The sequence below is a fragment of the Bombina bombina genome, chromosome 1 (assembly GCF_027579735.1).
Source record: "Bombina bombina isolate aBomBom1 chromosome 1, aBomBom1.pri, whole genome shotgun sequence".
In the NCBI taxonomy this organism is placed as follows: domain Eukaryota; kingdom Metazoa; phylum Chordata; class Amphibia; order Anura; family Bombinatoridae; genus Bombina; species Bombina bombina.
The window spans coordinates 108,335,855-108,407,943 of NC_069499.1; positions in this window are offsets into that span (position 1 = coordinate 108,335,855).

Below are 72,089 nucleotides of genomic sequence, written 5' to 3' on the forward strand. Positions count from 1 at the left end.
GAGCACTAATCAGGAACTGCAACATTTAAAGATAAACATTTATAAATATAGAAATCGTTATTTGATTTCCTCCATCTAAATAAACAGTTGTGCTAATAAGTTTATATACCCTGGCAGAATTTATGATTTCTTGGCCATTTTTCAGAGAATATGAATGATGATAACAAAGGAAGTGGCAAAGAGAGCACACAGCAGAGCTGTCCATATAGCTCGCCTCAGGCTCCGCCCCCCCAGTCATTCTCTTTGCCGCTCTAACTAGTAGCATCTCCACGGGGGTGGTAAAGACTATGTAGTTTTTTATTCTATCAAGAGTTTGTTATTTTAAAATAGTGCCGGCTTGTACTATTTACTCTGCAGCAGAAAGTGATGAAGATTTCTGCCGAGAGGAATATGATTTTAGCACCAGTAACTAAAATCCATTGCTGTTCCCACGCAGGACTGTTGAAACCAGAGAACTTCAGTTGGGGGGAACAGTTTGCATTCTTAACTGCTTCAGGTATGATCAGTCATTTTTCTAACAAGACCTAGTAATGCTAGAAGACTGTCAGCAATCCCCTCTGGGATAGGTAAGCCATTTTTCTTAGACTCTGTATAAAATTATGGCTTATATTAAGGGCTCTATGCTGGTTGACACTATTGTGAGCTAAATCGATTGCTTTTTAGCATGTTTTCACTATAAATAAGGTGTTTTTTCAGACTTTAAAACACTTTTGGGGTTTTATTTTGCGCCTGGCACTTATTTGGACACCTATTCTAGTCAGAAAGGCCCCTACACTCTTGAATGAAGAGGAAGGAAGCCTCGTTTTCAAGCCTCAATTGCACAGTTGTTTTGCTTAGGCAGTTCATGCAGCTTCACGTGGGGAGTCCAGAGGCATCAGAAAAGACTCCAGGGAGGTTTATTTTCTACTAAAATAATCCCTAAGGAAGGTAAAGGCCACAGTGGAAGCTGTGGCATAGTACTGTAGTGTTTTTAACAGGTTAATTGCTGTTATTAGCTCCGGTTTGGGCATTAAGGGGTTAATTGGTCTGAAAATTTGTGTGCAATCCTTTCATTAAGACACTGTGGTGAAAATTTCATTAGAATCGGATGTATATTTGATGGTTTTTTGATGTTTTAATAATAAAGTGTGCACTTTTATTATTTAAAGACACAGTAACGTTTTTGTCAAAAATAATTTTTATTGCATTGAAGATCTGTTTGTCTGTCAAACATGTCTGACCCTTCAGATAACCTATGTTTCTCCAACATAGGTGTGTCCGGTCCACGGCGTCATCCTTACTTGTGGGATATTCTCTTCCCCAACAGGAAATGGCAAAGAGCCCAGCAAAGCTGGTCACATGATCCCTCCTAGGCTCCGCCTACCCCAGTCATTCTCTTTGCCGTTGTACAGGCAACATCTCCACGGAGATGGCTTAGAGTTTTTTAGTGTTTAACTGTAGTTTTTCATTATTCAATCAAGAGTTTGTTATTTTCAAATAGTGCTGGTACGTACTATTTACTCAGAAACAGAAAAGAGATGAAGAATTCTGTTTGTATGAGGAAAATGATTTTAGCAACCGTAACTAAAATCCATGGCTGTTCCACACAGGACTGTTGAGAGCAATTAACTTCAGTTGGGGGAACAGTTTGCAGTCCCTTGCTGCTTGAGGTATGACACATTCTAACAAGACGATGTAATGCTGGAAGCTGTCATTTTCCCTATGGGATCCGGTAAGCCATGTTTATTACGATTGTAAATAAGGGCTTCACAAGGGCTTATTTAAACTGTAGACTTTTTTTGGGCTAAATCGATTGATATTAACACTTATTTAGCCTTGAGGAATCATTTATTCTGGGTATTTTGATTTAATAATATCGGCAGGCACTGTTTTAGACACCTTATTCTTTAGGGGCTTTCCCAAAGCATAGGCAGAGTCTCATTTTCGCGCCGGTGTTGCGCACTTGTTTTTGAGAGGCATGGCATGCAGTCGCATGTGAGAGGAGCTCTGATACTTATAAAAGACTTCTGAAGGCGTCATTTGGTATCGTATTCCCCTTTGGGTTTGGTTGGGTCTCAGCAAAGCAGATACCAGGGACTGTAAAGGGATTTAAAGCTTAAAACGGCTCCGGTTCCGTTATTTTAAGGGTTAAAGCTTCCAAAATTGGTGTGCAATATTTTCAAGGCTTTAAGACGCTGTGGTGAAAATTTGGTGAATTTTGAACAATTCCTTCATGTTTTTTCGCAATTGCAGTAATAAAGTGTGTTCAGTTTAAAATTTAAAGTGACAGTAACGGTTTTATTTTAAAACGTTTTTTGTACTTTCTTATCAAGTTTATGCCTGTTTAACATGTCTGAACTACCAGATAGACTGTGTTCTGAATGTGGGGAAGCCAGAATTCCTATTCATTTAAATAAATGTGATTTATGTGATAATGACAATGATGCCCAAGATGATTCCTCAAGTGAGGGGAGTAAGCATGGTACTGCATCATTCCCTCCTTCGTCTACACGAGTCTTGCCCACTCAGGAGGCCCCTAGTACATCTAGCGCGCCAATACTCCTTACTATGCAACAATTAACGGCTGTAATGGATAATTCTGTCAAAAACATTTTAGCCAAAATGAACCCTTGTCAGCGTAAGCGTGGCTGCTCTGTTTTAGTTACTGAAGAGCATGACGACGCTGATATTAATATCTCTGAAGGGCCCCTAACCCAATCTGAGGGGGCCAGGGAGGTTTTGTCTGAGGGAGAAATTACTGATTTAGGGAACATTTCTCAGCAGGCTGAATCTGATGTGATTACATTTAAATTTAAATTGGAACATCTCCGCATTTTGCTTAAGGAGGTATTATCCACTCTGGATGATTGTGAAAATTTAGTCATCCCAGAGAAACTATGTAAAATGGACAAGTTCCTAGAGGTGCCGGGGCTCCCAGAAGCTTTTCCTATACCCAAGCGGGTGGCGGACATTGTTAATAAAGAATGGGAAAGGCCCGGTATTCCTTTCGTCCCTCCCCCCATATTTAAAAAATTGTTTCCTATGGTCGACCCCAGAAAGGACTTATGGCAGTCAGTCCCCAAGGTCGAGGGAGCGGTTTCTACTTTAAACAAACGCACCACTATTCCCATAGAGGATAGTTGTGCTTTCAAAGATCCTATGGATAAAAAATTAGAAGGTTTGCTTAAAAAGATGTTTGTTCAGCAGGGTTACCTTCTACAACCCATTTCATGCATTGTCCCTGTCACTACAGCCGCATATTTCTGGTTTGATGAACTGCTTAAGGTGCTCGATAGTGACTCTCCTCCTTATGAGGAGATTATGGACAGAATCAATGCTCTCAAATTGGCTAATTCTTTCACTCTAGACGCCTCTTTGCAATTGGCTAAGTTAGCGGCTAAGAACTCTGGGTTTGCTATTGTGGCGCGCAGAGCGCTTTGGTTGAAATCTTGGTCGGCTGATGCGTCTTCCAAGAACAAGCTACTAAACATTCCTTTCAAGGGGAAAACGCTGTTTGGTCCTGACTTGAAAGAGATTATCTCTGATATCACTGGGGGTAAGGGCCACGCCCTTCCTCAGGATCGGCCTTTCAAGGCAAAAAATAGACCTAATTTTCGTCCCTTTCGTAAAAACGGACCAGCCCAAGGTGCTACGTCCTCTAAGCAAGAGGGTAATACTTCTCAGGCCAAGCCAGCTTGGAGACCAATGCAAGGCTGGAACAAGGGAAAGCAGGCCAAGAAACCTGCCACTGCTACCAAGACAGCATGAAATATTGGCCCCCGATCCGGGACCGGATCTGGTGGGGGGCAGACTCTCTCTCTTCGCTCAGGCTTGGGCAAGAGATGTTCTGGATCCTTGGGCGCTAGAAATAGTCTCCCAGGGTTATCTTCTGGAATTCAAGGGACTTCCCCCAAGGGGGAGGTTCCACAGGTCGCAGTTGTCTTCAGACCACATAAAAAGACAGGCGTTCTTACATTGTGTAGAAGACCTGTTAAAAATGGGAGTGATTCATCCTGTTCCATTAAGAGAACAAGGGATGGGGTTCTACTCCAATCTGTTCATAGTTCCCAAAAAAGAGGGAACGTTCAGACCAATCCTAGATCTCAAGATCTTAAACAAATTTCTCAAGGTCCCATCGTTCAAGATGGAAACCATTCGAACTATCCTTCCTTCCATCCAGGAAGGTCAATTCATGACCACGGTGGATTTAAAGGATGCGTATCTACATATTCCTATCCACAAGGAACATCATCGGTTCCTAAGGTTTGCATTCCTGGACAAACATTACCAGTTCGTGGCGCTTCCTTTCGGATTAGCCACTGCTCCAAGGATTTTCACAAAGGTACTAGGGTCCCTTCTAGCGGTGCTAAGACCAAGGGGCATTGCAGTAGTACCTTACCTGGACGACATTCTGATTCAAGCGTCGTCCCTTCCTCAAGCAAAGGCTCACACGGACATTGTCCTGGCCTTTCTCAGATCTCACGGCTGGAAAGTGAACGTGGAAAAGAGTTCTCTATCCCCGTCAACAAGGGTTCCCTTCTTGGGAACAATTACAGACTCCTTAGAAATGAGGATCTTTCTAACAGAGGCCAGAAAAACAAAGCTTCTGGACTCTTGTCGGATACTTCATTCCGTTCCTCTTCCTTCCATAGCTCAGTGCATGGAAGTGATCGGGTTGATGGTGGCGGCGATGGACATAGTTCCTTTTGCACGCATTCATCTAAGACCATTACAACTGTGCATGCTCAGTCAGTGGAATGGGGACTATACAGACTTGTCTCCGAAGATACAAGTAAATCAGAGGACCAGAGACTCACTCCGTTGGTGGCTGTCCCTGGACAATCTGTCTCAAGGGATGATGTTCCACAGACCAGAGTGGGTCATTGTCACGACCGACGCCAGTCTGATAGGCTGGGGCGCGGTCTGGGGATCCCTGAAAGCTCAGGGTCTTTGGTCTCGGGAAGAATCTCTTCTACCGATAAATATTCTGGAACTGAGAGCGATATTCAATGCTCTCCAGGCCTGGCCCCAGCTTGCGAGGACCAGGTTCATACGGTTTCAATCAGACAACATGACGACTGTTGCGTACATCAACCATCAGGGGGGAACAAGGAGTTCCCTAGCGATGGAAGAAGTAACCAAAATTATTCTTTGGGCGGAGTCTCACTCCTGCCACCTGTCTGCTATCCACATCCCAGGAGTGGAAAATTGGGAAGCGGATTTTCTGAGTCGGCAGACATTGCATCCGGGGGAGTGGGAACTCCATCCGGAAATCTTTGCCCAAGTCACTCACCTGTGGGGCATTCCAGACATGGATCTGATGGCCTCTCGTCAGAACTTCAAAGTTCCTTGCTACGGGGCCAGATCCAGGGATCCCAAGGCGGCTCTAGTGGATGCACTAGTAGCACCTTGGACCTTCAAACTAGCTTATGTGTTCCCGCCATTTCCTCTCATCCCCAGGCTGATAGCCAGGATCAAGCAGGAGAGGGCGTCGGTGATCTTGATAGCTCCTGCGTGGCCACGCAGGACTTGGTATGCAGATCTGGTGAATATGTCATCGGCTCCACCTTGGAAGCTACCTTTGAGACGAGACCTTCTTGTTCAGGGTCCGTTCGAACATCCGAATCTGGTTTCACTCCAGCTGACTGCTTGGAGATTGAACGCTTGATTTTATCGAAGCGAGGATTCTCAGATTCTGTTATCGATACTCTGGTTCAGGCCAGAAAGCCTGTGACTAGAAAGATTTACCACAAAATTTGGAAAAAATATATCTGTTGGTGTGAATCTAAAGGATTCCCTTGGGACAAGGTTAAGATTCCTAGGATTCTATCCTTCCTTCAAGAAGGATTGGAAAAAGGATTATCTGCAAGTTCTCTGAAGGGACAGATTTCTGCCTTGTCGGTATTACTTCACAAAAAGCTGGCAGCTGTGCCAGATGTTCAAGCCTTTGTTCAGGCTCTGGTTAGAATCAAGCCTGTTTACAAACCTTTGACTCCTCCTTGGAGTCTCAATTTAGTTCTTTCAGTTCTTCAGGGGGTTCCGTTTGAACCCTTACATTCCGTTGATATTAAGTTATTATCTTGGAAAGTTTTGTTTTTAGTTGCGATTTCTTCTGCTAGAAGAGTCTCAGAATTATCTGCTCTGCAGTGTTCTCCTCCTTATCTGGTGTTCCATGCAGATAAGGTGGTTTTACGTACTAAACCTGGTTTTCTTCCAAAAGTTGTTTCTAACAAAAACATTAACCAGGAGATTATCGTACCTTCTCTGTGTCCAAAACCAGTTTCAAAGAAGGAACGTTTGTTGCACAATTTGGATGTTGTTCGCGCTCTAAAATTCTATTTAGATGCTACAAAGGATTTTAGACAAACATCTTCCTTGTTTGTTGTTTATTCAGGTAAAAGGAGAGGTCAAAAAGCAACTTCTACCTCTCTCTCTTTTTGGATTAAAAGCATCATCAGATTGGCTTACGAGACTGCCGGACGGCAGCCTCCCGAAAGAATCACAGCTCATTCCACTAGGGCTGTGGCTTCCACATGGGCTTTCAAGAACGAGGCTTCTGTTGATCAGATATGTAGGGCAGCGACTTGGTCTTCACTGCACACTTTTACCAAATTTTACAAGTTTGATACTTTTGCTTCTTCTGAGGCTATTTTTGGGAGAAAGGTTTTGCAAGCCGTGGTGCCTTCCATTTAGGTGACCTGATTTGCTCCCTCCCTTCATCCGTGTCCTAAAGCTTTGGTATTGGTTCCCACAAGTAAGGATGACGCCGTGGACCGGACACACCTATGTTGGAGAAAACAGAATTTATGTTTACCTGATAAATTTCTTTCTCCAACGGTGTGTCCGGTCCACGGCCCGCCCTGGTTTTTTTAATCAGGTCTGATATTTTATTTTCTTTAACTACAGTCACCACGGTACCATATGGTTTCTCCTATGCAAATATTCCTCCTTAACGTCGGTCGAATGACTGGGGTAGGCGGAGCCTAGGAGGGATCATGTGACCAGCTTTGCTGGGCTCTTTGCCATTTCCTGTTGGGGAAGAGAATATCCCACAAGTAAGGATGACGCCGTGGACCGGACACACCGTTGGAGAAAGAAATTTATCAGGTAAACATAAATTCTGTTTCTGTATGTTCAAAGGCCAAGGTGGTTCCCCCATTAAATTTATGTGTGAAGTGTGCCATAGCGTCCAAACAGCTTAAGAACCGTACAATCACGCTTAAAGATATAGCCCAAGATGATTCTTTAGCTGAAGGTAGTGAGGATAGCTCACTATCTTCTCCTTCTGTGTCAACACCAGCTATGCCCGCGCAAGCGATGCCCAGTACATCTAGCGCGCCAATTGCTATTACTATGCAACAGTTAGCAGCAGTAATGGATAATTCTCTCGCAGCATTTTTATCCAAACTGCCAGCTTTTCCTAGGAAGCGTGATTGCTCAGTTTTAAATACAGAAAATGAGCAAGCAGACGCAGAGGATAATTTATCTGTAGTGCCCTCACATCAATCTGACTTGGCGGTGAGGGAGGGCCTGTCTGAGGGAGAAATTTTTGACACAGGAAAAGTTTCTCAGCAGGCAGAGCCTGATACCATAGCATTTAAATTTAAGCTTGAACACCTCCGCGCTCTACTTAAGGAGGTCCTAGCTACTCTTGATGATTGTGACCCTTTGGTGGTCCCAGAAAAATTGTGTAAAATGGATTAATTCTTAGAGGTCCCAGTACACACTGATGCGTTTCCGATACCTAAGAGGGTGGCGGATATAGTGAATAAGGAGTGGGAGAAGCCAGGTGTACCTTTTGTTCCCCCTCCTATATTTAAGAAAATGTTCCCCATTGTTGACCCCAGAAGGGACGCGTGGCAGACGGTCCCTAAGGTAGAGGGGGCAGTTTCAACGCTAGCTAAGCGCACAACTATACCAATAGAAGACAGTTGCGCTTTCAAAGATCCTATGGATAAAAAATTAGAAGGTTTACTTAAGAAAATTGTTGTTCAACAAGGTTTTCTTCTTCAACCAATTTCTTGCATTATTCCTGTAACCACTGCAGCTGCTTTTTGGTTTGAGGAATTAGAAAACTCGCTCCAGAAGGAGACTTCTTATGATGAAGTCATTGATAGAATTCACGCCCTGAAGTTGGCTAATTCTTTCATTACAGATGCTGCTTTTCAGTTAGCTAAATAGTGGCGAAAAATTCTGGTTTCGCAATAGTGGCGCATAGGGCGCTTTGGCTAAAATCATGGTCGGCGGATGTGTCTTCCAAAACAAAATTGCTTAATATTCCTTTCAAGGGTAAGACCCTATTCGGGCCAGAGTTGAAAGAAATAATTTCAGATATCACTGGGGGAAAGGGCCATGCCCTTCCACAGGATAGACCTTTCAAAGCGAAAAATAAGTCTAATTTTCGTTCCTTTCGCAATTTCAGGAACGGACCGGCTTCTAGCTCTACAGCCACTAGGCAAGAGGGTAACGCACCCCAGCCCAATCCAGCATGGAAACCATTGCAAGGCTGGAACAAGGGTAAACAGGCTAAAAAGCCTGCTGCTGCTACCAAGACAGCATGAAGGGGTAGCCCCCGATCCGGGACCGGATCTAGTAGGGGGCAGACTTTCTCTCTTTGCTCAGGCCTGGGCAAGAGATGTTCCGGACCCCTGGGCACTAGAAATTGTCTCTCAGGGGTATCTTCTAGATTTCAAGGACCTTCCTCCAAGTGGAAGGTTCCACATGTCTCGCTTATCTTTAGACCAGATAAAGAGACAGGCATTCTTACATTGCGTAGAAGACCTTTTAAAAATAGGAGTGATAAACCCAGTTCCAACAGCAGAACAAGGACTGGGATTTTACTCAAACCTGTTTGTAGTTCCCAAAAAGGAAGAAACTTTCAGGCCAATTCTGGATTTAAAGATCCTAAACAAATTCCTCAGAGTTCCATCATTCAAAATGGAAACCATTCAGACAATTTTACCAATGATCCAGGAGGGTCAATATATGACTACCGTGGACTTAAAGGATGCGTACCTGCATATTCCTATCCACAAAGATCACCATCAGTTTCTGAGGTTCGCCTTTCTGGACAAGCATTACCAGTTCGTGGCTCTTCCCTTCGGATTGGCCACTGCTCCCATAATTTTCACAAAGGTGCTAGGGTCCCTTCTAGCGGTGCTAAGGCCAAGGGGCATTGCAGTAGCACCTTACCTAGATGACATTTTAATACAGGCGTCGTCCTTTCACAAAGCAAGGGCTCATACGGACATTGTTCTAGCCCTTCTAAGGTCTCACGGGTGGAAGGTGAACATAGAAAAAAGTTCTCTGTCCCCGTTCACAAGGGTTCCCTTCCTGGGAACAATAATAGACTAGGTAGAAATGAAAATCTTTCTGACAGAGGTCAGGAAATTAAAACTTTTGAACACTTGTCGAGTTCTTCAATCCATTCCTCAACCCTCCATAGCTCAGTGCATGGAGGTAATAGGACTAATGGTTGCGGCAATGGACGTGGTTCCTTTTGCTCGAATTCATTTAAGACCATTGCAACTGTGCATGCTCAAACAATGGAATGGGGATTATGCAGATTTGTCTCCCCAGATTCAGATGGACCAGCAAACCAGAGACTCACTCCTCTGGTGGTTGTCTCAGGATCACCTGTCTCAGGGAATGAGTTTCCGAAGACCGGAGTGGATCATTGTCACGACCGACGCCAGCCTCTTAGGCTGGGGCACGGTCTGGAAGTCCCTGAAGGCTCAGGGTCTATGGTCTCGGGAAGAATCTCTAATCCCGATAAACATTTTGGAATTGAGAGCGATATTCAATGCGCTCCAGGCATGGCCTCAACTAGCGGAGGCCAAATTCATCAGATTTCAGTCGGACAACATGACGACTGTAGCGTGCATCAATCATCAGGGGGGAACAAAGAGTTCCCTGGCGATGAGGGAGGTATCCAAGATCATCAAATGGGCAGAGGATCACTCCTGCCATCTATCAGCAATTCACATCCCTGGAGTGGACAACTGGGAAGCGGATTATCTGAGTCGTCAGACTTTCCATCCGGGGGAGTGGGAACTCCACCCGGAGGTTTTTGCTCAGCTGACCCAGCTATGGGGCATTCCAGATCTGGATCTGATGGCGTCACGTCAGAACTCCAAAGTTACACGTTACGGGTCCAGGTCCAGGGATCCCAAGGCGACATTGGTAGATGCCTTAGTAGCGCCTTGGTCGTTCAATCTAGCTTATGTCTTTCCACCTTTTCCCCTTCTCCCCCGGCTAGTAGCCAGGATCAAACAGGAGAAGGCTTCGGTAATTCTGATAGCTCCTGCGTGGCCACGCAGGACTTGGTATGCAGACCTGGTGAATAGGTCATCGGTTCCATCATGGAAGCTGCCTTTGAGGCAGGACCTTCTAATTCAAGGTCCATTCGAACATCCAAACCTAGTTTCTCTGCAACTGACTGCTTGGAGATTGAACGCTTGATTCTAGCTAAGCGTGGGTTTTCGGAATCAGTTATAGATACTCTGATCCAGGCTAGAAAGCCTGTCACCAGGAAAATTTACCATAAGATATGGCGGAAATATCTTTGTTGGTGCGAATCCAAGGGTTACTCATGGAGTAAGATTAGGATTCCAAGGATACTATCTTTTCTCCAAGAAGGATTGGAGAAAGGTCTGTCAGCTAGTTCTTTAAAGGGACAGATATCTGCTCTGTCTGTTTTGTTACACAAGCGTCTGGCAGCCATGCCAGATATTCAGGCGTTTGTACAGGCTTTAGTCAGAATCAAGCCTGTCTACAGACCTGTGGCTCCTCCATGGAGTCTAAATTTAGTTCTTTCAGTTCTTCAAGGGTTTCCGTTTGAACCTCTACATTCCATAGATATTAAGTTACTATCTTGGAAAGTTTTGTTTTTAGTAGCTATTTCTTCTGCTAGAAGAGTTTCTGAATTGTCTGCTTTGCAGTGTAATTCACCCTATCTGGTGTCTCATACAGATAAGGTCATTTTACGTACCAAACCTGGTTTTCTTCCAAAAGTGGTTTCCAATAAGAATATCAACCAGGTAATAGTTGTTCCTTCTCTGTGTCCTAATCCAGTTTCTAACAAGGAACGTCTGTTACACAATCTTGATGTGGCTGAAAAGCATCATCCGGTTGGCTTATGAGACTGCTGGAAGGCAGCCTCCTGAACGAATTACAGCTCACTCTACTAGAGCTGTGGCTTCCACATGGGCTTTCAAGAATGAGGCTTCTGTTGAACAGATTTGTAAGGCAGCGACTTGGTCTTCACTGCATACGTTTGCCAAATTTTACAAATTCGATACTTTTGCTTCTTCGGAGGCTATTTTTGGGAGAAAGGTTTTGCAAGCAGTGGTGCCTTCCGTTTAGGTTACCTGACTTGTTCCCTCCCTTCATCCGTGTCCTAAAGCTTTGGTATTGGTTCCCACAAGTAAGGATGAAGCCGTGGACCGGATACACCAATGTAGGAGAAAACAGAATTTATGTTTACCTGATAAATTTCTTTCTCCTACGGTGTATACGGTCCACGGCCCGCCCTGGCATTTTGGTCAGGTTTAAATTTATTTTTTGTAAACTACAGTCACCACCGCACCCTATGGTTCTCCTTTTTCTCCTAACCATCGGTTGAATGACTGGGGGGGCGGAGCCTGAGGGGAGCTATATGGACAGCTCTGCTGTGTGCTCTCTTTGCCACTTCCTGTAGGGATTGAGAATATCCCACAAGTAAGGATGAAGCCGTGGACCGGATACACCGTAGGAGAAAGAAATTTATCAGGTAAACATAAATTCTGTTTTTACTCATGGTTAGTGTTTGGCTGAAGCCATTTATTATCAATCATCTATGTTTACTCTTTTTAAATCATAATAACAGAAACTACCCAAATGACCCTGATCAAAAGTTTACATACCCTGGTGATTTTGGCCTGATAACATGCACACAAGTTGACACAAAGGCGTTGAATGGCTATTAAAGGTAACCATCCTCACCTGTGATCTGTTTGCTTGTAATTAGTGTGTGTGTGTATAAAAGGTCAATGAGTTTCGTGACTCCTGACAGACCCTTGCATCTTTCATCCAGTGCTGCACTGATGATTCTGAGTCATGGGGAAAGCAAAAGAATTGTTAAAGGATCTGCGGGAAAAGGTAGTTGAACTGTATAAAACAGGAAAGGGATATAAAAAGATATCCAAGGAATTGAGAATGCAAATCAGCAGTGTTCAAACTCTAATAAAGAAGTGGAAAATGAAGGGTTCTGTGAAACCAAACCACGGTCAGGTAAACCAACTAAAATTTCAGCCACAACTGCCAGGAAAATTGTTCGAGATGCAAAGACAAACCCACAAATAACTTCAGGTGAAATACAGGACATGTGGTGTAGATGTTTCAAAATGCACAATAAGGAGGCACTTGAAGAAAGATGGGCTGCATGGTCAAGTCGCCAGAAGAAAGCCATTACCACGCAAATGCCACAAAGTATCCCGCGTACAATACGCCAAACAGCACAGAGACAAGCCTCAAACCTTCTGGCACAAAGTCATTTGGAGTGATGAGACCAAAATTGAGCTTTTTGGCCACAACCATAAACGCTACATTTGGAGAGGAGTCAAAAAGGCATATGATGAAATGTACACCATTCTTACTGTGAAACACGGAGGTGAATCGCTGATGTTTTGGGGATGTGTGAGCTACAAAGGCACAGGAAATTTGGTCAGAATTGGCAAGATGAATGCAGTATGTTATCAAACAGAACGCCTCATTTTCCACTTCTTGATTAGAGTTTGAACACTGCTGATTTGCATTCTCAATTCCTTGGATATCTTTTTATATCCCTTTCCTGTTTTATACAGTCCAACTACCTTTTTCCCACAGATCCTTTGACAATTCTTTTTCTTTCCCCATGACTCAGAATCCAGAAATGTCAGTGCAGCACTGGATGAAAAATGCAAGGGTCTGTCAGGAGTCCAGAAACTCATTGACCTTTTATACACACACACTAATTACAAGCAAACATATCACAGGTGAGGATGGTTACCTTTAATAGCCATTCAAACCCCTTTGTGTCAACTTGCGTGCATGTTATCAGGACAAAATCACCAGGGTATGTAAACTTTTGATCAGGGTCATTTGGGTAGTTTCTCTTGTCATTATGATTTAAAAAAGAGTAAACATAGTTGATTGATAATAAATGGCTTCAGCCAAACACTAACCATGAGTGAAAGAAAAGTTTTAGTTTTATCATTCATATTCTCTGAAAAATGGCCAAGAAATCCTAAATTCTGCCAGGGTATGTAAATTTATGAGCACAGCTGTATATGTCTTTATAAAATAAGACCACAAGCTACTATAATCCAGTTTGAATTAGTAAATTGCTTGAAAGGGGATCTCAATTTTTTTAAAGGGAGTTTTCACAATGATTTTGCAAACCTTCACAGAAGCAAAAAAATAGGAGACCAAAACCAAAGTAAAACAAATAATTCAGTATTGAAAATAAATGTTTGAATGCAGGTTTTCACATAACCAAGAACGTCAATATTCAAATATTAATTTTGTGTAATTTTCTAATTAACATATTTTTAAATGTCCAAACGATTCTTAATCATAAATAATTATTCTGATGATTTAGTTTTCTCTATTTAAATTGGTTACAAGTTTTATTGGTTAAAAGTTTGTTTCTTTCATGTAATTGGCAAGAGTCCATAAGCTAGTGACGTATGGGATATACAATCCTACCGGGCAAAGTTTTCCCAAACCTCAGAATGCCTATAAATTCACCCCTCACCACACCCACAATTCAGTTTTACAGACTTTGCCTCCTATGAAGTTGGTGCTTGATTTCTATGATTTCTTCTATGATAAGCGCTTCTAAGCATTTTGAAGCCCAGTTCCTCTCAGAGTACAGTGTTTGTCAGCGGGATGTGAAGGGAGTATCGCCTATTGAATTTATGGTTTTCCTCGCAGGAAATCTTTTCAAAGCTTCTCTGTTATTGGTCGTAGGGATTCATCTCCTACCTCCCTTTTCAGATCGACGATATACTCTTATATGCCATTACCTCTGCTGATACATTTTCAGTACAGGTTTGACTATCTGCTATATGTGGATGGGTGTCTTTTGGTAATTATGTTTTTCTTATTTAAGACACTCTCAGCTATGGTTTGGCGCTTTATGTATTAATATAAAGTTTAAAATAAATGTATTTTACTTATATTTGCCATGAGTCAGGTCTATGTATATTTCTTTTTGCAGACTGTCAGTTTCAGTTTGGGAAGCATGTTTAGGAAGTTTTTTTCGAATTGACTGTTTTTTCCTTTTAATTTCGTGGGCAAAATTAGGCTCGCAAGGGCGCAAAATGCTGTTATTTAATGTGTAATTTTTGGCGCAAGAATTTTTTGGTGTGAAGGTATGTCTTTGATGACGCAAGTTCATCATTTCCAGCGTCTTAGTTGAAGCCAGGGTTCCCTGTACGAGGTTGCGTCTGTGATGACGCAAGTTGCGTCATTTTCATATTTTTCTGGAAGCAAAAAATTTTTCAACTTCCTTTTGCGTTGTGCGTCATACTTTGCGACAAAAAATATAGTTTATTTTTTCACCACACTTCCTATATGCCTCTTGCCTTCTATATGCTCAGAGGGCTATGCTGTCATTCCTGAAACTGCCATATAAGGAAATTGTAAATTTTGCTTTAATGTTGTTTTTTCTTTTACATTTTGCAAGATGTCTCAACCTGATCCTGTCTCAGAAGCAACTGTTGGAACCCTGCTGCCTGATCACAGTTCTACCAAAGTTAAGTGTATGTTCAGCTGTAGTATGTAACAGTTGTCATGCTAAGCTTTTGCAGGCAGAAAACTTTTCCATCAGTACTAGTACAGTTTCTGTTGTTCCTTCAACATCTAATGTACATGATGTCCCAAAGAAAGAAAATTCATTCAGGCCAGTTCTGGATCTGAAGTTTTTAAATCGTTTTGTAAGAGTTCCAACTTTCAAGATGGTGACTATGAGGACTATTTTGCCTTTTTTTTCAGCAAGGTCATTTATATGTCCACGATAGACTTACATGATGCATATCTTCACATTCCGATTCATCCAGACCACTATCGGTTTCTGAGATTCTCTTTTCTAGGCTAGCATTACCAATATGTCGCTCTTTCATTTGGCCTAGCAACAGCTCCAAGGATCATTTCGAAGGTTCTAAGTGCCCTTCTATCTGTAATCAGAGAACAGGGTATTGCGATGTTTCCTTATTTGGACGATATCTTGGTACTAGCTCAGTCTTTACATTTAGCCGAATCTCACACAAATCAACTAGTGTTGTTTCTTCAAAAACATGATTGGTGGATCAATTTACCAAAGAGTTCCTTGATTCCTTATAAAAGGGTCACCTTTTTAGGTTTCCAGATAGATTCAGTGTCCATGACTCTGTCCTTAACAGACAAGAGACTAATGAAATTGGTTTCAGCATGTCGAAACCTTCAGTCTCAATCATTCCCTTCAGTGGCTATGTGCATGAAAATTTTATGTCTCATGACTGCAGCATCGAACGCAATCCCCTTGAGACCTCTACAGCTTTGTATGCTGAATCAATGGTGCAGGGATTATACTTGGATATCACAATTGATATAGTTAAATCCCAACATTCAACTCTCTCTGACTTGGTGGTTAGACCATCATCGTTTATTTCAGGGGGCCTCTTTTGTTCGTCCTACCTGGACTGTGATCATAACAGATGCAAGTATTTCAGCTGTCTGGGGATCTCTGACAGCACAAGGGGTTTGGAAACCTCAAGAGGCGATGTTACCAATCAATATTTTAGAACTCCGTGCTTTTTTCAGGGCTCTTCAGGTTTGGCCTCTGTTAAAGAGAGAACATTCATTTGTTTTCAGATGGACAATATCACAACTGTGGCATATGTCAATAATCAGGGTGGGACTCGCATTCCCCTAGCTATGAAAGAAGTATCTCGGATACTTGCTTGGGCAGAATCCAGCTCTTGTCTAATTTCTGCGGTGCATATCCCATGTGTAGACAATTGGGAAGCGGATTATCTCAGCCGTCAGACCTTACATCCGGGGGAGTGGTTTCTCCATCCAGATGTATTTTGTCAGATTGTACAGATGTGGGGTTTTTCAGAAATAGATCTGATGGCTTCTCATCTAAACAAGAAACTTCCCAAGTACCTGTCCAGGTCCAGGGATCCTCAGACGGAGATGGTGGATGCTTTAGCAGTTCCTTGGTTTTACCAACCTGCTTATATCTTTTCGCCTCTAATTCTTCCAAGAGTGATCTCCAAGATCACTATGGAACAATCGTATGTGTTTCTGATAGCACCAGCGTGGCCTCACAGGTTTTGGTATGCAGATCTTGTTCGGATGTCCAGTTGCCAGCCTTGGCCACTTCCATTAAGACCAGACCTTCTGTCTCAAGGCCCGTTTTTCCAACAGGATCTCAAATAGTTAAATTTGAAGGTATGGAAATTAAACGCTTAGTGCTTAGTCATAGAGGTTTCTCTGACTCGGTGATTAATACTATGCTACAGGCTTGTAAGTCTGTTTCAAGGAAGATTTATTATCAAGTCTGGAAGACCTATATTTCATGGTGTTTTTCTCATAAATTCTCCTGAAATTCTTTTAGAATTTTTTTCAGGATGGTTTGGATAAAGGTTTGTCTGCAAGTACTTTGAAGGGACAAATCTCATCAATCTTTCTATTAAATAAAACAGAGCAAAGCTTCCTGATATTCACTGTTTTGTTCAGGCTTTGGTTCATATCAAGCCTGTTATTAAATCAATTTCTCCTCCTTGGAGTCTTAATTTGGTTTTTAAGACCTTGCAGGCTCCTCCTTTTGAACCAATGCATTCTTTGGATATTAAACTACTTTCTTGGAAAGTGTTGTTTCTTTTGGTCATCTCTTCAGCTAGAAGAGTTTTCAAATTGTTTGCTATCTCTTGTGAGTCTCCTTTTCTGATTTTCCATCAGGATAAGGCTGTTTCTTCCTAAGGTTGTGAATTCTAACAACATTAGTAGGGAAATTGTTGTTCCTTCCTTGTGTCCTAATCCCAAGAATGCTCTTGAAAGACCTTTGCATTCTTTGGATGTTTAAATATTATGTTAAAGCTGCTAAAGATTTCAGGAAGACTTCCAGTCTATTTGTTGTCTTTTCTGGTTCTAGGATGGTCAGAAAGCTTCTGCCATTTCTTTGGCATCTTGGTTGAAGCTTTTGATTCATAAAGCTTATTTGGAGGCGGGACAGTACCCACCTCATAGGATCACAGCTCATTCTACTAGATCAGTCTCCACTTCTTGGGCTTTTAAGAATGAAGCTTCAGTTGATCAGATTTGCAAAGCAGCAACTTGGTCTTCTTTGCATACATTTACTAAATTTTACCATTTTGATGTATTTGCTTCTTCTGAAACAGTCTTTGGTAGAAAAGTTCTTCAGGCAGCTGTTTCAGTTTGATTCTTCTGCTAATGTTTTAAGTTTTTTTCTTTCAATTTATGAGAAAAACTTATTTTTGTGTATTTAATTTTTTCAGCGGAAAATTAGTCTTCTGTGGACTTCCACATCTTGGGTATTTCTATCCCATACGTCACTAGCTCATGGACTCTTGCCAATTACATGAAAGAAAACATAATTTATGTAAGAACTTACCTGATAAATTAATTTCTTTCATATTGGCAAGAGTCCATAAGACCCACCCTTTTTTCTGGTGGTTATGATTTTTTGTATAAAAGCACTATTATATTTCCAGTTCCTCTTTTTTGTATGCTTTTCTACTCCTTATTTTATCACCCCACTACTTGCTATTCGCTAAACTGAATTGTGGGTGTGGTGAGGGGTGTATTTATAGGCATTTTTTGAGGTTTAGGAAACTTTGCCACTCCTGGTAGGATTGTATATCCCATACGTCACTAGTTCATGGACTCTTGCCAATATGAAAGAAATTAATTTATCAGGTAAGTTCTTACATAAATGTATGGGGGGTTTTTAAACCCAAAAATAATATTTTATTTATCTCCATGCATAACATGTGGGGTGTACTCAAAAATAAATGTATCTAAGTAATAAAAAGCTGTACAAACATCAAAATATGATTCAAATTTTCCATCAGTCTTCAAGAGGTCAGTGCTGTAGAGTCTGATAAGTTTAAAAAAAAATGTGAAAAGCTGCTGGAAAAAAAATATTCTCTGACAGAATATCTGCTGTTATTCCAGTGCAATAGGGTGTTATCGTGCCATTATTTGGAAAGCTTTTCATAATTGAGTCATCAGAGGATTTTCTAATAAATTGGAATTGGTTTGAATCAGAAAACCATTTGCAGAGGAAGTCTGATATAGTCAGAATTCCATAGTCAGTATTTGTGTTCAGAAGAGAAATGTTGGTCTAACATCTATTATTGGATATCAAACTAGTATTTCTTTCCTTAGACATGGAGAATCCACAACGACATTCTAATTACTAGTGGGATATTCATTCCTGGCCAGCAGGAGGAGGCAAAGAGCACCCCAGCAAAGCTGTTAAGTGTCACTTCCTTTACCCATAACCCCCAGTCATTCTCTTTGCCTCTGTCAATGGAGGACGTGAAGTTGGTGTCTGAAGATATTTATTTCTTTTTTAGGTACTTTTTCCTGCAAGCAAGGATTTGGGTTTAGCTGTGTCCACATCAATCTCTTGAGTAGGAGTAGTGGTGGCTTTTAAGCCATTAGAAAGTGGTGAGGTGGTCCTTGCTTTGTTTTCTAACATATTTGCTGCCCTTGGTATAGAAAGCCAGAGTTGGTTACTCTGTTCTTTCTTTTTCTACAGGTCTCTGATAAGAGTATGTGTCCTTTCACACCTTGTGAGCTGTCTTCCTGCCCGACAGCTGGATTTGCAGGTAAGTGCTTTTGCCTCCTAGGTACTGGAGACTTGAACTATATATCTCTGCATTGGATTTCTGGGACATATATAAATCCTTTATAGATGGTTTGTTTTCTGGGCAGTGTGCAGGCAATTTTTATGTATGTGGACACTAAGGGGTTAATATCTTCCCTTGCTTTTATGGGATGATAACTCTGGGGCTCAAGTTTTTTTTTTATTTAACTGAGGAGGTATCGGTTCAATTTTCACTTTCTAGTGTTAATTTGTTTTAAGACTTGCACGCTTTAAAGTTATTGCGCAGTAATTTTTGTGCCGGTCATGTGACTGCCGGCCTTTTCGCTTTAGACTCTGAGCGGAGCGGCGTAGTTCTGATACAAGTGTTTTGTGAGGTGGAAGGCGACTCGTTTGCCGCTTTATACAAAGTATTGCTGATATTTGGTGAAGGTCAGGTAGGGCACCTCAGACTGTCTGAGGTGTAGAAGTGCAATATTTGTAATTTTTACTTAGCATTTTTGGCGCTCTAAAGTTAAATTCTGTTTTCATTTCTTTAATTAGGGAAATTACTCAGCTATGGACACTGAACAGGAGGCTGTTCCTTTTGACAAATGTTTATTATGCTTAGAGGCCCAAATTGTTTTGCCTATGCAATTTTGCTCCTCATGTTTATATAGAACTTTAAAATTTAAAGATAAATTACTACATTTTGAGCCTATTGTCTCTCAGGATAATGCTGTTCAGGATTTGCCACAGCTTTCTCCTCAAATGTCCCAAGCCTTTATGGCGTCAAGTACAGTGCCCTGCGGTTCCTCTCAGCCTCCTGGAGGTGTGTTTTTGCCTGTAGATTTTGCTGCACAGATATATTCTGCGGTGTCTGCGGCTTTATCTGCTTTTCCCATGCTGGGGAAGCACAAAAGGAAATCAAAGCATATTTCTGATAATAAGGTGTCGGCTCCATCTGTTGCTGCGACGGTTGACCTCCCTCATAAGTCTGATGAGGATGAGGATTCCTCTGTAGCTTCTGAGGGTGAAATCTCAGATTCTGACAGTATAAATCCTTTGAATGATTCTGAAGAAGATTTAAGCTTGAACACCTTCGTTTACTTCTAAAGGAGGTACTGACTACTTTGGATGACTCCGATTCTTCTGTAGCTGTCATCCCTAAAAAACCTACTAAGCTTAACAAATACTATGATGTTCCTTCTACTGTGGAAGTGTTCCCTGTTCCAGACCATGTGTCGGAGATCATTGCACAGGAATCTGATAAGCCAGGGATTTCTTTTTCCCCTTCCCCTGTCTTTAAAATGATGATTCTTGTTGCTGACTCCATTCGGGACTCATGGCGTACTGTGCCTAAGGTAGAAGGGGCTATTTCTACTCTTGCCAAGAGAACCACGATTCCTATAGAGGATAGCTGTTCTTTAAAAAAGATCCTATGGACAAAAAACTGGAGGCTTATTTAAAGAAAATGTATGTGCATCAGGGTTTACAATGGCAACCTGCAGTTTGTATTGCCACGGTAACAAGTGCAGCATCTTATTGGTGTGATGCTTTGTCTGAATTTATTTTATAGGAGATCTAAGATGGGATTAAGGCTCTCAAATTGGCCAATTCCTTTATCTCTGATGCCAACATGCAAGTCATTCGACTAGGAGCCAAGATGTCTGGCTTCACTGTCCTAGCCCGCAGGGCTCTGTGGCTAAAATCTTGGTCAGCTGACGTTACCTCCAAATCCAAGCTCCTGTCTGTACCTTATAAGGGTAAGACCCTGTTTGGTCCTGGTCTGGCGGAAATAATTTCTGTAATTACGGGTGGAAAGGGGTCATTTCTACCTCAAGATAAGTAATGTAGACCTAAGGGATGTCAAAATTCAAATTTTTAAAAGGCTTCCTCTCCCTCCTCCAAGCTGGATATCCAATCAGACTTGGAATAAGGGGAAACAATCAAAGAAGCCTTCGTCTGAGACTAAGTCAGCATGAAGGGTCTGACCCCGATCCGAGATTGGATCAAGTGGGGGGAAGACTTTCCTTGTATCAACAAGCTTGGATACATGATTTCCCAGACCCTTGGGCAGTAGACATAGTATCTCAGGGTTACAAAATAGAATTCAAGTCTTTTCCTCCCAGGAGCAGATTCCTCCTCTCAAGGTTATCTGTGGATCAGGTAAAAAGAGAGGCATTCTTAAGCTGCATTCAGGTTTTTTCATCCCTGGGAGTGATTGTTCCAGTCCCAGTAAGGGAACAGGGTCTAGGATTCTATTCAAATCTGTTTGTGGTTCCCAAAAAAGAGGGAACTGTTCGACCCATCTTAGGCCTAAAGTGTCTCAACAAATTTCTCAGAGTACTGTCCTTCAAAATAGAAATCATTCATTCCATTCTTCCTTTGGTACAAGAGGGTCAGTTCATGATGACCATAGACCTGAAGGACATGTATCTTCATGGTCCCATCCACAGGGATTATCACCAGTTCCTGAGATTCGCTTTTCTAGACAAGCACTTTCAATTTGTTGCTCTTCCGTTTGGCCTTGCCACAGCTCCCAGTGGCAGTTGTCAGGTCTCAGGGAATTGTGGTGGCGCCTTACCTGGACGACATATTTGTTTAGGCGCCATCTTTTAATTTTTTTGAATTTTTTTATTTATATCCAACAATGTATACAGTTGTACAAGTTATTTACCTTTTGCACCACATAGGGCCCAGTATCATATAGCATGCTTAAAAACATCTATCATACACAATTAGATCCTTATTAACATTGTGTTGAACACATCGCTGGGGTTTTTCACTTTTTTAACACGTAACAAAATAAACAAAAAGGCGGGAGGGAAAGAAAGAAAAACAATATTACATTGTAATTTCCACACAATGTTTTGCACACAAAAGATTCCAGTTCTCATCAATTCCAGAAAGATAAATTTTACCTAATCATAGTACTTTCCCTTTCCCTTTATCCCACAATATGTATATATGTACCTAGCTTGACTCTCTAAGCCTTTTAACTTTTTAGTTATCATACCCTAAGCATAAAAATAGGACCAATAAAAAGAAAAACAAAATTACATTATTAATTTCAACACCATGTTTTACAATCAAGAGGTTCCAATTCAAATAGAAAGAAAAAAAAAAAAAAAAAAAATATATATATATATATATATATATATATATATATATATTAGTGGTTCTCCCCCCTCCCATCACTCCCCCACCTCTCGTCTATATGTCCGGAAAATCTTTATCGGCAATAGCTAATTCCAAGAAGCACCATCTTTTCAACTAGCAAACTCTCATACAGATATCTTGTTGTCTTTTCTACGTTCACACAGATGGAAACTAAATTTGGAGAAGAGTTCCTTTGTTCCAGCTTCAAGGGTGTGTTTTTTAGGGACCATCATAGATTCCCTATCTATGAAGGTTTTTCTGACGGAGGTCAGAAAATCCAAACTTCTCTCCTCTTGCCTCTATCTCCAGTCTACTGTTCGGTCATCAGTGCCTCAATGCATGGAGGTACTTGGTCTGATGGTTGCTTCCATGGACATCATTCCCTTTGCTCGATTCCATTTGAGAGCTCTACAATTATGCATGCTCAGACAATGGACCGGAGACCATTCGGATCTGTCTCAGACAATAGATCTGGACCAGTTGACAAGAGACTCTCTCTCGTGGTGGAATTTCTCAGGGTCATCTGTCTCAGGGCACATGCTTTCAGAGACCCTCCTGAGTGATTGTGACCACGGATGCTGGGGAGCAGTCTGGGACTCGTTAAAGGCTCAGGGCCTATGGACTCTTCTCTCCCCATAAACATCTTGGAGTTGAGAGCAATCTTCAATGCCCTGATGGCTTGGCCTCAGTTGTCCTTAGCCCGGTTTATCAGATTCCAGTCGGACAACATCACCTCAGTGGCTTACATCAACCACCAGGGAGGAACTCGGATTTCCTTGGCTATGAAGGAGGTGGTTCGGATTATTCAGTGAGCGATTGACTTCTATCTGCCATCCACATTCCAGGAGTGGACAACTGGGAGGCAGATTTTCTTTTAATCCCGGGGAGTGGGCTCTCCATCCAGAGGTGTTCTCCAGGTTAACCCTCAAGTGGGGGGTGCCAGAGTTGGATCTGATGGTGTCTCGTCAGAATGCCAAGCTTCCAAGGTACGGTTCAAGGTAAAGAGATCTACAGGCCACCCTGATAGATGCTCTGGCGTTTCCTTTGGGATTTCGGTCTAGCATACCTGTTTCCTCCGTTTGCTCTCCTTCTACGAGTCATTGCTTGTATCAAACAGGAGAGAGCATCTGTAATTCTGATAGCTCCTGTCTGGCCTTGCAAGATCTGGTTTGCAGACCTGGTGAGGATGTCTTCTCTTCCACCTTGGAGGTTACCTCTGAGGAAGTACCTTCTAACTCAGGGTCCTTTCCTCCATCCAAACCTAGTTTCTCTGAAGCTGACTGCTTGGAGATTGAACGCTTAGTTTTGGTTAAGCGTGGATTTTCTGAGTCTGTTATTCATACCATGCTTCAAGCTTAAAAGCCGGTTATTCGCAAGATTTACCATACCATTGGTGTGAATCCACGGGCTTCTTTTAAAGCAGGGTCAGGATTCCTAGAATTTTGTCTTTTTTCAGGAAGTTCTGGAGAAAGGGTTGTCAGTCAGTTCTCCGAAAAGTCACATTTCTGCATTATCTATTCTTTTACATAAACGTCTGGCCAATGTGCCAAATGTTCAATTCTTTTGTCAGGCCCTGGTCAGAATCAGGCCTATGTTTAAACCTGTTGCTCCTCCTTCGAGCCTTAACCTAGTTCTAAGAGTTTTGCAGCAGGCTCCGTTTGAGCCAATTAATTCTATAGATATTAAGTTGTTATCTTGGAAAGTTTTGTTTCTTATCTCTATTTCTTCTGCTCGCAGAGTTTCTGAACTCTTAGCTTTGCAGAGCGATTCGCCTTACCTTATTTTTTATGCAGATTAGGCGGTCCTTCGTACTAAATTGGGGTTTCTCCCTAAGGTGGTTTCGGATAGAAATATTAATCATGAAACTGTTGTTCCTTCTCTCTTGTCCTAATACTTCTTCTCAAAAGGAACGTCTGTTGCATAACTTGGGTGTTGTGCACGCTCTAAAATTCTACCTACAGGCTACGAAGGATTTCGCCAGTCTTCTGCCCTGTTTGTTTGTTTCCCAGGAAAGCGTAAGGGTCAGAAGGCAACTTCTACTTCTCTTTCCCTCTGGTTGAGAAGTATTATTCGTTTTGCTTATGAGACTGCTGGTCAGCAGCCTCCTGAGGATTACGGCTCATTCCACTAGGGCTGTCTCCTCTTCTTGGGCTTTTAAAAATGAAGCTTCTGTGGAACAGATTTGCAAGGCGGCAACATGGTCCTCTCTGCATACTTTTTTTTTAATTTTCTAAATTTGATACTTTTGCCTCAGCTGAGGCCTCTTTTAGGAGAATGGTTCTTCAAGCGGTGGTGCCTTCTGTTTAGGTCTACCTGTCTTGTTCTCCTTCCCTGTTCATTCTGTGTCCTCTAGCTTGGGTATTGGTTCCCACTAGTAATTAGAATGATGTTGAGGAAATAAAATGTATGCTTACCTGATAAATTTCTTTCTTTCCGGACATGGAGAGTCCATGACCCCACCCTTTAGATTAGACAGTAATTTTTACTAAACCTCAGGCACCTCTACACTTTTGTGTTATCTTCTTTTTCCATTTCCCTTCAGCTGAAAGACTAGGGGTTATGGGTAAGGGAAGTGACACTTAACAGCTTTGCTGGGGTGCTCTTTGCCTGCTCCTGCTGACCAGGAGTGAATATCCCACTAGTAATAGGAATGACGTCATGGACTCTCCATGTCCGGAAAGAAAGAAATTTATCAGGTAAGCATACATTATTATTATTATTATCGGTTATTTGTAGAGCGCCAACAGATTCTGCAGCGCTAGTACATTTTATTATTGTATTGAGCCACACTGGAAATAGTAGACAATCTATAGCAAGGCCACCCAAACTATAAACCTTTGGTCATATCTAGCCTTCTGGTGCTTTTGTGTTGCCATCAGCAACAATCAGCAGAGAAAAGACAGTAAGTTTTGTTATATATATATCCTCCCTGCACACTCAGTACTTAAAGGGGCGTGTCAACTTGTTCACCATAGTTAGCCCTCTAAATTTTAACTTCTAGAACCGCCAGTGGAACCTGTCTGTATTTCACCAAAAATTGTCAGGCACATTTGTTCCCCATATTAATTCCAGATTATTTTCATCCACAAACCCTAAATTGGCAAAGAGTGGTGGTTTAAACCGCTGCTTCATAAATATGTTGCAGGCTCAAATGAGAGAGCCAGCGACCGATTTTCCTCATAATAAATAAAACCCTATGCAGATGGGTTTTTTTAAAATTATATTAGATGTTTAATTATTGAAGAAATATATGTGGTTACCCCCCCCCACCACACACCTCAATCTCCTCTGCTGTGGCAAATTAGGTACAGATAAAATACTGAAACAACTGTCTAGAATCAATAACTGCAATTCCAATTCTTGTACCATTTGGAAAACCCAAAATTTGTATAATTAAATTGAAGAAAAAAGGAACAAAATAAACAATGAAAGTGTATTTCAAAGTTCTGTTTTTTTTTTTTTACAATACACAATTAAACAGGTTATTACAATTTCAAAGCGTTTAAAGTCTTTTTAAATGTATTGCATTTTCTGAAAAACAGAGGCTTATTTGTCTGACCATAACCATGCAGGTTTTATTTTGTTTTTTATTTATCTTTTTAATTTAAAGGGTTATAAAATGACTAACAATGACAATGTGTAAATAAACAAAATTTTTTGTGTTTAGTTTAAAATTTATCCTTCTTACCCAGTAAAATGTATTTCCCATTATTTAAATTTAAATGTAACCTCTTCATCCTGAAAATATTTATAACATATTTACCTGCTTCTCTCTTATACAAACAGTAGAATTTCGATATTCTTTACTGTGAAAGAACAAAAAGGAAAAAAAAATCCTAAAAGTAAAAACCTTACTTTGAAAAATGTAGAAAGCAAAATAAAAATGTGATTATTCTATAGAATTAATTCACAGATGAAAAAAAAATCCTATTGGCCACAGGACTCTATTCTAATCTGTTAGAAAAGCTATACAATATTTTATGTTTTCAAATTCCAAGCTTTTTATTTTGCTGCATCTTTCCTGTAATTGACAGGGCAAAACTGAAATGTGAATGTGTGCATTTCAACTTTAAATAGAAACATTTTTGCAATATACTTCTATTAGCAGTAATGCTTCTAGTAAAATGTATTACTGTTTGTCATTGGCAAGGATAGGCACAGACAAAGGCTGTGGCGGACATTTTCCAAAGTACAGAACTTAGTGAAGGACACCAAGGTCCATTTGAAATTAAAAACATTGTTTTATAATGCTTGGTGTTATTGTACTGATGCAGATACCACTGATCCTATAACCAGCACTTGTCTGGCTATACGCATGTGCCAGTGTCACTTACTGTGTCATTATATAGCACTGGGTGGTGTTATACTGATGCAGATACTACTGGTCTTATAACTAGCCCTCTTCTGGCTATACCCATGAACCAGTACCACTACTGTGTCATTATATAGTGCTTGGTGTTATTATACTGATGCAGATACCACTGATCCTATAACCAGCCCTCCTCTGGCTATACCCATGTGCCAGTGTCACTACTGTGTCATTATATAGTGCTGGGTGTTATTATACTGATGCAGATACCACTGATCCTATAACCAGCCTTCTCTGGCTATACCCATGAGCCAGTGTCACTACTGTGTAATTATATAGTGCTGGGTGTTATTATACTGATGCAGATACCACTGATCCTATAACCAGCCCTCCTCTGGCTATACCCATGTGCCTGTGTCACTACTGTGTCATTATATTGTGCTTGGTGTTATAGTGATGTAGATACCACTCAACCTATAACCAGCCTTTGTATGGCTATACGCATGTGCCAGTGTCACTACTGTGTCTTTGTATAGAGCTGGGTGTTATTATACAGATGCAGATACACATCCAGTATTTCACTCAGGCTTTATTTATTGCATAACTTTTCACCCAATATCACTAGCAGTCTCTTGACAAGCCACTAACTTTATTCACACTACATAATTTTTTTTATTCCTATTATTTAATCACAAAGAAAACCTATACTAAGGTTGTGGCGGACACTGTAAGGGCTAGTCACGGACACCAGTGTCCGTGTACGGACACCTCGCCTATCCCTGGTCATTGGCATACGCAAATATGATTTGAGGGCCATACGAAGCAGAATTCCATGGAAGATATATTGATGCCGACGCATTTAAAAAAAAATATCATACAACATAGTTTTTAATAGATTTTCTTTTATAAGAAACATGGGGAATAATTATAAAAATTAAGTACAACTTATAAATGTACGTACATTTTCACATATTATAGCCTCTATATCAACTGATATGTACAACACAAGAGCTGGTTATTTAGAAAAAATATACCTATCAAACTAATAAAGTCAATAATTATTTTCATTATGACTTCCCTGAATGTCAAATATTATTCCTAATTGCTAAATATCAGCTAGATTACGAGTTTGCAGGCTTGTACGGGCGATATGGTTGCGTTGAGCTCCATACCGCACTAAAATCAAGCGCTGCTTTGACGTGCTCCTGCACGATTTCCCCATAGACATCAATGGGGAGAGCCGGCAACAACAACAAAAAAAAGCCTAACACCTGCGATTGCGGAAACAAACGCTCCGTAACGCAGTCCCATTAATGTCTAACGAGAAAGAAAAAGTTACGTTTAAACTTAACACCCTAACAAAAAAACCACGTCTAAACACCCCTAATCTGCTGCTCTCGACATTGCCGCAACCTACGTAATGTTATTAGCCCCTAATCTGCAGCCCTTAACATCACTGCCACCTAAATAAAAATATTAACCTCTAATCTGCCACCCTTAACATCGCCACCACCTACATTACAGTTATTAACCCCTAATCTGCCGCCCCCAATGTTGCTGCCACTATACTAAAGTTATTAACCCCTAAACCTCTGATTGCAACAGCCAATAGGATTTTTTCCCCTTTAATTCCTATTGGCTGATAGAAACCTTTCATCCAATAGGAATGTAAGGGACGCCATCTTGGATGACGTCACTTAAAGGGAACCTTCATTTTCCAGCGACGATCATAAGAAGAGGATGCTCCACACCGAATGTCTTGAAGACGGACCCGCTCCCCGCCGGATGGAAGAAGATAGAAGATGCCGTCTGGATGAAGACTTCTTGCCGTCTGGATGAGGACTTCGCCGGCTGGATGAAGATGGAAGAGGCCGCCCGGATGAAGACTTCTTGCCGCCTGGATGATGCCTTCGCCGGCTGGATAAGGATGGATGTCCTGACTTCGATAACGGTAAGTGGATCGTCGGGGTTAGTGTTAGGTTTTTTTAAGGGTTTTTTGGGTGGGTTTTTCTTTTAGCTTAGGGTTTGGGCAATGTAAAAGAGCTAAATGGCCTTTTAAGGGCAATGCCCATCTAAATGTCCTTTTCAGGGCAATGGTTAGCTTAGGTTTATTTAAATAGGTTTTTATTTGGGGGGGTTGGGTGGTGGGTTTTACTGTTGGGGGGTGTTTGTATTTTTTTTACAGGTAAAAGAGCTGATTTATTTGGGGCAATGCCCCACAAAAGGCCCTTTTAAGGGTCATTAGCAGTTTAGTGTAGGCTAGGTTTATTTTTTATTTTGGGGGGCTTTTTTATTTTGATAGGGCTATTAGATTAGGAGTAATTTGTTTTTATTTTTGATAATTTTGTTTTTTATTTTTTGTAATTTATTGGTTTTTTTGTAATTTAGAAAATTGTATTTTAATAATTTAATTATTTTTATTTTATTGTAATGTTAGTTTTTAGTGTAAGGCAGGTTAGGTTGTATTTTACAGGTAACTTTGTATTTATTTTAACTAGATAAGTGTGGTACTGACGTTGCGTTATGGCCAAAAAGGTGTGCGGTATACCTATACCTTCAAGACTCGTAATAGCAGCATTAGGGAAAAAGCAGCGTTATGAAGCATAACACTGCTTTTTCACTCATAACGCCAAACTCGTAATCTAGCTTTATGGAAACAAAAGGAGAATGAAGCCACTGTGTTCCCCTCCACCTCCCTTTCCCTTTTCCAGCATCTTAAAAGGTTCACTAGGGTAACTTAACACAATTTCTCTCTTAAAGGGACATTATGCCCTAAATAAATCCCTAGAGAAATGCTAGATAGAATGATCTATTCAAAGCAAAGATTAGCCTAAGAATAATGTATGTATCTTGTAGCAATTTTGGCAGATATTGGGTATCTATTTATGATGCTGTTTCAAATTTTTCTTAAAGTTCTGTGGGTGCGCTTCCTGTGTTCTATATACTTGCTTGCTACTGAACTTTGTCTTCCCTTTAGCCACTCTTCCAAATCCTGGATTTGTCTAAGTTGTCTACTGTGTTCTAATTCTGACCTCTGGCTTGTCAGCACTCCTCAGTCTATGCTGTTTGGCACCTCATTTGCCAAGCCTGGTTTCTGACTCAAACTTTCTTGACGTAAACCCGTTCACTGGTTTCGCTTTTCCACTACTGGTTATACTTGAGCTATGTGGGGTACACAATGCAGGGCAGCGGCTTCTACGGCTAATACAATACTAGCATATAGTAAGAGGCATTGATGCAAGGGAGGAAAGCATAATTCTGTCACTATATAAATCCTTGGTAAGACCTCACCTTGAGAATGGAGTGCAGTTCTGAGGACCAATCTGAAAAAAAGACATTGCAGACTTAGAAAAAGTTCAGAGAAGGGCTACAAAACTAATAATGGGAATGAAGAAGTTAAGCTATTAGGATAGGTTAGCCAAACTGTCTGTTTTCTCTAGAAAAAGGCGCTTGAGAAGTGACATAATTACTTTATAAAAATATATTCAAGGTCCATATACAGAGATGGCGGAAGCTCTGTTTATTCCAAGGAAACTGTTTGTGACAAGCGGTCACAATTTAATGCTGGATGACAGGAGATTTAAAGATTTAATCTCCAGCAAATAAGAGCAATCAAATTGTGGAACTTATTAACTAAGGAGGTAGTAAATGCCAATAATTTTCAATTGGAAAAACTGTTGCATGCTCCGAAACTAGCTTTACTGCCCTAGGAGTTCAGCATGCTTTACGCTGCCGGTGTCACGCTCTCAGTGCTTCCCACAGTAACACTTCACTAGTGCCCAGGAACAAAAAAGCCCCACCACAGCTTCCAAATTATCAAAAGGAATAAGAAAAAAATGATTGCACGTGGTACTGTGACACAAAATGGACTGTACACCAAATGATATCTTAAAACCAAGCTTTAATCACATCCTTATTGCAATAAAACCAGGACACCTTGCAGAGTTGAACGAGTTTTGTAAATCGTACTTCCACTTTGCCAATACCTTAGATACATTTAAAAATGGTTTAGATACATTTCTGGCTATAAACAGAATTCATGGATATGATTGCTTGTGTTAATGGGTCTCCTTTTGTAATGGGATTAATTTAAGCTCAACTGGAGCTTTTATTGTAAGTATATTAAGACATTATGACTTCCCTGAATGTCAAATTTTATTCCTAATTGCTAAATATCAGCTAGATTACGAGTTTGCAGGCTTGTACGGGCGATATGGTTGCGTTGAGCTCCATACCGCACTAAAATCAAGCGCTGCTTTGACGTGCTCCTGCACGATTTCCCCATAGACATCAATGGGGAGAGCCGGCAACAACAACAAAAAAAAGCCTAACACCTGCGATTGCGGAAACAAACGCTCCGTAACGCAGTCCCATTAATGTCTAACGAGAAAGAAAAAGTTACGTTTAAACTTAACACCCTAACAAAAAAACCACGTCTAAACACCCCTAATCTGCTGCCCTCGACATTGCCGCAACCTACGTAATGTTATTAGCCCCTAATCTGCAGCCCTTAACATCACTGCCACCTAAATAAAAATATTAACCTCTAATCTGCCACCCTTAACATCGCCACCACCTACATTACAGTTATTAACCCCTAATCTGCCGCCCCCAATGTTGCTGCCACTATACTAAAGTTATTAACCCCTAAACCTCTGGCCTCCAACATCACTAACACTAAATAAATATATTAACCCCTAACCCTAACGTAACCCTAAGCATAACCCTAATGTAAGCCTAAGTCTATCCCTAACACCCCCTAACTTAAATATATTTAAAATAAATCTAAATAAACCTTACAATTATTAACTAAATAATTCATATTTAAAGCTAAATACAAATTTACCTGTAAAATAAAACCTAAGCTAGCTACAATATAACTAATAGTTATATTGTAGCTATCTTAGGTTTTATTTTTATTTCACAGGTAAGTTTGTATTTATTTTAACTAGGTAGACTAGTAAATAGTTATTAACTATTTTCTAGCTACATAGTTAAAATAAATACAAAGTTACCTGTAAAATAAAACCTAACCTGCCTTACACTAAAAACTAACATTACAATCAAATAAAATTAATTAAATTATTAAAATACAATTTTTTAAATTATAAAAAGAAATAAACACTAAATTACAAAAAAAAAAACGAAATTATCAAAAATAAAAACGAATTACTCCTAATCTAATAGCCCTATCAAAATAAAAAAGCCCCCCCCCCCATAAAAAACCCTAGCCTACACTAAACTGCCAATGGCCCTTAAAAGGCATTGCCCCAAATAAATCAGCTCTTTTACCTGTAACAAAAAAATACAAACACCCCCCAACAGTAAAAACCCTCCACCCAACCAACCAAAAAAAAGGGCATTTGGATAGGCATTGCTAAAAAAAAAAACACCCAAAAAAAACCCAGACGATCCACTTACAGTTATCGAAGTCTGGACATCCATCATCATCCAGACGGCAAGAAGTCTTCATCCGGGCGGCCTCTTCCATCTTCATCCATCCGGCGAAGTCTTTATCCAGACGGCATCTTCTATCTTCATCCGTCTGGTGTGGAGCGGGTCCATCTTCAAGACATCCGGCACGGAGCATCCTCTTCCAATCAGCCAATAGAATGAGAGCTCCATCCTATTGGCTGATTGCAAAAGCCAATATGATTTTTTCCCCTTTAATTCCTATTGGCTGATAGAAACCTTTCATCCAATAGGAATGTAAGGGACGCCATCTTGGATGACGTCACTTAAAGGGAACCTTCATTTTCCAGCGACGATCATAAGAAGAGGATGCTCCACACCGAATGTCTTGAAGACGGACCCGCTCCCCGCCGGATGGAAGAAGATAGAAGATGCCGTCTGGATGAAGACTTCTTGCCGTCTGGATGAGGACTTCGCCGGCTGGATGAAGATGGAAGAGGCCGCCCGGATGAAGACTTCTTGCCGCCTGGATGATGCCTTCGCCGGCTGGATAAGGATGGATGTCCTGACTTCGATAACGGTAAGTGGATCGTCGGGGTTAGTGTTAGGTTTTTTTAAGCGTTTTTTGGGTGGGTTTTTCTTTTAGCTTAGGGTTTGGGCAATGTAAAAGAGCTAAATGGCCTTTTAAGGGCAATGCCCATCTAAATGTCCTTTTCAGGGCAATGGTTAGCTTAGGTTTATTTAAATAGGTTTTTATTTGGGGGGGTTGGGTGGTGGGTTTTACTGTTGGGGGGTGTTTGTATTTTTTTTTACAGGTAAAAGAGCTGATTTATTTGGGGCAATGCCCCACAAAAGGCCCTTTTAAGGGTCATTAGCAGTTTAGTGTAGGCTAGGTTTATTTTTTATTTTGGGGGGCTTTTTTATTTTGATAGGGCTATTAGATTAGGAGTAATTCGTTTTTATTTTTGATAATTTTGTTTTTTATTTTTTGTAATTTATTGTTTTTTTTTGTAATTTAGAAAATTGTATTTTAATAATTTAATTATTTTTATTTTATTGTAATGTTAGTTTTTAGTGTAAGGCAGGTTAGGTTGTATTTTACAGGTAACTTTGTATTTATTTTAACTAGATAAGTGTGGTACTGACGTTGCGTTATGGCCAAAAAGGTGTGCGGTATACCTATACCTTCAAGACTCGTAATAGCAGCATTAGGGAAAAAGCAGCGTTATGAAGCATAACACTGCTTTTTCACTCATAACGCCAAACTCGTAATCTAGCTTTATGGAAACAAAAGGAGAATGAAGCCACTGTGTTCCCCTCCACCTCCCTTTCCCTTTTCCAGCATCTTAAAAGGTTCACTAGGGTAACTTAACACAATTTCTCTCTTAAAGGGACATTATGCCCTAAATAAATCCCTAGAGAAATGCTAGATAGAATGATCTATTCAAAGCAAAGATTAGCCTAAGAATAATGTATGTATCTTGTAGCAATTTTGGCAGATATTGGGTATCTATTTATGATGCTGTTTCAAATTTTTCTTAAAGTTCTGTGGGTGCGCTTCCTGTGTTCTATATACTTGCTTGCTACTGAACTTTGTCTTCCCTTTAGCCACTCTTCCAAATCCTGGATTTGTCTAAGTTGTCTACTGTGTTCTAATTCTGACCTCTGGCTTGTCAGCACTCCTCAGTCTATGCTGTTTGGCACCTCATTTGCCAAGCCTGGTTTCTGACTCAAACTTTCTTGACGTAAACCCGTTCACTGGTTTCGCTTTTCCACTACTGGTTATACTTGAGCTATGTGGGGTACACAATGCAGGGCAGCGGCTTCTACGGCTAATACGATACTAGCATATAGTAAGAGGCATTGATGCAAGGGAGGAAAGCATAATTCTGTCACTATATAAATCCTTGGTAAGACCTCACCTTGAGAATGGAGTGCAATTCTGAGGACCAATCTGAAAAAAAGACATTGCAGACTTAGAAAAAGTTCAGAGAAGGGCTACAAAACTAATAATGGGAATGAAGAAGTTAAGCTATTAGGATAGGTTAGCCAAACTGTCTGTTTTCTCTAGAAAAAGGCGCTTGAGAAGTGACATAATTACTTTATAAAAATATATTCAAGGTCCATATACAGAGATGGCGGAAGCTCTGTTTATTCCAAGGAAACTGTTTGTGACAAGCGGTCACAATTTAATGCTGGAGGACAGGAGATTTAAAGATTTAATCTCCAGCAAATAAGAGCAATCAAATTGTGGAACTTATTAACTAAGGAGGTAGTAAATGCCAATAATTTTCAATTGGAAAAACTGTTGCATGCTCCGAAACTAGCTTTACTGCCCTAGGAGTTCAGCATGCTTTACGCTGCCGGTGTCACGCTCTCAGTGCTTCCCACAGTAACACTTCACTAGTGCCCAGGAACAAAAAAGCCCCACCACAGCTTCCAAATTATCAAAAGGAATAAGAAAAAAATGATTGCACGTGGTACTGTGACACAAAATGGACTGTACACCAAATGATATCTTAAAACCAAGCTTTAATCACATCCTTATTGCAATAAAACCAGGACACCTTGCAGAGTCGAACGAGTTTCGTAAATCGTACTTCCACTTTGCCAATACCTTAGATACATTTAAAAATGGTTTAGATACATTTCTGGCTATAAACAGAATTCATGGATATGATTGCTTGTGTTAATGGGTCTCCTTTTGTAATGGGATTAATTTAAGCTCAACTGGAGCTTTTATTGTAAGTATATTAAGATTTGTATAAATTGAACTCAATGGACTTCTGTCTTTTTTTCAACCTCATCTACTATGTTACTATACCTGTCAAGTCCTATCCAGGGTGTTGGACTAGTGTGTGTTTCATATTGCTACTTTTTGTCTCCTCCTGGACTGATGTTAAAGGGACATTATCCATTTATATAGCCCATACAGGTTTTTTTTTGTTTTGGTTTTTTTTTTTAATGTATAGTTTTGCTTATTTTTAAATAACATTGCTCTGATTTTCAGACTCCTAGCCAAGCCCCAACATTTTAGGAGAATACCAATGTATACCTACTCCAGCTTAATTCTGTTTGTGTAAAGAGTCTTTTCATATGCAAAGGAAGGGGGAGGGGGTAAGTGTCTGCTTTTTCCCACTTGCAGTGGGTGTTCCAGTTACCTTTTTAACAGAGCTAAACTGGAAGCTTCTAAGTAAGTTTTTAAACGGTTTTATACTGGATTTTTAATTCAGTATCTGTGCATATTATTCTTTATAGTAGTGTCTATTGCATGCAGTTATATGACAATTGGTGTATACTGTCCCTTTAACTATCCCATGACAAATATGCAGTTATATTGAAAAAATAAATGTAAGTTTTAACGTCTATAAAGCAATGTTGCTGCCATGTTCAGTGCCAGACTGGCCCACAATTGTGGTGGGGACAATAACAGTGTTTAAAGTCTGGATTCTGTACTTTTCACTTTTTACAGCAATTTGAAAGCCACCAATTTTCAAAATTAAATTACAGGAAAAAGGGCAAAATCAATAATGAGTTAGTATATTGCAAATCATTGGAATCCCAAAGGGACGCCTTAATATTTAAAAAAATTCCAACCCAGGGTCAACTCTTTAATATAACCCTGTGGGACCCAGACAGTATTTAACAGAGAAGGTATATAGATATAGGTATGGCTGTCTAAAATATTACACTAGAAAGGATGCTGGATAGCTCCTTACTGTCTAATTCTATTGTGCTATTGCATGCCCTTATGTATATGTAGTGGGGAGGGAGCACTATAATGTATTTCCTAGCTTGGCCCCTGTTGCTTGATAATTTTTATTGTTTAGTTATACAATAGTGAAACAACTTTGAAATATACACATTTTATGGCCAAAGGTATGTGGACACCTGACTCTCACATCTATATGAGATTCTTGTACATCCCATTTCAAAATCCTGGTTATTAATATGGAGTTGCCCCCCCCCCCCCCCTCCCTTTGTGGCTATAACAGCAGCAGTTCTTTTTGGAAAGGTTTCCACAATATTTTGGAGTGTGTCTGTGGCAATTTGTGTCTATTCAGCCAAAAAAGCATTTGTGAGGTTAGGCAATAATGTTGCACAAGAAGATCTGGCTCACAATCAGCATTTCAACTCATCCCAAAGGTGGTCAGTGGGGTTGAGGTGCAGTCCACTTGAATTTCTCCACACAAAACTTTGCAATCCACGTCTTCATGAACCTCGTTTGTGCACAGGGGCAGAGTCATGCTGGAACAGGAAAGGGTAAACTGCCACAAAGTTGGAAGCACCGAATTGTGTAAAACATTTTTTTAGATCTTGTAGCATGAAGACCCTTTACTGGGACTAAGCGGCCTAGCCCAACCCTAAAAATCAGCCCCAGACCATTATCCCTACTCCTCCAAACTTTACAGCGGGCACGGCGGATGCCAGTAGATAGAATTCTCCTGGCATCATAACTCTAGAGAACAATTTTTCACAATTCCCAAGTCCAGTGCTTTACAGCCGACACTTTTCTGCTCAGCCGTGGAAACTCTTATTATAAAACACCTGTTGTATAGTTCTTGTGTTAATGCTGCATCTAGAGGCAGTTTGGAACATTGTAGTGAGTAATGTAACAGATAACATGTGATTTCAGCACTTAACAGCCCTGTTCTTTGAGTTTGCATGGTCTACCACTCCATTGCTGGGTGGTTGTTGCTCTTAAACAATCCCACTTCACAATAATAACACTTACAGTTGACGGGGCAGATCTAGCAGGGCAGAAAATGTACAAACTGATTTGTGGAAAAGGTGGCATATATGGCTATATGCTGGGTTTTAAGCACCTGTTAGCAATGGGTGTGGCTGAAACACCTGAACTAAATATTTAGTAGAGGTGTTTACATACCTCTACAGTGTAATTTAATTTGCCCCTTTCTATTTAATTTACCTCTAAAAGTTGTAAGAACTTGAAATACAAGAGCGCATTAAAACAGGTGCGACTCGAGTTGAGTTTCTTAACTCATATTCCTTAAGGCACGCTACCAGTGCAGAGTTTTTTACTTTTCTTTTTCATTTCTTCTATTAAAAAACTGGAGGCCACCATCAGAGCCAAGGGCTGAATACATTTAATAACCCACCCCTGCCCTGTGTGCTGAAGCCAAGCATCGCTGCATGGGGGACGGGGCACCTGACACTTCAGTCTTCAGCTCAAGTTGCTCAAGCATTGAGGTTGCGGCTTGCAGTCTTTAAAAACTGGCAGCAGCCATCACAGCCAAGGGCTGAATAAATTTCATGATGATGGGCTATTGGCAATATATGTTGCGCTGCGAAAGCGCACAAAGTGTTGGCTGCCTGTCTGGGGTAAAAAACTTAGTCTGAATGTCAGACTGTATTTTGTATGTGACTGACGTGCAGACTATGTTTTTTACCCCAGACAGGCAGCCAACACTTTGTGCGCTGCGCAGGGCAACATATATTGCCAATAGCCCATCATCATGAAATGTAGTCAGCCCTTGGCTGTGATGGCTGCCACCAGTTTTTAAAGACTGCAAGCCACAACCCCAATGCTTGAGCAACTTGAGCTGAAGACTGAAGTGTCAGGTGCTGTGCATGCTTTGGACACCGGGCCCTGCCCCCTTCAGCGATGCTTGGCTTCAGCACACAGGGTAGGGGTGGGTTACATGTGCTGCTGGCTGCCCTCCCTTTTTCTGTGCTCCTTGGATGGCAGATTGGCAACTTTGGCATCCCACTCAAGCTTTTTAAATAGCACTGACTGACTGGTGTGTCCAGCTGCTCCCACCCAGATAAGTTCCTCACAGCCTTGCAGACAATTAACAACATGTCCACCGAAGGAGAAATGGAGGAGGTAAGTCCTCTGGGGCAGTGGCTCTATCTCCATGTCACTCACACTTTGACCCCTCATTCACGTCTGTCACTGGCAGTTAGTAATAATAAATCAATTCGATATAGAGGTAATTTTAAATATATTTGTGCGTATGTATGTATATATATATATATATATAAATATATATAATAGTTATGCCGCACAGCCACTGTCTGATTTGTTATGCAGCACAACCACTGTCTGATTTGCTATGTAGCACAACCACTGTCTGATTTGCTATGCAGCATTTCCACTATCTGATTTGTTATGCAGCACAACCACTGTCTAATTTGTTATGCAGCACAACCACTGTCTGATGTGTTATGCAGCACAACCACTGTCTGATTTGTTATGCAGCACAACCACTATTTGATTTGCTATGCAGCACAACCACTGTCTGATTTTTTTATGCAGCACAACCACTGTCTGATTTGCTATGCAGCACAATCACTGTCTGATGTGTTATGCAGCACAACCACTGTCTTATTTGTTATGCAGCACAACCACTGTCTGATTTGCTATGCAGCACAACCACTGTCTGATTTGCTATGCAGCACAACCACTGTCTGATTTTTTTTATGCAGCACAACCAATGTCTGATTTGCTATGCAGCACAACCACTGTCTAATTTGCTATGCAGCACAACCACTGTCTGATTTGCTATCCAGCATTTCCACTATCTGATTTGTTATGCAGCACAACCACTGTCTGATTTGTTATGCAGCACAACCACTGTCTGATTTGCTATGCAGCACAACCACTGTTTGATTTGCTAAGCAGCACAACCACTGTCTGATTTGCTATGCAGCACAACCACTGTCTGATTTGTTCTACAGCACAACCACTGTCTGATTTGTTCTGCAGCACAACCACTGTCTGATTTGCTGTGCAGCACAACCACTGTCTGATTTGCTATGCAGCATTTCCACTATCTGATTTGCTATGCAGCACAACCACTGTCTGATTTGTTATGCAGCACAACCACTGTCTGATTTGTTATGCAGCACAAACACTGTCTGATGTGTTATGCAGCACAACCACTGTCTGATTTGCTATGCAGCACAACCACTGTTTGATTTGCTAAGCAGCACAACCACTGTCTGATTTGCTATGCACCACTTCCACTGTCTAATTCGCTATGCAGCACAACCACTGTCTGATTTGTTATGCAGCACAACCACTGTCTGATTTCTTGTGCAGCACAACCACCGTCTGATTTGTTCTGCAGCACAACCGCTGTCTGATTTTTGTGCAGCACAACCACTGTCTGATTTCTTGTGCAGCATAACCACTGTCTGATTTGTTATGCACCACAACCACTGTCTGGTGTGTTATGCAGCGCAACCACTGTCTGTTGTGTTATGTAGCGCTACCACTGTTTGATTTGCTTTGGAGTGCTACCACTGTTTGATTTGCTATGCTGCACTGACATTGTTTGATTTGCAATGCTGCACTGCCATTGTTTGATTTGCAATGCTGCACTACCACTGTTTGATTTGCATTTAGCTACCAATCAGCAAGTGCTGCTCCTAAGCTTACATTCCTGCTTTTCAAATACCAAGAGAATTAGGAAAATTTTATAAAAAGGGGTAGCTATAATATCAAACATAGAAGTCAAAGAACATTTGGGTAACAGTGATCATAACATGGTCACTCTTGAAATCTCTTTTCATAAGCAGTGTCTTAAAGGTTTACCCAAGACTTTAAATTTTAAGAAAGCAAAATTCAACGATTTATGGAAATCATTAAATAACATAAATTGGGACAAATTATTCTCTAATAAAAATACAGAGGATAAATGGATAACATTTAAAACTTTGTTAAATAAATATACATATCAACAAATACCATATGGTTATAAACATAAAAAATCCATTTGAATAAAAATGTGTTAAGAGAAATTAGGAAAAAACGTAGGGCATTTAAATTATTCAAAGAAAATAGTAGAGGCTCAACATTCCATATTTATAAGGAATGTAACAAAGCAGGCAAAAAAGCCATCAAATTAGCCAAAATTGAAAATGAAAAATTTATTGCAAAGGATTCTGACCCTAAAAAATTCTTTAAGTACATAAATAGCAAAAAAATCTAAGAAAGACAATATAGGTACATTAAAATGTGTGGAGGGTAGCATGATTAACAGTGACAGGGAGAAGGCTGAGGTACTAAACCATTTTTTTTTCTTCAGTATACACAAGAGAGGAACCATTGGATGATACTTTAGAATAAAATAGAACATGCCAGCCCTTACCATTAACTGGGTTAGGTATAGAGGATATCAGGAACAAATTGGATAATATTAAGTTAAAATGAAACTTAGCACTGTTATAGACAAACCTCTACTCTTAATTTTTCAAGACTCATCCTCAGGCATGGTACCCAAGGATTGGCGTAAAGCTGATGTGGTGCCTCTCTTCAAAAAGGGAAGTAGGGATGATCCATCCAGGAAGCTATAGACCAGTTAGTCTGACATCAATAGTGGGGAAGATATTTGAAGGGATTATAAGGGATTATATTGATGAGCATATTCGTGTAAACAAGATTGTGAGTTCTAATCAGCATGGTTTTATGAGAAATAGATCATGTGATCATCAGGGGAAGCATTTGATGTGATATACTTAGATTTTGCAAAGGTGTTTGATACAGTGCCACATGAGAGATTAATGCACAAAATTAAGGGACTGGGAATAGCTGAAAATGTTAGCTCATGGATAAATAACTGGATAAAAGATATGGAGCAACGAATAGTAGTAAATGGATCATACTCAGATTGGACAAAGGTAATCAGTGGAGTCCCCCAGGAATCAGTACTGGGCCCTTTTCTTTTTAATATTTTTATAAATGACTTGGAGCAAGGATTAAATAGCGACAACTCTATTTTTGCAGATGATACTAAGTTAAGTAAGGTCATTAGGTCAGAGCAGGATGAACGTTCGTTACAAAAGGACCTGCAAAAATGAGATTTAATACCGGAAAATGCAAGGTTCTACATTTTGGAAGTAAAAATAAGCAGGCAGCATATTATTAAAATGTGACAAGACTTAGCCAAACACAGGAGGAAAGGGATTTGGGGGTAGTAATATATAACAAGCTAAAGATGGGTGCGCAATGCAGGGCAGCGGCTTCAAAGGCTAATACGATACTAGCATGTATTAAAAGGGAGGAAAGCATAATTCTGTCACTATATAAAGCCCTGGTAAGACCTCACCTTGAGTATGGAGTGCAGATCTGGGGACTGATCGCAAAAAAAGATATTGCAGAACTAGAAAAAGTTCAGAAAAGGGCCACAAAGCTAATAAGAGGATTGGAAAATTTAAGCTATGAGGAAAGGCTAGCCAAACTGGGTCTGTTTTCTTTAGAAAAAAGGCACTTGAGAGGTGACATGATTACTTTATATAAATATATTCAAGGCCCATATACAGAGATGGCAGAAGCTCTGTTTATTCCAAGAAAATTGTTTGTGACAAGAGGTCACAATTTAAGGATGGAGGAAAGGAGATTTAATCTCCTGCGACGGAAACGTTTTTTCACTGTAAGAGCAATAAAATTGTGGAACTCATTACCAATGGAGGTAGTGAATGCCAATGCCCTAGATACATTTAAAAATGGTTTGCATACGTTTCTGTCTATAAACAAAATTCATAGATATGATTGCTAGTATTAAATGGGTCACCTTTTAGTGGGATTATTTAATCTTAACTGGAGCTTGTTTTAAGTATTTTAGATTTGTATAGGTTGAACTTGATGGACTTCGGTCTTTTTTCAACCTCATCTACTATGTTACTATGTTTAGATTTATCATAGTGTGAGCGGACATGATACAATGTAGCGTATCATGTCCACTGCACATTGGCTGCTAGCAGGGGGTGTCAATCAGCCCAATTGTTTTCTGTCCGCGGCCTCAGAGCAGGTGGACAAGTTATGGAGCAGTGGTCTTTAGACCGCTGCTTCATAACTTCTGTTTTCAGGGAGTCTGAAGGCTCGTGCGGAAACAGGGGCATCATTCTCCATACGGAGCTTGATAAATCGGCCCCTAGAAATTAATTAGAAAGTTGCTTAAAATGTCATGTTCTAGCTGAATCATGATAGAAAAAATTTGGGTTTCATCTAATTTTAACTAGCAATGGGGTGGTATGTAATGGGAGGGGGGCGGTAAAATGTATCCTCGTCTGTGTGGCCAAAGATCCTAGCAACGGCCCTGCATACAATGCAGAATTATAAAACAAGTAACACAAGAGTGTGCAAATAAGGCTTTGTGTAATATAGGATTGTTCAAGTAACTATCTAACTATCTAACAGGGTTTCCACACAGCCGTGTTTGCACACTCCCTTTTATTGATAATGGGAAAAAACTTTATCTTTGCCCAATATTTGTTATATAAGTTTATTAGTTATTTAAAGTTCTTTGTTAATGAACATCCATCTGACTGCTTTTTTTTCAATAGGTTACATCTTCCATGCAGAATAGGAGCAGCTTAAACTTAAATTAAGTTAAAAATAGTAACTAGTGCTACTGCTACAAGCACAAAAGGAGTTAAAAAAAATATATTTTTTTTAATGTGGTCAAGATTGGCCAAGAACAGGAGTGACGCTTGCTTACTTATTGGCTGGCACTGGAATCAATCATCTAAAAGAAATTTGCTAAATTGTTATTGAATAGTGCACATTTGAACTTGTGAAGCCTTTCCCATCTTTGGAGTACCAGTTTTAACTGCACAAACAAATCAACAACAATATTTCAATATATGCATTTGTACATTTTTTTGTGTGTTTGTTAAAGGGGCGCTCATTTATAGTTACTGCATGCAAGTTTTTGCTGATGGTCAGGTAACATGCTAGTGCACAAGATTGTTTTTTGTTGAACTATAAACTTCAAATACATTTAAAATCAGACTTATTAACTGTTAAACGTTTACACAAATGAACCCATATAAAGGGATGGTCTTTAATAAGCAGAACATTTTTATTACAAGGTTTACTGAATTTCCTTTCTGTAAAGAAAACTAGCATTTAAAAAAAATAAACTTTGTCAGTCAAGCTGAGGATTGGCAATTGTATTTAAAAAAACAAACTATGAACATCAATATGGCTTTTATTGCTTGAAACAGAGCACAGATTATAACCCCAACCATAATCTATCTCAGTGCCTCTAAATGTACATTAAACTGCTGAGTACACCTGCATAAGCATGGGGGAAACCAGACACACTGGGCTACTTGCCCAATGTGCTTAGAGGGATATGGCTGCACCTTACTGACAAGGCCCAAAGGAGACTGAAACTATCTTCTGAGGTTGCCATTTCCCTTGTTCAGCGAAGAATTGCCTGGTATTTCGGTGGTTGTACTGACCTTGTTTGGTGGGATCAGACTGATATACTTAAGGACGTTTTCTTCTGTGAAATGCACAATTAGGCTAACAGAAGCTACTCCTAGGTGGTCATAGAACAAGACACTGAGATGTTGTTCATTCCTGGCAGTGGGCTCCTCTTTCTGTATGTATTTGTATTATGGCCCTGGGGAAAGTCATCATAAATGTGATGGGGTCACCCAGACATGGACTCCATACGTGCTTAGAGGTATATGGCACCTCACTGACCAGACCCAAAGGAGGCTGAAATTATTGTCTGGGGTTACAATTTCCCTTGTTTAGATAAGAATTGCCTATTATTTTGGGCATCTACTGACCTTGTTAGGCGGGATCAGACTGAGAGGAGCAAAGTTCTCCTCTGTGAAAAGCACAATTGGACAAAAATAAGCTGGTAACCAGGCCATAGAATAAGTTGCTGAGCTGTTGATCATTTCTGACAGATTGCTTCTCTTTCTCTATGTGTTTGTACTAAAAATAAGTGTAACCTTTTTATGGAGAGTAAAATGCAGACTCAACATACTTTTATTTTACCTCTGCAGCTCTCTTCAAAGCCATTCTCTTATTTTAACCCTTTACAAAGGGAAGCTCTGCATTTTTACACTGGGAGCCACCATCTTGGAGTTTAAGTATTCCCACAACTTGTGACAGATCAGTGATATTGTTGTTGTTACAAGCCATATTGTGCACATAAGTTCAGAGTGTACAATACAGAGCAGCTGTATGTTTTTGCTGCATTGCTTTATATTATTCCTGAGAGCTTTTTATATTTGTTATTTAACCTTTTAAACTGTGTAAAAATAAAAACTGTAAGAATGTAGCTGCTTTTTATTGTACAATCTAACCGAAAGTGCAAGGTACAGCTGTCAAAAAGCCAGTAACATTAAAGTAAAGGAAAATTATACCAGCCACCAATCTGCACATGCTCTGACTTAAAAAACAAGATGGCGCTGCCCATGCCAACAACAGTGACGGCCCTTTTTGATGTATCACTCTAAATAAAAAATTTAACTGAATATTTAATCACAGTAAATTAAATCTAAAACATATCTACAAGCAGAGAGAGAAAATAGAGAACTATGAACCAGCAGAATGAGTTGCCTGGTCAGTTGGTGACAGCCATTATCCATCATTAACAGTGCTATTGTGGGAAAATGTTGATTAAATATAGTTCAAATGATCAAGCTCAGCGGTCCTTTGTTAAACAAAAATAAATAATGGTTAATCCCATTTTCTCTATATCAAATGAGAATTTGTGAAAGTTTGGAATCGGGGCCTATGTGTTTAGCGCCAGTAAAGCCTCGCTTTTTAGTCACTAGCATTGCAAATTCTGGTGACTGCAAGCTACAAGCAAATGCCACTCCTGGTTAGCTCACCTGCAAAGTTTTGCTGGGGACCTACAATACTTACAGCGCCTTACATATGTGCTTAACCTTAGCCCCCAACATTTGCCAGAGGCTTTCTGTGATGAAGAGGTGTAGGTGGAGCAATTAAATGAGGGTTGGGGCCACAGGTGTGCTATGAAAAAAATTAAGTGTACAGCCAACCTATCCCACAATATCCTGGCTGGTTGAGACGAATGGTTTAACCTGTAGGTGGAGGTTATATGGCCAAGATCAGTAATGCAAAAGTGACGGACTTCATAACATCCATTTAAACAAAATTCAGTACCTCAAAAATATCTTAAAGGGACAGTAAAGTCAAAATATAAAAATATTAAATATTTCATGGACCAGATAGAACATGCCATTTTAAACAACTTTCCAATTTTCTCCTGTTATCAAATTTGCTTTTTTCTCTTGGTATCCTTAATTGAGGAGTTATCCTAGGTAAGCTGAAAGGAGCTCAGGAGCGTGCACATTTCTATAGCAGTCTATGGCATCAGTGTTTGCAACGATGTATGACATTGATATAAACAATGTTGCAAATACTGGCACCACATGGCTAAATACACGGAAACGATAGCAAGAGAACTAAGCAAAATTGATAACAGCAGTACATCGGAAAGTTGTTTAAAATGTAATAGTCTATTCAATCCATTTAAGTGTAAAACTAGGTTTCACGTCCCTTTAATGTTGATCTTACTGTCCCTTTAAGAAAACAGCAAATAGTTATTCATACATAGCTTTCTGTACTGCAGAAAAGTGTGACTGAGGAAGCAAGATTAAGAGGGTCTTCTATGTAAATATGAATAATTATTTAACAAAACAATACACAAAAACAGCATTTCGATTTTTCAGTGGAAGTGACACATTAACACTTCTATGCCCCCTTTAAATCCACCAGTGTGGAACATTATTTTGTAACTGCTTATTTCCAGTGAATTAGAATATTACATAATCCAGTTCCTGCTGCTGTGATGCATGTAATGGGAAAGCCAACGTGTTTTATCACAAATGCTAAATATTTGTGCTTTATTTGGATAAAGCGAGCACAAAAACAGCTTCATCTGCGACTTGCTCCTCCTGGCAGACATGCAGGGCACAGAATCTTGCACCAAATTAATTAGAGGAAATGAAGATGGGATTTGTTAATCAGCACAAATGTCTTGTGATTAAATGTGTTGGTAAAAACCAGCACATAACAAGTGATAGGAAAAGAGACCGTGGTGCAGCTGTACTGCAAATTCTATTTTTCATATATACAGTCCGTCTGGTTGTACCAGCTTTACAAAATATCTGCATACAGATTATAACTTTTAACACAATTTACAACTGTGAAACAATGTTGTAGGGTTTTGCAAATTCAGCTGCTCTCCTCTGCTGTGTTACATTAGATGTCATATGTAAGCAAGTCCATGCCCTGACAGGAAATCCTTGTGTGACATGTAGCAGGATCAGACAAACTATAGCATATTTAGATAGTATGTATTTCTATCCTCTCTGGGAGGGAAGGATTGGAAAAAGTACAATTTGCAGAGGTAAATTACAGGAAAAGCCTGCAATATAAATAAAAAGTGAGCAGTGCATTGCTTTTCTACTCTGTTTAATCATTTTATGAGAAGGTTAAAGGGACATTATATAAAGAAATGTATTCCTGCTTTGCAAAAGATCTAAAGACATAAATGTTTTAAAATATATTTAAACTATCAACTTGAGCTGTAACCCTTAAAACAAACCTCTTGAGTGTTTAACTTATCTCTCATGCTGTGGCCAATTAGGGACAGATAATTGTTTAGCGTTATTAGCGATGGGGGTTGTGGTGGTTATGGGTTTAATTTTCGTTAGTGAGCTTTAACTGTGAAGGGTTATTGTGTTAGGGGTTGTGGCAGTTTAGGGTTTAATAGGGGTTGGGGGTTTTACCGCTGGGGGTTATTATATTGGGGGGTATGTGGTAATTTAAGGGTTACATTTGTTAAGAGTCCAGTTGTATAAATATTTACTACAGTGAGATTAGGGACACTTTGTAGTGCTGGTAGGTACAGTTACTGTTAAAAATCATGATAGCAGTTTACACTTTACGGACGCTCTAGTCAAAATTAAACTTTTATGATTGAGATAGAGCATTACATTTTAAACAACTTTCCAATTTATTTCCATTAAAGGGACACTGAACCCAAATGTTTTCTTTCATGATTCAGATAGAGCATGCAATTTTAAGCCACTTTCTAATTTATTCCTATTATCAAATTTTCTTCGTTCTCTTGCTATCTTTATTTTAAAAAGACATCTAAGCTTTTTTTTTTATTCAGAACTCTGGACAGCACTTTTTTTAATGGAGGATGAGTTTATTCACCAATCAGCAAGAACAACCCAGGTTGATCACCAAAAATGGGCTGGCAACTAAACTTACTTTCTTGCATTTCAAATAAAGATACCATGAGAATGAAGAAAATTTGATAATAGTAGTAAATTAGAAAGTTGCTTAAAATGTCATGCTCTATCTGAATCATGAAAGAAAAAATTTGGGTACAGTGTCCCTTTAACAAAATGTGCACAGACTTTTTATATTTACACGTTTTGAGTCACCAGCTCCTACTGAGCATGTGCAAGAAATCACAGAATATACTTAAATGCATTTGTGATTGGCTGATGGCTGTCACATGGAAATAGACATAACTTTGTCAGAAAAAAAAATCTACTCATTTTAAGTTAGTACTAAGTACTATTGCATTGTCTTTTTATCATGCATTTGTTTATTATGCAAATCTACTATATTTACTGGTCCTTTAAATTCATAAATTATCACATGTATCATACTATCAGGTGCACAGCAGCAGTGGTAATATGGCGGCTAGTTTCACCCGCTCGCTATTTAGTGATTCCCATTATAAGTATAACTTCAATGTGCAAATTGTTCTTTCTGTATTGCTAAAAGGTTAAATGTTTCTCTAGAAAAAATAGGGATATGGAACAGCGCTTATACAGCAAAAATAATCAACCAGAGGAAAAATAGAGTTCTAGTCACACCAGATGATCTTAATAAAATAAATATTTATTGACACAATTCAATTAAAAATCCATATACTACTTAACTAGTTAATATTATTCAAGTGACCAGTCACTGTAAGAACCTAATATATACTTTAAATGCGCTCTCAGAGAGATAATAGTACTCTGTCTCGATATTTAAGTTAAAACATTATGTAATGACATCTATTCAAAAAACTATTTTAAAACACCATTTTAAACCAATAGTCCGCTTATGAAACAAAACAACACCGTGTGGAAAGCCAGGAAGTCTCGAAAAAAACTTAGATTGAATATTTAATCCTGAGGCTACTGCTTCTAAAATCAAGTAATTCTCCTCTCCACAGACCTGACAGCTTTTTCGTCTATTACCTGCTCATCAGGACTCTCACTCTTTTCAGATGAAGAAGAGAAGAAATATAGGCGTATTTCTTACTTTCAGAAAGTTTTATGTTATCGATCCTCACCCAGATCTTTCCAGGTTCGACGCCGTCTCTGTTTCCCAGTGTAGAGTAGCTGTTTAGATGCTCCTGCATCACGTGTCGGTCTTTGCCCAATGGCTGCTTTTAAAAAATGGCTCTGTGAGGTTAGCAGCTGGTGTGCTTGGGATGTCTGTTCAGATGCTTCCGCGTCACATGTGACAGTGTAGGCAATAGCCGCTCTGAAAAAACGGCTTGTGGAAATGAGCCCACGTAGGGTACAAAGTTCTAGATATGGCTTGAATTGCTCGCGAGCCACTTACTATACAGACACAATCCTTCAATCAACGCATTTCGCCTTTTTTCAAGGCTTTTTTAAGATGAATGACTAGTGTCTGGTAGATTCTTAAATACCCCTCCTCTTGGCTCTGATTGGTCCATTCCTCCTTACTTCTCACCTTAAGGTGGAATAGTCTTTTAGTGGCTTTGAGTGTTTTAATATACCGTATGTTGTTCTTCTGCCTTTATATGGGTTTCCTTTTGCGTTTTGGACAATTGTTCCAAATCTTTATAGCTTCCACATATCTATTATGGTGTTGTCTATAGTTTTAAAAATTCCACAAGTTAAAAGATAGTTAAAAGATAGTATAAAAGATAGTATGTGTTCTTCCTATTTGTCTCGGTAAAATAAAGTAAGTACTATTCTCTTTGTTTCCCATATATGTTTGGATAGAGCCCTTCAATTCTATGACCCAACTTACATATATTTAGAGTTCATATTCTATACAAGGATGTAAATTCAATACAGAATAAAAGGGGTCAAATCAAATTCTGAATTATGGCCTGCGGGATATAAGGTCCCCAACTCATGTATGAGTTCTGCTTCTTTTCTGAGAATTAGTTTCTGGTAATCCCCAACTCTGCAGTTTTTCTTCACTTTTTTGATATTTTTTGTGCTGTTATTATGTACTTTTTTAAAAATGGTCATATAGGTGGGTTTCTAGCTTACCCTTCTCTATATTATACAGATGCTCCCTTATCCTGTCTCTATATGGTCTTATTGTTTCTCCTAGGTATTGTAATTTACACGAACACTGTAAAATGTATAGAATCCCTTTATCTCTACACCGGATAGTGTCCTTTATCTCATATTTTTTACCTGTGCTGGTAGATGTGAATGTTTTTACTTTCTTACTATGTTTACTGGCTTTACAGCTGTAGGATGGAAAAAAAAGCCACAAATATTTTTCCCTCTAAGATCCACCTCTTTTAATGATCTCTTTTTCCCTTTATATTCACTCGGGCCAAGATATTTTTTACATTTGCTGCTTTTCTATATATAAACATAGGCTTTTCTAATATTTCCTTACCTAAAAGTGCATCAGACTTAATAACATGCCATTGTTTGCGTATTATTTTTTCCATCATTTTATGTTGTTGATTAAATGTAGTTATAAATGGTACCTTCATAAATTTCACCCGCTCGCTATTTAGTGATTCCCATTATAAGTATAATTTCAGATGTGCAATATAGGATGTTGCATAAACACTTATATTTTTCAAATTGTTCCTTCTGTATTGTGACATCTTTGCTAAAAGGGTAAATGTTTCTCTAGTAGAAATAAGTCAGATAATAATCAAGCACAAAAAAAATAGAGATTGACGTTATAAGGTAGGTGCTGATCTTTTCATGCAATTCCACAAGCTTTTTTGCCCCACAAGGAAAGGATAAATATCAAGTCTAATTTAGATGTCAAATGTGGTTTATTAGAAAGCTGTAAACAGATAATACACTTTGACCTAGATATGCTAAGCCAGATAAAGCGGGGAAAGCAACATGAGAACTGATTATTCTACACTGCAGAGCAAAACTGTTATTCACTTACTATGAGAAGTAAACCACAAAGGGACATTAAAGGGACAGTGTACTGCAAAATTGTTTTACAATGTAAATTGATTACAATGACTTGTTATATCAGCTGCAGGGTAATATATATATATATATATATATATATATATATATATATATATATATATATATATATATATATATATATGAAATAGCTAGTTTTGTTGTTTAAAACCACAACCCATCAAAATAGATTGAGCTTGCAGGGAAATCACTTTTCCTTATGCTATCACTTTCTGTACACTCATGCTTCTTTATATTATCTCTGGCTGTAAACCAAAGCCCAAAACTTAAAGAGAACCACTGTAAATTAACATTTTATGACATCTCTTTTACCTTCTAGTGGGAGTGTAATGTCTTTTGCCGGCTATGTTTACATAGCTTTTCTATAGGTATAGGAAGCAATCAAATTGCTGATATAAAGGTAAAGGAGCTATTTGTAAACAATTTAATACACTCCAGCAGGTAAAAGAGATCATTGGGAACAAATGAAAGGGGAGAAATTGTTAGGGTAAACTGTCCCTTTAAACACGGTTTGCTTTCATGTAAAAATTATGCTTTTCCCACGCTCAATGGAAGCAAAGCTAACCTAGGTTTCATTCAAAATGCTGCTTAGAGTAGTGGAGACACCTATATCTAATTTGCCACAACTAAGGGAAGCAGGGTAGCAATACTTAACAGGGTTTTAAAGTAGTTTGCAAACCCTTAAAGGGACAGTGTACCCCAATGTTCATATAACTGCATGTAGTAGACACTACTATAAAGAAGAATATGCACAGATACTGATTAAAAAAAACATTATAAAGCCTTTTAAAAACTTACTTAGAAGCTCCCTGTTTAGCGCTGTTTGCCAGATTAGGCTGGGACACCCATTGAAAGGGGCTGGGAAAACAAGAAGAGCAGACACTCCCACCTTCCCTGCATATGAAAAGCCAGATAACATGAACAGGAGCCATCAGGAGTATGTAAACAAGTGTATACATCTGACACTGTGGGGCTTGGTTAGGTGTCTGAAAATCATCATGATGGTATTAATAAAATAAGCAAAACTATACATTATTATAGAAACACTATCAGATGGGCTATATAAATTGATCATCAAAAAACATTTATGCAAAGAAAAATCTAGTGTACTGTACAATGTCCCCCTTTAATAAAGTGACATATATAGTATCTCACAAAAGTGAGTACACCCCTCACATTTTTGTAAATATTTTATTATATCTTTTCATGTGACAAACCTGAAAAAAATTACACTTTGCTACAATATAAAGTAGTGAGTGTACAGCCTGTATAACAGTGTAAATTTTCTGTCCCCTCAAAATAACTCAACACACAGCCATTAATGTCTAAACCGTGGGCAACAAAAGTGAGTACACCCCTAAGTGGAAATGTCCAAATTAGGCCCAAAGTGCCAATATTTTGTGTGACCACCATTATTTTCCAGCACTGCCTTAACCCTTTTGGGGATGGAGTTCAACAGAGTTTCACTGGTTGCCACTGGAATCCTCTTCCACTCCTCCATGATGACATCACGGGGCGGGTGGATGTTAGAGACCTTGCACGCCCCCACCTTCTGTTTGAGGATGCCCTATAGATGCTCAATAGAGTTTAGGTCTGGAGACATGCTTGTCCAGTCCATCACCTTTACCCTCAGCTTCTTTAGTAAGGCAGTGGTCGTCTTGGAGGTGTGTTTGGGGTCTTTAATATGTTGGAATACTGACCTGCAGCCCAGTCTCCGAAGGGAGGGGATCATGCTCTGATTTAGTATGTCACAGTACATGTTGGCATTCATGATTCCCTCAATGAACTGTAGCTCCCTAGTGCCGGCAGCACTCATGCAGGCCCAGACCATGACACTCCCACCACCATGCTTGACTCTAAGCAAGACACACTTGTCTTTGTACTCCTCACCTGGTTGCCGCCACACACGCTTGACACCATCTGAACCAAATAAGTTTATCTTGGTCTCATCGGACCACAGGACATGGTTCCAGTAATCCATGTCCTTAGTCTGCTTGTCTTCAGCAAACTGTTTGTAGGCTTTCTTGTGCATCATCTTCAGAAGAGGCTTCCTTCTGGGATGACAGCCATGCAGACCAATTTGATGCAGTGTGCGGCGTATGTTCTGAGCACTGACAGGCTGACTTCCCACCCCAGCAACCTCTGCAGCAATGCTGGCAGCACTCATACGTCTGTTTCCCAAAAACAACCTCTGGATATGACTCTGAGCACGTGCACTCAACTTCTTTGGTCGACCATGGCGAGGCCTGTTCTGAGTGGAACCTGTCCTGTGAAACCGCTGTATGGTCTTTCCCACTGTGCTGCAGCTCAGTTTCAGGGTCTTGGCAATCTTCTTATAGCCTAGGCCATCTTTATGTAGAGCAACAATTCTTTTTTTTCAGATCCTCAGAGAGTTCTTTGCTATGAGGTGCCATGTTGAGCTTCCAGTGACCAGTATGAGAGAGTGTGAGAGCGATAACACCAAATTTAACACAGCTGCTCCCCATTCACACCTGAGACCTTGTAACACTAACGAGTCACATGAAACCGGGGAGGGAAAGGGCTAATTGGGCCCAATTTGGACATTTCCACTTAGGGGTGTACTCATTTTTGTTGCCAACAGTTTAGACATTAATGGCTGTGTTGAGTTATTTTGAGGGGACAGCAAATTTACACTGTTATACAGGCTGTACACTCACTACTTTACATTGTAGCAAAGTGTCATTTCTTCCGTGTTGTCACATGAAAAGATATAAAAAAATATTTACAAAAATGTGAGGGGTGTACTCACTTTTGTGAGATACTGTATATATATATATATATATATATATATATATATATACATATATACACACACACATAGCTTAATAGATTTACGTAAGATAGCATTGGTTTCTATACTTTTTTGTACTATTTAAAAGTTTGTTCAATAACGTTTTTGTTGATACATCAACAACGACTTGTGTACCTCTGATATTTATTGGCATGCTTAAAGGGATATGAAACCCAACATTATTCTTTCATGATTCAGATAGAGCATTCAATTTTAAACTACTTTCTAATTTACTTCTATTATGAAATTGTATTTGTTCTTTTGGTATCTTTTATTGAAAAGCAAGGACATATGCTTAGGAGCCAGCCCATTTCTGGAGCACTATATTGCAGCAGTTTTGCAAGATGGCAGCTCTATTTCCTGCCATGTAGTGCTTCAGATGCCAACCTAGGTATCTCTTCAACACAGAATATCATGGTACCAAAGTGAATTTGATAATAGAAATAATGGTATGCTGTGTCTGAATCACAAAAAAAATGTTTTGGGTTTTATATCCCTTTAAAGGACAGTAAATAGGATTCATTAATGTCATGCTACCTAGGTGCTGAACTAAAAATGGGATGGCTCCTAACCTTACAATCCAGTTTTTTCAAATAAAGATAGCAAGAGAATGAAGAAAATTATAATAGGTGTGAATTGGAAAGTTGCTTAAAATTGCATGCTCTATATGAATCCTTAAAGGACTAGTCAATACAGTAGATTTGCATAATCAACAATTACAAGATAACAAGACAATGCAATAGCACTTAGTCTGAACTTCAAATGAGTAGTAGATTTTTTTCTGACAATTTCAATAGTTATGTCTTTTTCCACTCCCCCTGTACCATGTGACAGCCATCAATCAATAACAAATGCATACACGTACTATGTGACAGCCATCAGTCATTCACAAATGCATACACACTTATTCTTGCACATGCTCAGTAGGAGCTGGTGACTCAAAAAGTGTAAATATAAAAAGACTGTGCACATTTAGTTAATGGAAGTAAATTAAAAAGTTGTTTAAAATTGCATGCTCTAGATTGTATGTTCTGAGGAAGAGGAGGAGCCTGCGCATAGATTGCATCTGTGCAGGTAGCACTCCCCCGCAGCTACACCTTGGCGGTTTTGTTGCGCCTGGGACCTCAACGGCTGAGGGAAATTCTGCAGCTGGTTATTGTCACAGACCAGATATCTCCATAGCGTAAACTCTGCTCATACGCTAAAAAAGATCTCTCTACAAGAGTTCATTATTGGTCACTGAGGTGCTCGTTTGACTGTCTTTTAAAATCTACAGTTCTACAGGTGAAGACCTCCCTCACCCGGCTGGGTTGGGGAGGTAAAAGGCTAGCAAGTGCTATTAATAACCCTTAACAAACTAGCAGTGTGACCTTGCTGGCATTTATCTCATCTTACCTGCTCTGTTGTACCGAGGGTTGTTGCCCGCTTCCTGCGTCCCTTTGGAAGCTACCTGAAGGCTGAGTCGGATGAAGTCGCTCCCACCCACCGGTGCTGCGAGTGGTGAGTCGACGGAAGGTTTGATCAGCAAGTGACGGAATTGGCTTCCCCTCTCCTTCTCTAAGTCAGATGAAGTCGCTCCCACCCACCGGTGCTGCGAGTGGTGAGCCGTCGGAAGGATAGATCAGCAGGTGACGGAACTGGCTTCCCCTCTCCGCCGGATCTAACGCGGACGGATCTGGATATCCAGGCAAGCGGAGGAAGCATCAGTGCACGGCGGTCCAGACGGACAGTAAGCCGCAAGGGTCCCTGAGTTTCTCATCTGGTCTCGGAGTGCTTAAGAGGCTAAGGGGAAAATAGCTGATTTACAGCTCCTATGAACCCTCTTGGCTCGACTGAGAACGGAGTACGACTGAGAGCGGAGAGTTGATATGCTGTAAGGGTAAGAAAGTAACTGTTCTCAACCTATTTGCTTTGCCTTGCTAGCTTCGGCTTGATAAATAACTTTTCATACCTCTTGAAACTCAACGACATACGGAACTTTGATAAACCGGACTTTAAAATTTCTTCTTTTTCTTAATTGCTTAACTTGACTATTAATCTTAGCTGTCTAACAACGCTTGCTTGAGAGTTAATTATAGCACCGTAAGAACTGCTCTAGGTATCTACCTATAAGCACAGCTAACGGTAGATAAAATTAACTCGAAATATACAGCCACAATAAGCCTCTTGAACTTCCTCAAAACTGTTGGAATTGGCTGGGGCAATCTTGTTTTTCTTGACACTCTTGGATTTACAATGTCTATATGTCTAAAATTCAACCTATATACGAACTTTTACACCTGTAACCTAGAGTATAACAATTGTGCTGTTTTCAACATATAAGTAGCTGTTCGTGGCACATCATAAACAGTACATCACTATCCAATATTGTTCTCAATAGAAATCTGCATGTGTATAACCTACTTATTCAAATAAGGAAGAACCTCAGTTTCAGAACCATATGTTTACGGTTCTCTGCATGTTAAAGTTATTGTATCTATAAATGCTGGTGTAAAAAAAACCAAAAAAAAAAAAACCTTTAAGCCCTTAACATTTGGTCCTTTAGGATTAAGATTTTAAGGGGGGCAGCAGTGATATCTTCAAAAACTGGCTGCTAAATAGCATAATTCTTGTACCCATAATAAACTGCTAACTTAATTTAAGATAAACTGGGGGTAGCTTAGCTACTTACAGAGGAAGAATTCTAGAAACAAGAAAGTGGTCCCCTAAACAAATTAAGATCAATTTTTTAAAAAAAGCTTCATAGTAGGCATTATCATGTCTCATTTCTGGTCTAGGTATTTTATTAGGTATTCTAGTATTTAGTCGATTTAGCCTGTTATAGTTCATTATTATAGTTTATTATCTATAATCAGAAAGACCTCTATACATCTTCTTAGAAAAACAGTGAGAGGTATATCCCCACAGATATGTCAGTAATTGGATTGTAGACATTAGTTGCTATATTATTCCTTTTGAAGTCTCATAGCTAACATAGGTTAAATAAAGTTTTGTTGTAGACTTATCAACTTTAATACCTTAAGCTTCTACTGAGAGACTCTGCGTAGTGGAAACTTTATCCGTATCAGTTGCCATAATCTGGTCTAACTTTACAATTGTAGCACAGTAGTTTTTTCCCTTTTTTTTTCTTTTCCTTTCTTCTCTCACATATCACCTTTTTCACGCTCACATTCTCACGTAATTGCTTTTTTCCTCACAAGCACCCCCCTCTTTTTTTTTGTATGGACAAGTACATCACGTCCTCTTCTCTCACTCCCAAATCCAATCCAGGCATGGCAACTAAACGAAGGGATCGCAGAATTAAAAATCCCCCAGAGGCTCCCGTAATAACACACGAAGCCACTGCTATGGCACAAAATCTAAGTTACACGGATCCTCAAGGATCACAAACCTTAGTAGCAAGCATATTAGAGGCCATATCCCCCAAATTTGATTGTTTAAGGAACGAAATTAAGCAGGATATAGCATCACTAACAGTAGAGGTAAGACAGTTCTCTAATAGGATACAAGAAGTAGAACAAAGAATATCCGACCTTGAGGATGTAACTAACTCTTATATCCCTAAAATTGAGGGTAATCAGAACATGATACTTAAGCTCCAAACTAAGATTGATGATCTTGAAAACAGGTCAAGGAGAAATAACTTAAGAATCATTGGCTTCCCAGAATCTTAACAACAAGAAGACCTTATGAATTTTATGTCATCTATACTTCCTCAACTGTTAAACATCCCCCCATCTCACACATCCTTCCCGATAGAAAGAGTTCACAGACTGGGGAGACTCACTAATAATTTGAGTAATTCTTCTAAACCAAGACCAATTATCGCGAAATTTCTAAATTATCAAGATAAAATGCTTTACCTACAATACTATCGTAAAAATCAGCCCATACTCTACAACGGCTCAAAGATCTTGTTATTTCAAGATTTCTCTATTGAGACCTCTTCCAAAAGAAAGGAACTCTCCCCAGTCTGTGGAAAAATGTTGAAAGCAGTTTGGCAGGCCACAGTTATTTATCCAGCTAGGCTTAAGGTAACTCTAGAAGCTCAAACCTTCTTTTTTCAGACAGCAGCTGAGGCAGAGAAAAAATTAGCTGATCATGGGCTCTAAAAGATCCTGATCAAACGGTATCTTAGTTAGTGCTTTTAAGTCTAACTTTGATGTTAGTCCTAGCTAGGGCTATTAGGAACGGATTCCCGAGGCTGAGATATATATATATTATTTTTTTTTCCTTTTTTTTTTCTTCCTTCCTCTTCCCTCCCCCCTTTTCCTTCCCTTTCTCTCTTTTTCTTTTTCTTCCCTGGTGTCCTTGAAAACAATAAGTTAGATGAATAAAGATTTTAGATTTACAACTTGGAATGTAGGGGGCATCACTTCCCCCATTAAACGGAAAATGATCTTAGCACATTTACAGAGACTTAATACCACAATAGCTTTAATTCAGAAAACACACCTAAATATGGAAGAATCACTGAAGTTAAAATCAATGTGGGTGTTGGAGGTAATCTGTGCCCCATCTTCAAATAGAAAAAATGGGGTAGCTATCCTGTTGGGAAAAAAATTAACATATGATAAACTCCTCACAATAGTTGATCCCAATAGCAGATACTTAATATTAAAACTGAAAATTGCAAATTCCATATATATGATATGCAACTTATATGCACCCAATATAATTAACTCTTACTTTTGGGATTTCCTCCAGGCTCAACTAAAGATAATTTAGAATAAAAAATTTTCAATACTATTTTCCAAAATCTTGCGGTCAGAGATATTTGGAGGGCTCAGAACCCAGACTCCAAAAATTACACCTGCTATTCAAAGGTATTTAAATCAATGTCTAGAATTGATCTTATACTTGTAAATGACAGTTTATTCCAAACTGGAGCTAAAGCTAGGATCTCGGAAATTTGTATCTCAGACCATGCTCCTGTAATGCTTGATGTACCAAGGGGCAATGCTCATGCATGTAGGGCTTGTTTCTTTTACCCAAAATATTTGAATAATGATTCGAAATTTAGAAATTGGCTTAAAAATAAACTAGAGGAGTTCTTTCATTTTAATATAGGATCAGTCTCTAATTTTTCAATTGTCTGGGAATCGGCAAAAGCTGTCTTAAGGGGAGAAATTATTGCCTATATGGCAAGAGCCAAGCGAAAATCTTGATTGAAGGAGAAACAAATAACTGCAGCAGTAAGTAATGCATATAACAGATATTTAAATTCTCTAACGGAGGAAAATTGGACTAGATATAACAAAGTAAAAAAAGAACGCGATTCCCTCTTAACGTCTTATACAATACGCTCACAGCTAAAATATCAAGCAAAGTTATATAAATTTGGGAAAAAATCAGGCAAACTTTTCTCTAGATTAGTAAAAAACTTTAAACAAACTTCAATAATTGAAACAATCCAGATTAATAATAATCAATTAAGTACCTCTGAAGATATTTTAGAATCTTTTTATCAATATTATAAAACAATTTATTCACCAATATCTGTACATATGACTGCTAGGGAAAATTTTTGGAAAGATCTAACGATAACGAAGGCTAACTCCGATTTCAATCATAAATTGAATCTGCCCATTTCCGAAATTGAGGTATCAAAAGCTATTCAAGCATTGAAATGGGAGAAATCTCCAGGTCTGGATGCAATGCCAAATGACTTTTATAAAACCTTGGCACCATCACTTATTCCTCATTTAACTAAACTTTTTAACCAGTATTATTGTGGTGAGACTCAGATTCCAGCTAACTTCTTTATACTTAAACCTAGAAAGAATTCGTCTAATAGAGACTCCTATAGGCCTATAGCCTTGTTAAATACCGACTATAAGATATTCACATCAATTTTAGCAGCAAGATTACAAGAAGGGTTAGCAGAAATTATACATAAAGATCAGGTGGGTTTCCTTCGCAATCGCAGCTCAGCAGCCAAAATTAGCCAATTGCTCCTGATCATTGACTATTTCAAGAATATTGAGGCTAATTTGTTGAAAGACTACCCAGATGCCGCAGTATTAGCAGTGGACGCTGAAAAAGCGTTTGATCACGTTAGTCATGACTATTTGCTAGACACAGTTCATCGTTTTGGTCTAGGCAATAATTTTTTCAAGCTAGTGGAAAACATATGTTCATATTCTTCCACTAGTTTGATTATCAATGGTCAAATGTCAGAAGAAATTAAAATGGGAAAAGGCACTCGACAAGGGTGCTCACTTTCACCGTTACTATTTAACCTCGCAATTGAACCACTAGCAGAGAAAATCAGACAGCAGATTGAGGGAATAAAAATCCATAATAAAGAGGTGAAAATGGCCCTGTACGCAGACGACCTGCTGTTATATATCTCTAATACTTCAATAAATATCCCTAAGTTTACTAAAATAATTGATCTATTTGGCCAGTGCTCAGGATATAAAGTAAACAAACTAAAATCGGAATTGCTATGGCTGAGGAAAACAAAGGACTCATGGTTAGCGAACCCCTTTAAAACAGTTACCAGTTCCTTTAGGTACCTAGGAATTATAATCTCAGATAACCCCCTAGATTGGTACTATCTAAACATCTCTCCTATCTTAAGCCAATCCATTAATTATTTGAAGAACTGGCAGAATTTGCCTCTTTCTTTATCAGGGCGAGTAGCCCTCTTTAAAATGATTATCTTACCTAAAATTCTTTATATTTTGCAGAATTTACCTATCATGATGAAATCTTATGATATAAAAAAATTTAATTGTACTCTTAGGCGCTTCATCTGGCAATCGAAAAAACCTAGAATTTCACTTCAGAAATTATCTCTTCCTAGGCAATTTGCTGGCCTGGCTCTCTCCGACCTTTATCTTTATAATCTAGTCTCTTTGGGACGCATAGCCGCTGACTGGATAGCAGAGGCAGACCATTTTACGGACAATAAATTGGAGTTAAATATGATATTTCCATTAGTGCCAGCATCTCTCCTACATCTTCCATGCCAATCAATTCCAAAAAAGGTGAAAAAGATTAAAACAATTTTTACGATTATTCAGGCATGGAATAAGATTGGGAAAAAAGTTGGAGTTAACATAAATTTACCTAAGCATCAAACATTCATAGGTAACCCGGAATTTCAGGAAGGCTCATATTCACCATCATTGCTAAAGTGGAAACGGCACGGGCTATATTATGCAAGACAACTGGTTAACTCAGAGGTAGGAAATATTAAATCTTTTGAAGAATTAAAACAAGATTATTGTTTGGATAATCGTGACTTTTTTACATACCTTCAAGTCAGACACTATGTAACTCAGCTTATCAATAAATTTCCATGGAGCTGGTCGTGGGGCAAGCTAGAGAATTGGTCAGTCCTGGTTAAAGCAGGATTAACCTCTATCTCTCCTTGGTACACTTATCTGGCAGGTTACAAGGGAGAAAAAAATATTGAGCAAATAACACATAAGTGGACGAATCTTATCGCACTTAATACTGGGCACAAGAGTCATGTATTGCGATCCCTAGTCTTGCTTCACGAAGCCACTATAGCAGAGTCCTGGAGGGAGTCCCACATAAAGCTTTTACATTTAGCTTATTATACCCCAGATAAAGGATATAGATGGCACAACATAAATTTTAATAATTGCCCTAAGTGTAGGTTACCTGCTGCTGACATAATCCATATGATATGGTCCTGTCCCAAAATACAACAATTTTGGCTCAAAGTAGAATTTTGGATAGAGACAGCTTTGAAAGTAACTCCCTTTAAGTTCACAGAAACAGATATTATCTTTCTGAAAGTCTTAAAGGAGGTGGAAATAGTAAATCTGATTATTCTCGCAGCTAGAAACTTGATATTTAAAGAATGGAAGAACAGTATATTTCCTTCAATAACGGAGCTCAAGAATTATCTCAAAAAACTATGGCCTAGATTTGGAGTTTTGCGTTAGAAGGGGTGCGTTAGCTACGCATGCTTTTTTTTGGCCGTACCTTTTAAATACCGCTGGTATTTAGAGTTCACAGAATGGCTGCGTTTTCAGTGCGTTAGGCTCCAAAAAGGGAGCGTAGAGCATAATTTACCGCCACTGCAACTCTCAATACCAGAGGTGCTTACGGACGCGGCCAGCTTCAAAAACGTGCTCGTGCACGATTCCCCCATAGGAAACAATGGGGCAGTTTGAGCTGAAAAAAAACACCTGCAAAAAAGCAGCGTTAAGCTCCTAACGCAGCCCCATTGTTTCCTAAGGGGAAACACTTCCTAAGTCTGCACCTAACACTCTAACATGTACCCCGAGTCTAAACACCCCTAGCATTACACTTATTAACCCCTAATCTGCCGCTCCATTGAGCTCGCATTCTATTGGCTGATCGGAACAGCCAATAGAATGCAAGCTCAATCTGATTGGCTGATTGGATCAGCCAATCGGATTGAACTTGAATCTGATTGGCTGATTCCATCAGCCAATCAGAATTTTCCTACCTTAATTCCGATTGGCTGATAGAATCCTATCAGCCAATCGGAATTCGAGGGACGCCATCTTGGATGACGTCCCTTAAAGGAACCGTCATTCGTCGGGAAGTCGTTGGTGAAGATGGATCCGGAAGAAAGAAGTCGGCGGGATGAACATGGATCCGGAAGAAAGAAGATTGAAGATGCCGCTTGATAGAAGACTTCAGTCGGATCATGGACCTCTTCAGCTCCCGCTTGGATGAAGACTTCAGCCGAATCATGGACATCTTCAGCCCCCCGCTTGGGCTTGGATCAAGACATCGGAGGCTCTTCTGGATCGATCGGTGAACCCGGCGTGGTGAAGACAAGGTAGGGAGATCTTCAGGGGCTTAGTGTTAGGTTTATTTAAGGGGGGTTTGGGTTAGATTAGGGGTATGTGGGTGGTGGGTTGTAATGTTGGGGGGGTATTGTATGTTTTTTTTTTTACAGGCAAAAGAGCTGAATTCTTTGGGGCATGCCCCGCAAAAGGCCCTTTTCAGGACTGGTAAGGTAAAAGAGCTTTTCTATTTTAATTTTAGAATAGGGTAGGGCATTTTTTTATTTTGGGGGTCTTTGTTATTTTATTAGGTGTAATTAGTTTAAAATTGTTGTAATATTTTTCTAATATTTGTAAATATTTTTTTATTTTTTGTAACTTAGTTCTTTTTTATTTTTTGTACTTTAGTTAGTTTATTTAATTGTATTTATTTGTAGGTATTGTATTTAATTAATTTATTGATAGTGTAGTGTTAGGTTTAATTGTAGATAATTGTAGGTATTTTATTTAATTTATTTATTGATAGTGTAGTGTTAGGTTTAATTGTAACTTAGGTTAGGATTTATTTTACAGGTAATTTTGTAATTTTTTTAACTAGGTAACTATTAAATAGTTATTAACTACTGGTTAAAATAATTACAAAGTTGCCTGTAAAATAAATATTAATCCTAAAATAGCTACAATATAATTATAATTTATATTGTAGCTATATTAGGGTTTATTTTACAGGTAAGTATTTAGCTTTAAATAGGAATAATTTATTTAATAAGAGTTAATTTATTTTGTTAGATTTAAATTATATTTAATTTAGGGGGGTGTTAGTGTTAGGGTTAGAATTAGCTTTAGGGGTTAAAAAATTTATTAGAGTAGCGGTGAGGTCCGGTCGGCAGATTAGGGGTTAATGCTTGAAGTTAGGTGTCTGCGATGTTAGGGAGGGAAGATTAGGGGTTAATACTATTTATTATAGGGTTATTGAGGCGGAAGTGAGGCGCATTAGGGGTTAATACATTTATTATAGTAGCGGTGAGGTCCGGTCGGCAGATTAGGGGTTAATAAGTGTAGGCAGGTGGAGGCGACGTTGGGGGCGGCAGATTAGGGGTTAATAAATATAATATAGGGGTCGGCTGTGTTAGGGGCAGCAGATTAGGGGTACATAGGGATACCGTAGGTGGCGGCGGTGTACGGTCGGCAGATTAGGGGTTAAAAAATTTTAATAGAGTGGCGGCGATGTGGGGGGACCTCGGTTTAGGGGTACATAGGTAGTTTATGGGTGTTAGTGTACTTTAGAGCACAGTAGTTAAGAGCTTTATGAACCGGCATTAGCCCAGAAAGCTCTTAACTCCTGACTTTTTGCTGCGGCTGGAGTTTTGTCGTTAGATTTCTAACGCTCACTTCAGCCACGACTCTAAATACCGGCGTTAGAAAGATCCCATTGAAAAGATAGGATACGCAATTGACGTAAGGGGATCTGCGGTATGGAAAAGTCGTGGCTGGAAAGTGAGCGTTAGACCCTTACCTACAAGACTCTAAATACCAGCGGGCGCTAAAAACCAGCGTTAGGAGCCTCTAACGCTGGTTTTGACGGCTACCGCCAAACTCTAAATCTAGGTGAATGTCTGGTTGAGCAATTAGCAACAGATCTAAACTCAGAACGAGAAATAATCAGATTTTTTCAAAAGTGATCAAAATTTGTCAAGATTTTTCCACCTAACGAAATCGATAACTTAATATTCCCATTTCGGAATGCTGAAATTGTCTTGTTAGGTATTTGGTAACAATAATTTAGCTGCTTATCTGTAATAACCAGTATTCTGTATCTTTCCCCCTCCCTTTTTCCCCCCTCCCCTCTTTTTTTTTTTTTTTTCTTTCTCTCTCTCAACCTCAGGTTTTATTTTAGTCCAATTAACAATCAGTAAAAACCAATAATGTGAAACATTATTCTCTTGTTATTATTTTTCATTAATATAACATTTCCAACAAAGCACATTATAAGGCTGAAAGACAGACTAAACTCAGCATTGTGGCAAAATGATTGTAAACCCTTTTTTCTTGATTGTTTTATTTTTGGCTTGAAATTGATATCACATATGTCTTAGTAGAATTATGTGTTTTGCATTGTATTTTTCAACAACTTGTTAATTTTTTTTTTCTTTTCTGCTTTGTTGGTATAAATAAAATATATATATATAAAAAAAATTGCATGCTCTATCTGAATAATGAAAGTTTAATTTTGATTGAGTGTCCCTTTAAAGAAAAAATGTGGGTTTAGTGTCCCTTTAATAAGATATGCACTTAATTTCCAGTGAAAAGGAAAGATAAAAAAGGGCCTTAGGTTGGAATCTGACCTACATCTTAAAAAAATAATAGTACAGTTGACTTGCATAATCATCTAGTGCATATTAAAGGGACATGAAAAAACATTTTTTTTATCATACAATTTTAAACAATTTACTTATATTATCTAATTTGCTTCATTCTCTTGGTATCCTTTGTTGAAAAGCATATCTAGTAGGCTAATGAGTTTGGGAGCCAGCTGCTGATTGGTGGCTACAAATATATGCTCTTGTGATTGGCTTACCCATGTTCAGCTAGTGCATTTCTTCTTCAATAAAGGATACCAAGAAGATTAAGCAAAAATTATAATAGAAGTAAATTGGAAAGTTGTTTAAAATTGTATGCTCTATCTGAATCTTGAGCTAAAAATGGTGGCTTTAATTTCCTATTAAAATTACATTTCATTAGCACTTACTCTAAAATTCTAATTGAGCAGTAGTTTTTTTCTGACAAATTTTAAAAAGCATTTATTTGCTGGCCCCTGTATCATGTGACATCCATCAGTCAATCACAGACTCATATATGTATAGACTGTGAACTCTTGCATATCTCATTAGTAACTGGTGCCTCAAAAAGTCTGCATATAAAAAGACTGTGCACAATTTGATAATGGACGTAAATTGGAAAATCTCTTAAAATTGTATGCTCTATCTACATTATGAAAGTTCAGTTTTTACTTTGGTGCCCCTTTAATTTATAAATGTGCTGCAATTCAAGGAATTTACTGTTAGTTATATGACTAAAATCTACTTTTAAGCCATTAAAATCTTTTGGTCAAACATTGTTTAAAAAAATAAAATAATTTTTATTGCAATTTAAGGAAAAACTCTTTGTATGAATCTTCTCTTTTAGAATACAGCAAATTAAAATTTTAAGAATAATTTGAGTTATTTGTAAAAAAGAAAAACCTTTTAACAGCAGTTGGGTTCATCATTCGATTGCAAGTTCCATGGTAAGGAAAGCAGACCAACCACGGTTAGAATTACATGAAACATAACAATTGCACTTGGAGTGCAATTTGTCTGACCCCAAGTTGGAAGCCAATTGAATTCTCTCTTGCATGTAATTCATCCCATTTAAGTCCATAATTGACTTGCACATTGCATCTAAAACCCTGATTATTTCTTGGCTTGCATCAATAAATAAGGCAAACACACAGGAGAGAAAACGTTTATTTGTCTGGGCAATTGCAGTTCCAACAACAGTGGTTTATCTAACCCTTATCCTGCTCTATAAGCCCTGTTAGGTTCATGTTCTGTGACCTGTAGTCCTTCACCCCATAAAATAAATCACCACACTTCATATAAATCTTTATGTGCTAAAGGAACCCAAGTGACCAGTGAACTTTATAATTACTTTATGGCTGTATAATAAGCTCGGAATTTCCCTTTTAGCAGTCTGCATTTCACTCTCCATAAAAGGCTTACACTTCTTTAGTATTTAGGTCAGTTGCAGGTCATATGTGATAAGACCTCTAGAACTGAGGAGGTTAAAGGGAAAGGAAACCCTTTTAGTTTGTATTAAAACACGTTTAGTTAGTTATATGTAATACCAAAAAAACACAAAAAACTAAACTCTTCCTATATGGGATTTCTGATTCCCCTGAGTGTCTTTAAAGGGACATTAATTAAACCCAAATTTTTCTTTCATGATTCCGAAAGAAAATGCAATTTTAAACAACATTCCAATGTACTTATATTATCTAATTTGCTTCATTCTTTAGAGATCCTTTGTTGAAGAAATAGCAATGTACACGGGTAAGCCAATCACACAAGGCAGCCACCAATCAGCAGCGACTGAGCTTATCTAGATATGCTTTTAACTAAAGGATATCAAGAGCAGTAAGCAAATTAGATAAAAGAAGTAAATTAGAAAGTTGTTTAAAATTCCATGCTCTTTCTAAATCATGAAAGAAAAAATGTTTTTAAAGTAAATAGGTGCCCCATGTTGAAATTTAGGTTTCCCTTATCCAATCTCTTCTGCTAAGGACAATTAGGAACAGACATAGAGGCCTATCTATCAAGCTCCGAGATTGTTACTCTCTTTCGGCAACATACCCCAATGATCGTATAATATGCCCTATTAGCAGAACATCCTCCAAGGACACCTAACAGGGACATTTCATTATTATTTGATACATTGTCCTGTCACTGCGTGTTAAACATTTGCAAAAGGGTTAAACACAGAGGGAAGTGCTTGCAGTGGTGCAGTCCTATAATACCCAAAAACAAACATACATATGTATAAATAAATGAATGGGCCCATCAAGAACCTATGTAGGCATTGATTGGCTCATCTGCGGCAATGCTTGTTTGGGGAAGGTGCAGGCGATTGCCTATGCGTATCCTTTAGATACACTTACAAATTCATTAAAAAGTTAATTGAAAGGAAATAGAGCAGTGTATTATTTGAAACATCAAAATAATTGATTAAAACAATTTTTATTTCACACCTTATAAAACTTAAAAAAAATATCTGCATGTCATTTATAAAGAACATCCATTTTATAAAATATTGGAAACTTCTGTTTTGTCCTGCTTAAAGGTGAACTTTCTCCAAAGCTTCAGCTTTTTACCAGACTGATAAAGGTCCTGTCCTGTATTTTGCTCCATCCATTCGTCCTTCAGTTCTCATAAGATTCCCAAGTCTTCAGATGAAAGGCACCTCATAGTATATTGAATATACTTTTAGAGGTTTGGTGATTTTGTCAATTTCTTTAGCACAACAAAAACCACTGATTAGAAATTGACATTTATTTATGAATTTTCCCAATTATTCATTAACAACAGAAGGCTTCTGTGACGGACTCCAGCTACCCCGACTGGGTAGCTCCACCAGATGGGTCCTTCTTATACCCGGAATATGCCGCTATGTAGTGGAGCAAAGTGATTATAGCGGAGCGCACCCAAATAACAAGACAGAGCCAGTATTTGGGTGAAACAAAGAACGACTTTATTGTGGAAACACACTACTTTTATACACCAACTCATCTTGATAAGGAGTCTTATCAGACCCTCAGATCTCCCGCCATTCCCACACCTCCAGACTGGCACCCCCATAGTGTCCATTGTCTTATAGAGCCCCAGTGGTACAGAGGTGGCTATTCCGGGGTGAGTCCAAAAAGCGTCATGATCCGTGGCTGGGGGCTGGAGTTACGGGTGATCAAACGTACACCGGGAAGGCCAAGGGGAAGTAGGAGTTGTAGGGGGTCCAAAACCTGCAGTTCCCAAGGGAGCTCCCTTCCAGCAATCACCCCACCTCTTGCCCTCCCTAGGGGGTACCTATCCCCAATAGAGTGGAGCTCTGATGCGAAGGGCCACAGGAGCGACCTGGTGTAAATGTCAGTGGGTATCCGGAGAGCTGCAGCCAGTCAGTAGTTACACGAGCCCGGCCAGCCGGAGAAGTGTTGGGCGGTCAGAGGTCAGCTCTTCCATGAGAAGGTATAGAACACAAAACAAGTAAAACCAAGTGTCTGTGAGATTGTGAATGCTCTGAAAAGTCCAAATCCGGTGAGAAATCACAGGGGGCTAGGTAGTAGAGGATGGGGGTTTAGCCTTGGCAGCCTGGTATCCGTGACAGTGCTCCCCCTGAAAAGTCCGGCAGACCCGGCTAGATCCACACACGGGTTGGCATGGGGCTGTCCGGGGAGCTATCCCAATTCAGTTTGCCGGGAAAGTCCGTCTGCATTCCCATTGCTTTTTCCCGGCCTATATTGGATAGTGAAGTTGAAGGGCTGCAAGGCTAAACTCCACCGCAACAGGCGTTCATTGTCCCCAGCAACTCGGTTGGGCCAAACCAGTGGGTTGTGGTCTGTGAGAACAGTGAAGGCCCGTCCGTACAGGTATGGTTGTAGCTTTTCAGGGCCAGACATTCCTTCTTCACTGCGGTGTAGCTTACCTCTCTGGGTAACTGCTTCCTACTGATGTAGGCTACGGGGTGGTCGTGTCCTTCTTCGTCCACCTCGCTCAGCACTGCTCCCAACCCAAACATGGAGGCATTTGTATGGACATAAAAATGTTTGGTTGGGTTAGGAGCGGCCAGGATAGGGGCAGAGATAAAGGCTGTCTTGAGGCTTTGGAAGGCAGCCTCACACTCGGGGGACCACAGGACTTGTCGGGGCAACCGTTTTTGGGTTAGGTCGGTCAGGGGTTTGGCCAGGGCACTGTAGTTGGGGACTAACTTGCGGTAGTACCCTTTGGTCCCTAGGAAAGCTAAGACCTGGGTCTTGGGGGTTGGCCAATTCGCGACTGTCTCAATCTTGGCCAGCTCCAGACGCTGCTTCCCACAGCCTACTCAGTGTCCAAGGTACTGGGCCTCCGAGCCTCCTAACGTACATTTGTCGGGCTTCAGGGTCAGACCAGCTGCCCTGATGCAGTCTAGAACAATGCCTAGATGGACCAAATGGTCCTCCCTGGCATCGCTGTTGATCGCAATATTATCTAGGTATGCGCAGGCATAATCCTGGAGGCCATCCAGTAGGTGATCTACGATCCTCTGGAAGGTCGCAAGAGCATTCTTCATTCCAAACGGCATAACCTTAAAATAGTATAGGCCAAAGAGGGTGTTGAACACCGACTTTGGAATGGACTCCGGGTCCAGGGGGATCTGCCAGTACCCCTTGTAAAGGTCTCAGGGCATAGGGTAGACATGGGTTGTGGTTCTGTCATTGAGCCTACGGTAGTCTATGCAAAACTGTGTGGTCCCGTCCCGTTTGGGCACCAGTACCACCGGGGATGCCCAGGGGCTGTTGGATGGTTCAATAACACCCATGTCCAGCATCTCCCTGAGTTCGCTGCCCATTTTTTCCCTAACTGCCTCAGGGACACGATACGCTGACTGTCACAAGGGCGCCTGTCCTGGGGTCTCCACTCGGTGCACCGCTACCGTAGTGTACCCAGGAGTAGTGAAGAACTTGTCCCTCCGGTCCCCTAGCACCTGTCTGACTTGCTCCCTCTGCCTAGACCCTGTAGCTTGTCTGTTTTGACAGGCTTCAGGGCCAGGACCTTCTGCCCTTTTTCTAGGGTCCGGTTACATGCATTCCGGTTGTACCACCGCTTCTGCCTACCTTGAGCGACATGTAGGTTCTCCCGCACTCTTTCAGCGAGGTCCTTCAGTGGGTCTCAGAATTCTAGGACGTACCCCACAATGGAGTGCCCTTCCTCCCCCACTGATCCTTCCCAGCGTGCTCTCAATAGGTCTAAGGGCCCCCTCACCCTCCGGCTATATATTAATTCAAAGGGGGAGAACCCAGTAGATTCCTGGGGCACCTCTCAGTATGGTAAAACAGGAGGTGATGCTGTATAGGAGCCCCCTCTCCCACTCGAAACGTTCCCCCCCTGCACACACAAGATCAGTCCCTACCTGGGCACGGTAAGGGGGTAGGGTCAGGTCTCTCAATGTCTCCTGGGTGAAGTCAGTGGGGGATGCCCAGGAGATCTGGTCAGTGGTCAGGCTAGGAGTCCGGGTGGAGGGGCTTACCTGGCTCCCCGGGTCGAGTGTGGTGGCCTGCCGTCCAGCTTGCTGGCGGATGGTGACAGGGCAAGCATCTGGGGGGCCTAACAGGACCTCAGCAGGCAAATTGCTTATAACCCCTATTTCCACAGCATGGGAGCCGGCACCCCAATCCAGGTGCACCCATTCAGTAGGGATCCAGAGCACCATACCCCCAGCCACACAAACTGTAAGGGACTTCCCTGTTTGGTCCAAAAGGGTGACCATGTGTGGCTGGACAAGGGTAACAGTTGCTTCACTGTCTCATAATCCCTGGGCCGGCCGTTGATCCAGACGACCTGGCGGTGGTGCAGGCGGTTGTCTCCAGTGGCGGGATCCACCTCATGTAGGACCCCGACCTCTTCTTCTGCCCATTTGGCATAATCCGCAGGGCCCTCCGAGTCTAAGCAGTGGGCGACGGCTCTGTAGCCTTCTGCTGGGGCCCTTGTCCACTGAGCCTGAGGGGAATTCTTTGGCTTCTCCACTGATGGACAGTGCCTTCGGATATGACCCATCTGACCACACCCAAAGCACCACCAGAGTGAGCTGGTCCTGGAGAGGCGGGCAGGCGCTGGTTGGGTCTGTGGGTACCGCAGGGGTGGTAAAGGAGCGGGTCACTGGTCGCGGCTCAGGGCGGGTCTGACGCCGGTCATCCAAGTACTGATCAGCCAGCACAGTCGCTTGGTCAGCTGTCTCGGGCCCCCTATTTCGGACCCATTCTCGTATCTCCACCAGGGAGTGGTTATAGAAGTCTCCAACAGAATGAGCTGGTGGCTTCGGCCAGGGTAGTTACACGGCAGCCTGCGAACCAAGAGTCCAAGGACCCGTGAACTGGTGTGTCCACTCCGTAAAAGGCTGCCCCTCTTGCCTCTTTAGTTTCCGGATCTTCAGCTGGTGAGCCTCCAGCGGGAGACCATAGAGGGCAAAGATGCACTCCTTTACCCGATCATTGTTCTTTCGGTCTCCCGAGGGAACAGTGTTGAAAACCTCTAGGGCTCATCCGGACAGCTTTCCAAGCAGGAGGGTGACTCGGTCTGTATTGACAACACCCTGCAACTCACACTGTGTTTCAAATACTTGGAGGTAGAGGTCGATCTCCTCTTCATTGTCTTTAAAGGCTTGAAAAGCCTCATGGGGTAGCTTCTTTGGCTGGGAAGGTGGATCCAGGGGAACCGGCACAGTTCCCCCCATAGACTGTTGGACCTCCATCATTACTGGGTCTGCCGTAGGTGCCTCACTGAGCCGCTCACTGTTCTGGCCGCTATCGGACCCACCGCAGACAGGTTGTGAAAACTACTCCTGAACTATGCACTGGAACTTGAACGGACGTTCCTTATACCCTTTTTCATAATGCTAATGTTGCATAAATGCTAGATGATGTGTATACCTTGTTTTCTCTCCACTTTATGAAAACCTAGAGACCTCTCTAAACATGGGACAGATGATAGTAACACATTCGGACTCAGTGTCCAACCATCTCATACATGTACGACTGTCATCTTCTCCCAGTAGGCACTAGGGGGTAATATATATGTTATTCTTATTCATCTCAATGTTACTCCTATCCATTTCATTGTATTTACATGGTGAGGATGACGTTTATCCTCAGTTACTTAATTTTCTAATTATGATTCACAGCAGTTTGTTATTTGTTAGTTTAAAAGTATTAAGTTATAAAACTTTTGTTATATTACACAGGTTACCACACCAAACCACACCTGAACACACCTATCACGAATTCTCAACCTCTTCTCTTCACTTACATCAATATTACCTAAATGGATGATACAAAACAAAAATCACTAACTCTAATCTCACAGAACGTGAAAGGCTTTAACTGCCCATCAAAAAGAAGAATAGCTTTACGAGATCTGCAAAAGCAAGGAGGAATCATAGTGATGTTACATGAGACCCACTTTAAATTAGGAAATATGCCCAAATACCTCTCCTCATATTACACCCTACATCACAGCTTCAATATATTAAAAAAAACAACAACAGGGTCAGCATTTAATTAGTAAATCCCTACATTTTACTTTACTACAATCTGACAAAGACAAAGAGGGCAGACATCTATGTCTTGTAGGCCTCCTTTTTGGTAAACCTAATACTCTTGTTAATCTCTATGCACCAAATAAAAATCAAGACTCCTTCATCCAAAAGGTTACCTCCAAATTAATCCCACTAATTAAAGGCCCTCTAATACTAGCAGGGGACCTCAATGTTACACTGAATCCAATTATGGATTGCTCTACCACTATTTCTAAAGTTCCCCAAAACATTACATGACACGTGGAGATATCTACACCCACAAAAGAAAGACTATAGGGCCGAATTATCAAGCTCCAAATGGAGCTTGATGCCCCTGTTTCTGCGCGAGCCTTCAGGCTCCCTAACTTGTTCGCCTGCTCTGAGGCAGCGGACAGAAATCAACCCGATCGAATACGATCAGGTTGATTGACACCCCCTGCTAGCGGCCGTTTGGTCGGGAATCTGCAGGGGGTGGCATTGCACAAGCAGTTCACCAGAACTGCTTGTGCAATAATAAATGCTGACAGCGTATGCTGTCGGCATTTATTGATATGTGGCGGACATGATACGCAACATTGTATCATGTCTGCTCGCACTATGATAAATTGACCCCTATACCTTCTTCTCTCACCCTCAAAAAAATTATTCTAGGTTAGATTACATACTAGTTGACCACTTGGCCCTATCACAAGCATTAAGCACACTACTTGGTCTGATCATTCCATGACTATTTGTGACATTCAATGGCCATCTATGCCCCTAAAAACATTTAATTGGAAACTAGATGAATCCCTCCTTCTAGACAAGAAGCATCTACTTGAACAGCATCTAGACACCTTTTTTCTCAACCAATGGCAATCAGGTAGTTAATTTAGGGGTTGTCTGGGAAACACACAAAAGTTATATGAGAGGGGACCTTATAAAAATTAAAGCACAAAAAAAAAACAAGGCAGGCTAGAATATATTTCTTTATCTTAAAAGATAGTGGAACTA